General features: G+C 50.2%; 4 protein-coding genes across 4 annotated transcripts in view; 2 read left to right on the forward strand and 2 right to left on the reverse strand.

Annotated features, from left to right (window-relative positions):
- Positions 1 to 247: 247 nt before the first annotated feature.
- LOC104581190 (deacylase AADAC) lies at positions 248 to 4417 on the reverse strand. The gene is made up of 5 exons (XM_088530434.1): positions 4280 to 4417; positions 3050 to 3272; positions 2539 to 2608; positions 1394 to 1565; positions 248 to 856 (listed from the first exon to the last, which is right to left on the reverse strand). The coding sequence occupies exons 1-5, from the start codon at positions 4415 to 4417 to the stop codon at positions 248 to 250; spliced, it is 1212 nt and encodes a 403-aa protein (XP_088386560.1).
- Positions 4418 to 7645: 3228 nt separating this feature from the next.
- Positions 7646 to 11638, reverse strand: LOC148593568 (deacylase AADAC-like). The gene is made up of 5 exons (XM_088530444.1): positions 11501 to 11638; positions 10275 to 10497; positions 9764 to 9833; positions 8659 to 8830; positions 7646 to 8251 (listed from the first exon to the last, which is right to left on the reverse strand). The coding sequence occupies exons 1-5, from the start codon at positions 11636 to 11638 to the stop codon at positions 7646 to 7648; spliced, it is 1209 nt and encodes a 402-aa protein (XP_088386570.1).
- A 24581-nt stretch (positions 11639 to 36219) lies between these two features.
- Positions 36220 to 50887, forward strand: IGSF10 (immunoglobulin superfamily member 10). The gene is made up of 6 exons (XM_088530445.1): positions 36220 to 36235; positions 36988 to 37193; positions 39035 to 39425; positions 41259 to 43937; positions 46803 to 47703; positions 48982 to 50887. The coding sequence occupies exons 1-6, from the start codon at positions 36220 to 36222 to the stop codon at positions 50885 to 50887; spliced, it is 6099 nt and encodes a 2032-aa protein (XP_088386571.1).
- Positions 50888 to 70343: 19456 nt separating this feature from the next.
- Positions 70344 to 70554, forward strand: part of P2RY12 (purinergic receptor P2Y12) — a 1044-nt gene continuing 833 nt past the window's right edge. The window contains exon 1 of the mRNA XM_010220961.2: positions 70344 to 70554. This exon is cut by the window's right edge and continues 833 nt beyond it. Coding sequence (XP_010219263.2) covers positions 70359 to 70554 — 196 coding nt within the window. The 5' untranslated portion in view covers positions 70344 to 70358.

Here is a 70554-nt window from a genome sequence, read left to right on the forward strand (position 1 = left end):
GTGGAGTCTCCGTCTCTGGAGATCTCCAAAACCCGCTTGGAGGCAGCCCTGTGCCACGTGCTCTAGGTGACCCTGCGTGTGCAGGGGCTTGGACTAGGTGACCTCTAGAGGTCTCATCCAACCTTAAGCATTCTGTGATTCTACGATTCTATGGTGGAATTTGGCCACTGCAGCCTCTTCCTCTACTCAAGAACCTCCGTTGCATCCAGTGCGCATGAGCCAGGCACGTTAAATCAACGTTTTGTGTTTACAGGTTGACATTTAACCACTGAATGTACTGACGAGAGAGCCTGTGGCTTATGGCCAGGTCTGCCGGGCTGGACAAGAACGTGTGCGCACCGTGGAAGGCGTCGTGCGCGTGCTGGTGCGTGACGGGCACGCCGGCGGCCCGCAGGCGCCGCACGTACATGACGCCTTCGTCCCGCAGCACGTCGTGCTCGCACGTGAGCACGTAGGTGCGGGGCAGGCCGCGCAGGGCCGCGTCACTCGCGAGCAGCGGGGCCGCGCGCACGTCCAGGAACCCCGGGTACTTCTGGCCGAGGCTGGGGCTGCCCGGGACGGGGCTGCGGTAGACGTGGCCTCTCTTCATCTCCTCGGGCAGCAACGTGCTCCAGTTGACGAAGCCAAACAGGTGGCTGGACTCGGGCGGCACGTGCCTGTTAGCGGCCATGGCCTCCCGCAGAGCCGCGTCCGTGGTGAAGTACTCGCTCCAGCACCGGATTGTGAAGGCCTTGGACAGGATCGGCTTGTCCTTGTTGTCCAGGAACGAGGGCAACTCTAGGTCCAGGGTTTGGAGGGCAGGATAGATCAGGGCTTGCGCTTTCAGTTTAGTTTGGACTTCAGGGTCACCTAACAGCTGTGAAACACAATTACAGAGTCAGAAAAGAACTTCTGATTCTCTAACACGGACAGTGGAGCTTAAAAGGAAGGAAGAAATACACACATTAGATTTAAAGACCTTCCAAACTCATAAACTCGTCACCTACACTACCTTGTATAAAAAGTCTCAAACATCAAATACAATTTCAGGCCCTCTCATATTAAAGAATGACAGTATTTGTGAAATTGTTTTCAAGCATTAAGAGTCATAGATAATTTCCCAAGTAGTAAAAGATAGTTATTTATAAATGCTGACAATTTTAATTTTGGAGTTCTGAGGATTCTTTATGTCACACGGTAGAAAGATTATCCATCCTGTTTCCTAAACAAAAGGTGTTAGAATTCAAATAACTGGGATTCCATGGGTTTTAAATATTATCCACAACACATCCAAGACAAAAGGCATTGTGGAGACGCACTTGCTTGGAGAAGAGTTTTTCTATTAGCCTTTTCTAAATGTTCTTGAAATGGAAAAAAATATGTTTTGAGTTAGAAAAACAAAAGAGCCTTGTACCTGCTGTGCCACCGCTGCAGCCAAGTTGCCACCTGCGCTGTCCCCTGCAAGGCCGACCCGGGCCGGGTCCACCCCATACTGCGAGAGGACGCTGCGCTGGAGGAAGAATTTTGTTACCGAGTACACATCCTCAAACTGAGCTGGAAAATGGTATTTAGGGGCCAACCGGTAACTGTTAAGAGACAGGAACGGAAAGGTGTTATTTAATGCTGGAGGTGCTTGGGGAAAGCATTGATTTCACCAGTACTGTTTTCCATGAAACACTCACGTGACTTTGCAGAATTTGGGTTTTCTATATATATATATATTCTATAAATGCGTTTCAATATATATTGGCTTTTAGAGCAGTAACAGTTCCTCGGAGTTGATGAACAACAATCTACATCCCATCTGTAGCTGACAGCGTGACACGGTACCTATAAAACCTTGACTCGAGCATTAACTCTCTTTAGCAAGTTAATGGAGCGCTTGCTCATTCCGATATTATTTGCACGGAGCAGGTGACAATGGGATCTGTGGCCAAGGCCGTTTCGTGGTGCAACCACAAGCAGGTGGCAGCAGCGGCAGCCCGAGCAAGTCGCCTTCCACCCTGGTCCCTCTGCACTGCTGCCGGAACCAAAGGAGCTACGAAAGGACCTCGCGTGCTCTGCCCAGCACTGCCAAGGGCTCTCTGATGTCAATTGCTTCAAAATGACATAAAATGAAAAGCGCACTGTAAAATTTGTTAATAAATACCCAACAAGTTGACTGATTGTTAATTTTTAGACAAGAGCCTTGCCTTTTGTGTATCTATAGGTATTTTTACAATATAGGATGTGTCTTGTGTTGCCTCCTATTTTGACTGTTTCATATATTTAAGAGCTCCATAGGAGCACAGGTGGGGCATTCTACAGAAATGGGAAATACCTGCTATTACACTGGGGCAAACAGCTTCATAAAGAAACAAACAAAAACAAGAACAAGCCACCAATGCACCCCTGTAGCCTTAATGGGTTTCGTTTTAAACATTGCTAGCACAGCACATGGTCTAAATAAAAAGTATTGCAAAATTAGACAAGTCAAAATGAAATAAATCATTTCAAAAATGAAATAATTCATTTTCAAAATGAAATAATTCATAAATCCAGAAGTAAAATTTCTCTTACTTGACTGATACCACAACAGCATTCAAGTCGTTTGAGGTCTGTCTTGACAGCTGGTCATAGTTTCTCATGCCTAAAATGAAATGAGTCACTTCTTAAATGGTATTTAGGTGCATGTAGGAAGGAACACGCGAAGAGCTGCACGTTTCTTACCAGCCTGGCAGCGCCATGCAGTGCACTGTACAGAAGGCTCTGCTCTTATGGCAGAGCAAAAGAGAAGGAAAATGACCCCAGAGGCGCGATGGAGCCTTGGGCAACACGTGCAATCCCTGAGGTTAAAGAGCCCGTCCAGGAAAAGAGTTGGCTCCTTCACCCCAACACCAGCGAATCAACAGCAGGAGCAGCACCACGGAGCGAGCGATGGGTTGGACACCCCAGGACGGACTCAGCATCTTCCCTAGCACCGCGCAGAGCCCAGGGCCTCGTCCTGGCCGCACCAAGCTCCAAAGCAGAGGCCGTAGCGGGGCTGAGCCGCAGGCCCACGCGCTCACGGTGCTCGCAACGAGGCGCTTACCTGCGTCCCCGAGACACCAGCCTCCCCCATGCACGAAGACGAGGCCCCTTTTCAGCCCGTCCAACTGCTTTCGGGGCAAGTACAGGCGGACGGGGACGCTCCCGAACTCCGTGTCCGTCACCGTGACGTTTTCATCCGACGTGGGTGGCACGAGCTCAGCGACTGTGAACAGCTTTAGGACCTCCATGTAGTGCATCAGACCCAGCCACTCGGCGAGCCCAGCCTAAAGCCAAGGAGAGGGAAAATCAAGGATTTGGAACACAGCCCTGGTCCCTCTCTGAGATCCAGTTTCTCTCAGGACACTCTGTGCACTGTGTGAGCCTATATAAAGTTGCTGTGGAATCACCCAACAAACTGCTGCTGACCCTGAGGAGTAATTGTGTCCGACCGGCGTTCCACTCCGTTCCCCATCATTTCCAGACAGGAGCCCTTACTATCCAGAGGAAACATTCTCTCTGCTTTGAGATATTTAAGACCTGTAATTCGTGAAACAATGACTTGAGAGTAATGACACAATGCCTGGAAGACATGTAAAAGCCTTTCTTTCTGGGCTCTGAATGAACTATAGAGAGAGATTTTTTTTTTCCTTACCTTGTAAGTATCTATAATACCATAATCCATAATACCAGGCCCATAACTCCATGCCTTTCCTAGCTCTAGCATATGGCTCCGTGCTTGGATGAGGCAGGATCCAGCTACCTTTCACACTGGTCTATACATATTGCTTTATTTCTACCCACTTCAGCATTAGCACCTCTCTCATTAGCTTTGTTTACTTGCAGGTTCATGCTGCCAGTGGATCTCCATGAAATCCCAAAGATGAGCAGCATTTAAACAGGATCTACTGTTTTTTTCCCTTTTTCTGACACCCCCAACAGCATCTCTGAGAAAGTTCAATCCAGAGCTTGCAGAAGGATTTAAGGAGCAGTGCTCCAGCTGTAAAGGGGTCAAAAGCAAGACAGACTTAATTTTGTGCTTACCCAATCATATCCATATTAATAGATCACATTTTTAGTTCATTCCTATATCATTTTTCCAAGATTATATAATTAAGTATTTTGTAACAGTGTCTTCAGAGTCCCAGTTAGTTGCATGCTGGGTTTCATACTGCCGTGCTCGACCCAGGATATTCCCCATAGATGCATTAACACGGCCCCTTCTCCTTAACTTTCCCTTTCTTCTGCTGGCCCTTTTGCCCCAAGCCAGGACCTAGAGGAACGTCCAACTCACCAGGTGCCCCAGGCTCTTGAAGGCCGCGTTGACCAGCATCACCTTCCAGCGGTCCTCCAAGCTCTCCGGCACGGGCACATAAACGTAGTAAGCGAGCAGCGCGGTGGCCACGAGGAGCCATAACGCCTTGGTCCCCATGCGCGCAGCCCTGCTCCCCGTGGCCGGCCGGCTCCGGCGCTCTCCGCGCTCCGGCGCTGCGATCGCCCCGCGCGCGCAGGGCAGGGCAGGGCAGGGCAGGGCCGCTCCGTGCAGCGCTTGGCGGGCGCCCAGGCGGCCAGGGAGCTCCCGCGTCCCGGGAGCCGCCCGAGTCAACGGGTTGGCATGAAACCGGAGCCGGGCTGGCACCCGGCCGCCCTCCCGGGGCACTTGGCAGCAGGAGGCAGCAGCGAGGCGGCCTCAGAGCAAGCGGGCAGAGCGCTGCGGCCAGGGGTGCCCCGGGGGGACGCGTTCACTGCACGCTCGGAGCTAGTCCCTTCAGTAGCATCAGCTCGGGCGCAGGGCAGACACCTCCTAGCTCAAAGCGCCACTAAATGCCTTTCACAACAATAAAGAGGAGCAAGGAAAATGGATAAAGGCCTGCTCTAAATATAAAATGGAAAGGTAAAAGGTTTACTCTTCTTGCTGAATAATCACAAAGTGCAAAGGACGATGCCACGTGATTCCTTACACTGGGCTTAGTGCCATGTGGCAGCTCCTGAGGTTGGAGGAGTAGGAAGCACCAAGGACTGCAAAGGACTGGAAGCTGATCTGCATCTCATGGGTCAGAGGAGCAGGAAACTGCCGCCGCTCTACCAAATACTTGCCTTGCTGAAGGTCTTGGCACCACCAAAACATTCCACTGCTTTAAAAGTATCCTTGTGCCATCCCACCCCTGGTAGGAATGGGACATCTTGAACTCCTGGCCCTTCTGCAACAAAGGAGCAAGGTCAAGACTTAACATTCTTGATATTCATCCAGCACAAAGCAGGGAAACCCCTTTGCGTCCCCCTCCGCGTGCACTAAACGTGCACAGAACATCTGTTCCCTCGGCACTGCTCTCTTGTGCCCAGCGCGCTCAGCGGTGAAGACGTTCCGAGCTCCTCGGGTCAGGCAGGACCAATCCCCCCTGGAGACCAGCAGAGCCGGGCGCACGGCCAGGCCCGGCCCAGGCACCGCCCCGGCGCAGCCCCGCTCCCTCGTCCCCACGGCGCCCTGCAGAGCCCTGCGCCGCCGCCGCCGCCAGAGCTGCCTGCGACACGGCCCTGCATCAGCCCCCGCGCGCCAACGCCAGCCATCCCGCTGCGGCTGCCTCTTCTGGACACAACGCACCAAGGGAGACCCGTTCGGTGTGGCCTCGTTTCTATTCTCTGCATTTTAACGTGTTCTAGCTTGGGATATTTTGGACAACAAGAAAAGGAAAAAAGTCTAACACAAACAGAAATGCCGGTTGTGAAGTGGAAGGAAAGAGTAGATGGGCTTCCAGGCCAGATTTGTGCATAAAGGTGACCCCTTCCCCTCTCCACTCCTGGCGCCCTTTGGAGCCTGCTGTGAAAAAATAACCCGTGACAACAAAGTTGAGTACCAAAGGACACATAGGAAACTGCTTGTTTTAGGTAATCAATACCCGGGAATAAACGTTCTTAAAGGGAAAAGCGTCAGGAGTCCTGTCCAGCAAAAAAAGTTGACTTGGCTGACAAAAAGGGCATTGCATTAGAATCAAAGGCTAGTTTAATCTTTATATGAAACAAAATATTTATACAGAGGAGAGTTGTTCAAGACTGGCAGATGAACGGTGTTTCTTTTTCAACCTCATTGAACTATACAATTTTATTTTTAAAATTCATATAAAAATGCTACTAAACAGTTTCAGCATAATTAGAACACCTGATACAAACCTCATTTATTAACTGCAGCATAAAACATGCAGCAGTGCAGCGTAAGGCTGCCGTCCTTGATTTCCTTGATTTGACACACATCCAGTGCTGCTAATGGAGTAATTCCCCTCCAGCAGCGCCATCAGGGGCAGTAGCTCTGCACCAGCCCAGCGCCCAGAACAGCTCTGTTTGTAGCCCTCGCACTGCACTACAGCCACCAGGTCCGTCTGCAGGGCCCGCCGTGAGCTCCGCCAGGGTCACAAGGACGCAGGCACCTCCCCTGGCCAGGCTTCCACAATGGGCCCTGTGGAGAGCAGCTCTGCAGAGAAGGACCTGGGCGTCCTAGTGGACGACAAGGTGACCATGAGGTAGCAGTTTGTCCTTGCGGCCAAGAAGGCCAATGGGATCCTGGGGTGTGTTAAGGAGAGCGTCTCCAGCAGGTCGAGGTGATCCTGCCCCTCTACTCAGCCCTGGTGAGGCCACATCTGCAGTATTGTGTCCAGTTCTGGGCTCCACAGGACAAGAGGGATGTGGAGCTGCTGGAGAGAGTCCAGCGCAGGGCCACGAGGATGATCAGGGGCCTGGAACATCTGCCCTAGGAGGAGAGGCTTGTGGACGGATATATAGATATAGCAATACGGTTTCGTGCTTGACATAAGCTGACTTGGCCAAACTTAGGCTTAGGGCCTGGCGCTCGGAAGATCTCGCAATGTTACGGAAAGCAAAGGGTCAGCAGAGATTAAGGCGAGTTAGCTGTCTTACTCTGAAGAATCAGTACATAGCCATATAAGGTAACATTGTTGCTAATTGGTGGCAGAGCAAGCTTCCGCATTCCAAAGGAGTATAACTGTAGTGAGCAGCAAGCAATAAATGGCACTCCACTTCAACCATATTGGTGTTACGTGGTTTGTCCCCTAGCGGGGTAGGATGGCCCTGGAGAGCCCGACCTCTGGGTGAGCATGTTATGTTGCTGAGAGCTGAGACCGGAGACCGTGCGGCCGGAGACAGCGAACGGCAACAGAGGCTGAGGGAGCTGGGCCTGTTCAGCCTGGAGAAGAGAAGGGGAGAGGGGACCTGAGCAGTGTCTATAAGTACCTCAAGGGAGGCAGTGAAGAGAAAGGGGCGGGCCTCTTTTCAGTGGTGGCCACTGACAGAACTAGAGGTAATGGCCACAAACTGAAGGACCAAAAGTTCCACAGAAACTTAAGGAACGGTTTCTTGACAGTGAGGGTGCCAGAGCACTGGAACAGGCTGCCCAGAGAGGTTGTAGAGTCTCCGTCTCTGGAGATCTCCAAAACCCGCTTGGAGGCAGCCCTGTGCCACGTGCTCTAGGTGACCCTGTGTGTGCAGGGGGTTGGACTAGATGACCTCTAGAGGTCCCATCCAACCTTAAGCATTCTATGATTCTACGATCCTATGGTGGAATTTGGCCGCTGCAGCCTCTTCCTCTACTCAAGAACCTCTGTTCCATCCAGTGCGCATGAGCCAGGCACGTTAAATCAACGTTTTCTGTTTACAGGTTGACATTTAACCACTGAATGTACTGACGTGAGAGCCTGTGGCTTATGGCCAGGTCTCCCGGGCTGGACAAGAACGTGAGTGCGCCGTGGAAGGCATCGTGCGCATGGTGGTGTGTGACGGGCACGCCGGCGGCCCGCAGGCGCCGCACGTACATGACGCCGTCGTCCCGCAGCACGTCGTGCTCGCACGTGAGCACGTAGGTGCGGGGCAGGCCGCGCAGGGCCGCGTCGCCCGCGAGCAGCGGGGCCGCGCGCACGTCCAGGAACCCCGGGTACTTCTGGCCGAGGCTGGGGCTGCCCGGGACGGGGCTGCGGTAGACGTGGCCTCTCTTCATCTCCTCGGGCAGCAACGTGCTCCAGTTGACGAAGCCAAACAGGTGGCTGGACTCGGGCGGCACGTGCCTGTTAGCGGCCATGGCCTCCCGCAGAGCCGCGTCCGTGGTGAAGTACTCGCTCCAGCACCGGATTGTGAAGGCCTTGGACAGGATCGGCTTGTCCTTGTTGTCCAGGAACGAGGGCAACTCTAGGTCCAGGGTTTGGAGGGCAGGATAGATCAGGGCTTGCGCTTTCAGTTTAGGGACTTCAGGGTCACCTAACAGCTGTGAAACACAATTACAGAGTCAGAAAAGAAGTTCTGATTCTCTAACACGGACAGTGGAGCTTAAAAGGAAGGAACAAATACACACATTAGATTTAAAGACCTTCCAAACTCATAAACTCGTCACCTACACTACCTTGTATAAAAAGTCTCAAACATCAAATACAATTTCCATCAAAATACAATTTCCACCAAATACAATATCCATCCTGTTTCCTAAACAAAAGGTGTTAGAATTCAAATAACTGGGATTCCATGGGTTTTAAATATTATCCACAACACATCCAAGACAAAAGGCATTGTGGAGACGCACTTGCTTGGAGAAGAGTTTTTCTATTAGCCTTTTCTAAATGTTCTTGAAATGGAAAAAAATATGTTTTGAGTTAGAAAAACAAAAGAGCCTTGTACCTGCTGTGCCACCGCTGCAGCCAAGTTGCCACCTGCGCTGTCCCCTGCAAGGCCGACCCGGGCCGGGTCCACCCCGTACTGCGAGAGGACGCTGCGCTGGAGGAAGAATTTTGTTACCGAGTACACATCCTCAAACTGAGCTGGAAAATGGTATTTAGGGGCCAACCGGTAACTGTTAAGAGACAGGAACGGAAAGGTGTTATTTAATGCTGGAGGTGCTTGGGGAAAGCATTGATTTCACCAGTACTGTTTTCCATGAAAACGCTCACTTGACTTTCCAGAATATGGGTTTTCTCTATATATATGTATTCTATAAATATGTTTCAATATATATTGGCTTTTAGAGCAGTAACAGTTCCTCGGAGTTGATGAACAACAATCTACATCCCATCTGTAGCTGACAGCGTGACACGGTACCTATAAAACCTTGACTCGAGCATTAACTCTCTTTAGCAAGTTAATGGAGCGCTTGCTCATTCCGATATTATTTGCACGGAGCAGGTGACAATGGGATCTGTGGCCAAGGCCGTTTCGTGGTGCAACCACAAGCAGGTGGCAGCAGCGGCAGCCCGAGCAAGTCGCCTTCCACCCTGGTCCCTCTGCACTGCTGCCGGAACCAAAGGAGCTACGAAAGGACCTCGCGTGCTCTGCCCAGCACTGCCAAGGGCTCTCTGATGTCAATTGCTTCAAAATGACATAAAATGAAAAACGCACTGTAATATTTATTAACAAATACCCAACAAGTTGATTGATTGTTAATTTTTAGACAAAAGCCTTGCCTTTTGTGTATCTATAGGTATTTTTACAATATAGGATATGTCTTGTGTTGCCTCCAATTTTGACTGTTTCATATATTTAAGAGCTCCATAGGAGCACAGGTGGGGCATTCTACAGAAATGGGAAATACCTGCTATTATACTGGGGCAAACAGCTTCATAAAGCAACAAACAAAAACAAGAACAAGCCACCAATGCACCCCTGTAGTCTTAATGGGTTTTGTTTTAAACATTGCTAGCACAGCACAAGGTCTAAATAAAAAGTATTGCAAAATTAGATAAGTCAAAATGAAATAATTCATTGAATCCAGAAGTAAAATTTCTCTTACTTGACTGATACCACAACAGCATTCAAGTCGTTTGAGGTCTGTCTTGACAGCTGGTCATAGTTTCTCATGCCTAAAATGAAATGAGTCACTTCTTAAACTGTATTTGGGTGCATGTAGGAAGGAACACGCGAAGAGCTGCACGTTTCTTACCAGCCTGGCAGCGCCATGCAGTGCACTGTACAGAAGGCTCTGCTCTTATGGCCGAGCAAAAGAGAAGGAAAATTACCCTAGAGGCGCGATGGAGCCTTGGGTAACACGTGCAATCCCTGAGGTTAAAGAGCCCGTCCAGGAAAAGAGTTGGCTCCTTCACCCCAACACCAGCGAATCAACAGCAGGAGCAGCACCACGGAGCGAGCGATGGGTTGGACACCCCAGGACGGACTCAGCATCTTCCCTAGCACCGCGCAGAGCCCAGGGCCTCGTCCTGGCCGCACCAAGCTCCAAAGCAGAGGCCGTAGCGGGGCTGAGCCGCAGGCCCACGCGCCCACGGTGCTCGCAACGAGGCGCTTACCTGCGTCCCCGACACACCATCCTCCCCCGTGCACGTAGACGAGGCCCCTTTTCAGCCTGTCCGACTGCTTTCGGGGCAAGTACAGGCGGACGGGGACGCTCCCGAACTCTGTGTCCGTCACCGTGACGTTTTCATCCGACGTGGGTGGCACGAGCTCAGCGACCGTGAACAGCATTAGGACCTCCATGTAGTGCATCAGACCCAGCCACTCGGCGAGCCCAGCCTAAAGCCAAGGAGAGGGAAAATCAAGGATTTGGAACACAGCCCTGGTCCCTCTCTGAGATCCAGTTTCTCTCAGGACACTCTGTGCGCTGTGTGAGCCTATATAAAGTTGCTGTGGAATCACCCAACAAACTGCTGCTGACCCTGAGGAGTAATTGTGTCCGACCGGCGTTCCACTCCATTCCCCATCATCTACAGACGGGTGCCCTTACTATCCAGAGGAAACATTCTCTCTGCTTTGAGATATTTAAGACCTGTAATTCGTGAAACAATGACTTGAGAGTAATGACACAATGCCTGGAAGACATGTAAAAGCCTTTCTTTCTGGGCTCTGAATGAGCTATAGATAGAGAGTTTTTTCCTTACCTTGTAAGTATCTATAATACCATAATCCATAATACCAGGCCCATAACTCCATGCCTTTCCCAGCTCTAGCATATGGCTCCGTGCTTGGATGAGGCAGGATCCAGCTACCTTTCACACTGGTCTATACATATTGCTTTATTTCTACCCACTTCAGCATTAGCACCTCTCTCATTAGCTTTGTTTACTTGCAGGTTCATGCTGCCAGTGGATCTCCATGAAATCCCAAAGATGAGCAGCATTTAAACAGGATCTACTGTTTTTTTCCCTTTTTCTGACACCCCCAACAGCATCTCTGAGAAAGTTCAATCCAGAGCTTGCAGAAGGATTTAAGGAGCAGTGCTCCAGCTGTAAAGGGGTCAAAAGCAAGACAGACTTAATTTTGTGCTTACCCAATCATATCCATATTAATAGATCACATTTTTAGTTCATTCCTATATCATTTTTCCAAGATTATATAATTAAGTATTTTGTAACAGTGTCTTCAGAGTCCTAGTTAGTTACGTGCTGGGTCTCATACTACTGTGCTTGACTCAGGATATTCCCCATAGATGCATTACCACGGCCCCTTCTCCTTAACTTTCCTTTCCTCTGCTGGCCCTTTTGCCCCAACCCAGGACCTAGAGGAACGTCCAACTCACCAGGTGCCCCAGGCTCTTGAAGACAGCGTTGACCAGCATCACCTTCCAGCGGTCCTCCAAGCTCTCCGGCACGGGCACATAAACGTAGTAAGCGAGCAGCGCGGTGGCCACGAGGAGCCATAACGCCTTGGTCCCCATGCGCGCAGCCCTGGTCCCCGCGGCCGGACGGCTCCGGCGCTCTCCGTGCTCCGGCGCTGCGATCGCCCCGCGCGCGCAGGGCAGGGCAGGGCAGGGCAGGGCCGCTCCGTGCAGCGCTTGGCGGGCGCCCAGGCGGCCAGGGAGCTCCCGCGTCCCGGGAGCCGCCCGAGTCAACGGGTTGGCATGAAACCGGAGCCGGGCTGGCACCCGGCCGCCCTCCCGGGGCACTTGGCAGCAGGAGGCAGCAGCGAGGCGGCCTCAGAGCAAGCGGGCAGAGCGCTGCGGCCAGGGGTGCCCCGGGGGGACGCGTTCACTGCACGCTCGGAGCTAGTCCCTTCAGTAGCATCAGCTCGGGTGCAGGGCAGACACCTCCTAGCTCAAAGCGCCACTAAACGCCTTTCACGGAGCAGAACAAATAATCCTATAACCCACCATCTTTTCTTTCACACGGTAGTGGCTAATTTTTGCTCTGCACTTTACCTTGCGAGCCCTTTATCTTGCACTAATGCACCCCCCTCTCCACTCCTGGCGCCCTTTGGAGCCTGCTGTGAAAAAATAACCTGTGACAAGAAAGCTGAGTACCAAAGGACACATAGGAAACTGCTTGTTTTAGGTAATCAATACTCGGGAATAAACATTCTTAAAGTGAAAAGCTTTGGGAATACTGTCCAGGAAAATGTAAACTCCCTAAATTAGGGTTAATTAAGTAAAACCTGGCTGTGACTCGAGCCAGAAGGGGACTTCAGCAAGTGCTGAGTCAAGGCTGTAGCACAATCCTCTCACCCACATCTGCTTCTGCTGCTGCTGTCAACAGGGCCTAGTTCTACAGAGGGAAGACGAGTAAGTTGGGCAAAGTCACCAGCATCCAGGCTATTGCAGGATCCCTTTTTTTCCCTCGCGTGGTCCTGGTCAATTCCGTCGTTGAATCTGGTTCTTTTGGACTAACGAGCAGTTTCCAGCGAGCAGCCCCTGTCCTGTCCCCGTTGCAGCGCGGCAGGGGATGTCACCCGCGCCGCGGCCCCTCGCCTCCTGGGTGTCCCCACGGCAGCTTTGCACCACCGCAGGGTTCCCCACGAACCCATCTGCACGCACAGAACACAGGCTGGATGAACATGCTTCTCGAAGGAAAAAACATTCTTTGCTCATAGGGTCTATCTAGATATAACTTTCCTTGGCAAACGATCTACAGCAAGAGCTGAAATTTCATCTAACCTTCACCCCCCTGCGCTCTTCAGAAACAGCCTGTGCTCAGTTTGAACCGGGAGGTTTAAGCAGGGGAGAGCAGTACTGACAAAGCGGGAAGGTGCAGGCGCTCCAGGTGCTGCAGTGCAGGAACGTGCATCTACGGAGGCATTAACGGGGCTACTCCCCTCGGGTTTCACACGGGAGGCCTCGCTCGGCTGCATTTTTCTGTTATTAAACATGGCAAAAAGCAGGACAGGGGTTAGGTTCTTTCTTTTCTATTCTTTGCTGAAGAGCCACACCAAAACCTGTTTATTCTGGGGGAAAAGGAGAATGCTGGTGTGGACAGAGAAGCCGTGAGTCACCAGGGAGGCGCGCGGGGACGCCGGCGCCCAGCGCGGAGCGCGGCCCAGGGCCCGCGGTAACGCGGCTCTGCGCTCCCGACCAGGTTTATGTCTCTGTACCGCGACGCTTCTCTAGTTTTATGATGTTCATGATCTGCTTCTGGTGGGCTACCGAACACCCTTGCAGTTTGCACGGTGTCCCCGCGGTGTCCCTGCACCGCCGGCTCCGTGTCCCTAGGGGGAAATCAGCGCCGCTCTGACACCAGCTCCGTGTCCTGGCGCTCGCCCTGCGGAAGAACAGGCACTTTCTGCTCGGCGCCTGTTTGCTCCAGCGCGCGCCGGAGGCCGCCGGGCGGCAGCAGAGCCCGGGACGTCGGGACGTTTCCCTGTGCTCCAGGTGGGATCAGGAATCCCCCCATTACAGATGTGCTGGGCACCGCTCGCATGCACCGCAGCAGGCGCCGGCAGCTAAACGGGGTCCTTCTCATGAACTAGCACCATATTTCACTGGATCACATAGTTGCCTATAACAGCTACTTAAACCATTCATTTTCTTTCCTTGTTCTTATCTCTACTTTGTAATGATGCTTGGAGGCCTTGATTTAGGCCGATTTTTGCAAACTGCAGAAGTGCCATGCGTGCCATCCTGGCTCGTCGCTGCATTGCCAGGCTCAGGATGTCAGAAAGCAGCAGAACTAACCCCACAGCCCTCCACGGCAGGAGGGCTCTTCCCCAAGGCAAGCACTTCCCATTCTGCAGTTTGTGGGATTGTGTCTCACTGCAGACTGATTCAGTGACATATTAATTCAAAAATCTTTGTCTGCAGTTTTGCAAACTGTAATAAAATGTGTGTTTTTTTCAAGAAAAGAAGCACTTTAAAAATTGTAAAATTCATTACAGGAGATTTAGATTCTGCTACAGAAAATGGAAAATTGTCTTCTGAAAGAGTCTTACTTCAAACCACAGAGGCAAATATAAAATTATCATGTTGTAAGTGGAAACTCTCAGTTCCTGAGAAACTTCTTCCCTCTGCAATCCTGCCTCAAACAGCAAATTCTGCTGTTTTTCCACAGACTGAATTCTTTCTGCCTAGAAATGTAAAATCTGGCTTCGGCCACCTAAGCAGGTTTATTCTGACAATGATCTCCAAACGGGTGTGAAAGCAGAGTCCTGCAGCAGGGGTCATTGGCGCTTGCAGGTGTTTTTTACATATTAATTATAAGTTAACATGGTGCCGTTACCTGGCCTGGCTCTGCTCACCCCTCTGCTTTGGCCTCCTCCTTGTGTCAGAAACCTCCTGAGCCCATTTTGTCCCTCTTTCGAGGACACTGTCCCCAGGAAGAGCCCCAGCTTTGGAGACCTCCCAGGGGCCATTAGGGATTACAAAATGGGAAGGAAAAACATGGAAAAAATCAGGAAAATCTGCAAGGGCAGAACTGACGGTGACGTGAACCTTTTGAAAACAGAACATGGGAACAAAACTAAATGAGAACACCACATGTCAAGACCACATCTTAATACCTAGTACATTTGAAAAGTATTATATGGTGGGCTGGTTTTTCTCCTGACATAAATATTATTCTGTTCTTTGCAAGTCTACAGAATTTAAACTCAATTTTAATAGATCTGTCTGAAGAAAACTTGTAATGTACCTGATGCAGTTTCACTAAGAGGTAAAACTCTTTCTCCACTGGGAGCTAATTAAATAATTAGCTTAATGCTAAGTTCAGTATTTTACTAAAGTGCTAAGAGCCCACAGGTCCGTATTCACAACATTTTCAGTCGCACTGATTGCTAAACACGCTCTTCTCCTCGGACAGTGCTAGTTCTTGGTTTGGGTTTTTGTTTTTCTCCCGGAGCATGGGGAATCTGCATTACATTATAAACCCATGCACAGTAGCACATCTGCTTAGTGAAAGTCTCACCACCGTTAATAAGCTAAAACAATGCCTTATTTGAATGAAGATTTAAGATTAAAATGACTTACATTGCAGGTTTTGTCCCAGCCGAATGAGCACAAGTGAATAATACCCACAACACAGCTAAGGGTACAGCACAGAAAAACCAGCAATCCATTTGTTCTAACATCCCTTCAAGATTTTTGGTGTTCCCACTGTTTGTAACCCCCACTTTGCAGACCAACCTGCATTCCAGCCGGGATTACCGACTCCTGCAGCTCCTCCCGGAGCATCCTGCTCCAGGGCTCTCCACGGAGCGTCCCCATGGAGAGGGGGACGCTGCTACGATGACGGGACACCGGGGGCTTCTGACAAGGCCGATGAAGCCACCTGGTGACGCGGAGGGAGGTGGCAGCCGACCCCGCAGCTGGCGTTCGGCTTTTCTCCTACGCTTCCACAAAATGGAGTGTGATTAACAGGCAAATCAGCACGGAGCCACCACCAAGAGCATCACGGTCCTTCTGCAGCTCTGCCTTAAGCAGTGGCATTTCGGGGAAGTGCACGGAAGAGAGACAGGGGCTGTGATGCACCAAACCCCTGCGACACACAGTGAGTGCCAGCCAAAGGGACACGAGGACTTTCCCTCCCCTCATTCGTCCCCAACAGCGTGTGCGGGCCACTGAGCAACAGGTGACATTTTAGCTTTTTCTTTTTTTTTTTCTGTGCTAGTTTCCTGTATAGTAGACATTTTCTGTATGCAGTCCCTCAGATATTCCAACAAAAAGCGAGGAAAGGCTGAAAGTCATTAGAGGCAGTGGATTTGCACCAGGAATGTCTCTGGCGCAGCGTGTTTTTCCAGGCTGTGCTGTCCTTCACCTGGCTGCCTGACAGCCTTTCCCACACGTGTTCTCCAAGGGTCCTAAATGGCTGCATGTTTCAGCAGCATCAGCACTTTCTTTTGCCAGATTTTCAGAAGAAAAAGTAAATGAAAACTATATCAGAATCTGTCGTCAAGGCCAGGAAACGATCCCACAGGGCTGTCTGGAAATGAGCTAATGCTCCGGACACGTCACTCAGCCCCATCGCCTGGTCGCGGCCTCGGAGTAACTGCGGTTTAGAGAGCGACACGCGGAAACGCAACGAACCCTCCCGGCGGCTCCGTGTCCCCAGGCGCCTGCACACGACAGGGAGGGTTTCCCAAAACCCTCCTGCAGGTGCATGGAGGGGGACAGCACTGCCCTCAACTGTGCGACAATTACTTGTGCTCCAAAACAAGCTATTTTTCCACACTATACATTAAAAGGACTGGGTTTGCACAGTCCACATCTCAAACCGCTCTTTTAACCAAGAGATCATTTCCTTAAGGATTAGTGTCCTTGGAAGTTATAGCGGTGCGATTTGTAAATAATTAAATTAAGAAAAAAAAATGAAAGGCAGCAAAATAATGTATGAATGATGAAAATGTGTTTCGCATTTTGCCTTCACACAGCACACTCTGCAACTTCAAATCACTCAAAAATTTGAAAGCAGCTTCAAAATCTGCATTTAAAAACATGGGTGCTCCTCTGCTGCGTAAAGAGCTCCCGACCACGCAGCTTTTGTGTGAATCCAAGGGCTCCAGGATTAGGTCCCAGCCAAACGAGACATTCTCACCTCTGAACCGAACTGCCCCTCAGATGATGCTGTTACTCCAGCTAAGGCCGAACTCTCCGCCTCACCCAACCTCTTCTTTGGTGGTTGTCATTTCATGGCATGTGACACGTCACAGCATTAGCTTGCGCTGCCCTTATGAAATGGTTTGAGCAGATACTGTCCCTGCTGCATACAATATAAATAAAGTATTGCAAAAATATGTAGTAATTTGCCAAAGAAAGAACAACTCCTTTTTTTTTCATTTAACTCAATCTTTGTGAATTTTCAAAATAATAGATACAACTGAACACTCAAGGGAAAAAAAATGAAAACATTATCATGTCTTTTCTGAAGTGTCTTTTCTTCTGATTACTTTTTCTTTCACTAATCACCCTATCACTGAAGTCCTAACACAGAGACCGAATCAAAAAAGCAAACACAGAACTTGAAAAAGCAAAGCAAAAAAGCAAAGCAAAACACTCAGAAGTTTGTCAAAACCTTTATGCACCCCCTGCATTCCCTCCCCCTCCTCACTCTGCCTTTGGCATCCCGAGAGCTTCCTGGCCCCAGGCAGACGCAAAGCCAACACCTCGAGCTGGGGCGGCGTCTCCCACCAAACTAGAACCTTCTGCCTGAAGGTTTCTTGCTGGGGAGGGTTTTCTGTGATTCCGTGATTCTGCTGTTGGTGCCTTTGTGCGCGCCCCGTCCTGCAGCGGCCTGGAGGGACGGTCTCCAGACGGTGCTTCCATGAACCCCATCACTACCCTTGTTTATTATCCGTGCCTGGCACAGAAACGGTTTCTGCCTGCGCTTAACATCAACATGAGCTAAATCAAAATGCTCTGTGTGTTTCTTACACACTCAGACCTCAGTGAGCTGTTCTTTTGTAGATCCTTCTTAAGCATTGCTGCCTTTTATAATTACCAAGTGTTTTTGTACTTGCCTTCGTAATGAATTCAGATGTTCGAGTCAAGAAAGTAAAAGCAATGCCCAAATCACCAACAAAATAAAGGAAACGGCCTTTACATGATAACATCTGCTCAAAAATAACCAGAAGACAAAGGTACAAAATCAGAGGAACAGTTAATAGTAGTAACAGTTTTAAACAGTTAATATTCTAACACAGCTTTATAGATTGTCTGTACTTGAATTTGGTGTGTTCATTGCCTGCCCTCAGTCTACAGAAGCTTTTGTATTCTAAAGGAGTCGCAAATCAAGATATATAGTAAATCAAATCTATTTTTAACATATGCTTCAAGAGAAAAGACACCATATCCATATACTTTTCCTAGGGTAAGATGCCACAAAAAAGAGCTTTTTTAAATTCCCCCTACAATGAATTACAGTCCACAGACTTTGTTATGATTCACATCGTATGCATGAACTAATGATGAAAAGATATAAACTGTTTTCAAATGCAAACCATTCATCAGCTCCCAAATCTTGCAAACAATCGCAATGCCTCCCGGCCATTCCAGAAACATGGAATCAATCACGATTTTGACGCTATCCTCTACAGCATCGCAAAGCAAAGCAAACCCCCTGCTCTGGCCTTGGGCTTGCTCGGCTGGACCCCAAAGGCAGCGAGGGGCAGGGGGAAGGGCCACGAGTGACGGTCCCTTGGTCGCAGCTTTGGGACCCTGAGCCGAGCGGCTCCAGCCTCTTCTGGGGGACGTGGCACAAAAACTTCTTCCTGGCCACAAAAAGACACGTTGCTGGCAACCGGCCCCGTGTTGGGTATTATGTATCTTTTCTCCCATTCCAAGCTTTTTTTCCCCCTAAAAACCACATGACGTGCTATGTGGATAGTTTTACCCAAAAACTATCTTCCAACACAGCTAGAGCACACAGACATTTCAGTATAGGAATTTCCATGAGGACCAAGGGTGCTCAGCACTCCTATTGCCACTGTGCAGAGGCTTGTAGTGTACCAGACATGTGAACACTGAATATTGAAGATAAACAGCACAAACGTTGCTCCCCCCCAGCTAGGATCACGGCACGTGTGAATTTGCAGGAAGGGAATTTCAGACGCAGCCCATGAGCCGAGGGAGAGCTGCCGCCCTTGCGCTCACTCCTGTGCTCCGTTTTCCCATGTCCCAAGCAAACTGTGACCCCTCAGCTACGCGGGACACACAGGAGCCTCCTAAAACACCCTGCCGAGAGCACGAACATTCCCGTGCCCGTGAGCGTTTGGATCTCAGGGCTGAAAATAGCACAGATGCCATAACACAGCGCGATCACGAGGAAATGCATCTCCGAGCCGTAATCCCTATTCTTAGCTTTTGGGAAGCTAATGTGCATGAGAAGAACATGACAGGTTTTGATTTGTGTTTCCCACGAAATCGCTCCCTATTTAATGTGCCCGTAATGCCGAACAGTCGCCGCAGTTCCGTGCTCCTGGGATCCTCGTTCCCGGGCAGGGCCACGTCCGGGATTCCCCCCCCGAGCTCCCATCTCCCCCTTTCCTTGGGCGCTTCCCCCTGGAGCTGCCGCTTCCCCGGGGCCGCCGTCCCGCGCGAGGGCAGCGGCCGCAGCAGATGTTGGGCCCTGCTTTGCAGCACTTACAAACATTCCGTCTCTTGTGGCCTCTCTGCAGCAGGAAGCTGTAAATCTGGCAAAATGTGATTTTTTTTTCCTAATTAACTTAACAAGAGAAAATGGCAGTCCAATTTAAAGCCAAAGCAAACATTTTGCTATATATAGCTACACGCTTTACATCTGAAAGGATGATATATGGAAGAGTGTACAACTCAGCAAGGCAATGAAAACAGAGCTAAAGAGCTAAAAAGTGGAACACGCTGAATAAACAGGCCAGGCAGATATGAGATAAACCGGGCTCTAAATCCACTTTGGCAGAAATGCTGGGAAAAATCTGCATTGCCCCGGTGGGCTGTTGAGTAAAAGCTAGAGAGACAACAGCAAAAAACCGCTGTCCCGGGTGGCTGTACTCACAACAGGCCTCACACTGCACCGGAAAATATGGATTAAAGTAGGAAATATTAATATCCCTCCTGTTTCTTAGCTCATTGTTCATCTATCAATCACATCAGTTTTATGTGCAGGATTTCTAAAAGCCATTGGCACTTTTTTGAAAAGGTTTCCATCACCTGTGAAGGATTGGTATAGGTGTAGGGAAAAAGAGGAAAAACAAAAAACTGACAGCCAACAAGCTGCAGGAAACAGAAATAACAGCAAGAAGGACCGTGGAAGGCTCCAGGTCTCGAGACACTACAAAATCTTACCGTTCTGCCATGCAAAAGGTATTCTGTGCAGTTAAAACATTATATATTGTGGGGCCCTTATTAAACGTATGCATGGGACAGGGTTTTCTAATCAAGATGTTTTGACACACATAGTACAAATTTAAAAGCAACCAGATGAACAGCTCATGTAATCCTGTCCCTTTTCAGCTCCATCTTTCTATGTCTCTTGCACCACTTCATTATTTTTTAAAAATCAGCAAGAGATTTTTCATTTCGTCTTCTCTCTCCCACCCCATTTCTTTTTGTATTCACCCTTTTCTTGCAGTCTCTCATGCTCCCTCCGTCTGTTTCCGTGCCCGCTTCGCGAAGGAAGCACAGGACGGAGGAGGACGGTAACAAGTGCAGGGCAGCTCCTCAGGCCAAGGTTTGCTCCAGTCCCGGCACGCACTGCAGGAACGGGCTAACAAACAGACCTGGCATTTACCCAGCACGGATCACGGCATACGCTCAGTAAAAAGTTAAATAACAACAGCCAAGTTCACCAGAAATAGGAAATGTGCACAGCAGCTCCTGCAGTTCTTAGAGCAGCATATACCTAAGTAAAGAAATGTGAGAGCTGTCAGATTTAATAAAAATGTTTAATGTCTCCTCACAGAGAGCTCAGCCAGACATCAGTATTCATGCCAAAAATGTAAATGTCCTGTCCTGCTGTATTACTCCCTAGCTATAGGAAACAGTTATCCACGATCTGAGAGTGTTTTGTGATGCTGGAATTCTAGATGGATTACTCCCTGAAGTTCAGAGAATGGCATCCATCTAATAGCTTCATATTCCCCAAAGCTAAGGGAGACAAGGGGTGAGGGCAAAGGGAAAGGGGAAAAGCCCATTTCTCCCACAAATTAAAGTAGCAAAGTTTGCAGCGTTCCTTAAGTGACCAATAAAGTGACAATACGTGATTCCTCATGCCAAATAAGGAGCTTCCACATGAGGAATTTTATGTTTTACTAACAATTTATCTTTGGGCAAATCTTTGGTGGGTACAAAATGCACATGTGTTACCCCTGGCACCCACCACGAGCTGACTTGGGTACCCCTGCAGATAGAGACAATGGAGCCCTGAGTCCTGGTTTCCAGTTAGCAAAACCGATGCTTTGTGTGCTTTGCAATTTTTCAACAATAAAATCACAAAATGAGGTTTAATGCACATACTCTGCTTCTCTAGCAGTGTCTCAGATGGGTGTTTTTGAACCAGGTTAGATAACTTCATGAGAAAACTCAATGTTTTTACCCCAGACCATTCCTATGACATTGCTTGTGTTTAACCCATAACGCATTATATGTCCTCAGTCTCACCTGCACATTCCCGTACCTGCACGTCCTGCAAGTGGCTCCTGCCAGGCCTGGGCACGCAGGACGCGCGGGCTGGGCTCAGCATCCTCGTTGTTCTGCAGCCGTTGCCATCGGGGACTCGAGCACTCGAGCCCGGAGCTGCTGCACCCTCGCGGGGGGCGTTTTGTCCTTGTCTGGGTTTCAGCTTCCCGGTTTCACCGTTTCGTAGCTGATATCTCGGCGCTGTGCAGAGCTCATGCAGTGAATGCAGATCCGTTCTGCAGGATGCAGTCGATGTCCCTAGGCACCGCAGCGGCGCCTGGCCCGTTCTGCATGGGGCCTGCATGCAGATGTCCCTCTGGCCCCGCGCTGAGCGGGGCCTAAGAAAGATGCAAACAATCACAATTTGGGATCCTTGTGACCAAACCCCTTGGAAGTACCAAGGAAAAGAGACACACTAAGCCAAACTGTGTAAGCGAGGACAGAAAGGGAGCAGGCTCATTACTGCCTCAAATCCACTCTCCCAGCACACAGCTTGGCCCAATGTATGGCTTTTATTAACACTGACTTTATTAACACTGACTTCTAATATCACAGTTTGTTAAAGATTCTTAATTTTGAATCATGAACGACTTTCTGAGATCAATAAAATCCACAGTTTTGAACTCAAATAACGTGTGTTTATTAAAAGGATGCTCTGATCGCTGTTTACAGACGGTGCCTGTTTTGAGCCTGATTCATGTTTATGTAGTTCCTGCAGAGAATCTCGCCGGCTCCATGCGAGTGCTGGTGGGGAGAGCACAGGAACACCGAGACGCCGCTGCAACGTAACGGGGGGAACAGCGCGGACAGCAGAGAGCTGTGCTGGACACCTACGAAACGAGAGGAGTCTCAAACTTCTCATTGCAATGGTTTAACGAGCTCATGATTATGTGAGGCTCGGCATTCCTCAATTCCCTGCTGACTATTGTATTGCTTCTGTGCAGCAGTACAGCTCTAGCACAAAACCGCAGCTTGTATTAGCAATAACGACTAGCAAAAGCACAATGAAGAAGAACAGTATGTACATCCAGAGCCGCAGTGGAAATTTCCACACTCGTTTGTCGAGTTTCAAAAGGAAATGAAGCTAAAGCATCCACGCTGCATAGGCAGTCCCCAGTCTGGGACAGAGCTATTGAGCACATTGCTTGAAGGAACTGATTTGTGCAACTTAGTGCAGAAAGCATCAGATTTGTATGTCTGCTTTAGGATACTAATGTGATAGTTGAACAAAAAATCCCCATTTGCACATTCAGACATCTCCTTACCAGCTATTCTTGAACTTATATAAACTCTGCATGGTGATCACGTGCTTTTCTGCTCAAGCAATCCAAAACTTGAGACAAAAACATTTTGAAACAAAGCTGAATCTGATTTTACATAATGTATTAAATAGTTTGTCATTTATTTTTTGAGGACAGAGTCATGATATCCAGCAGTTCTGACCAGCTGGTTAAACATTGCACCCACCTTCATGTACTGCTCACAAAACAAAGCAGCCAGACTGCAGACAGGCTGAACGGACTTGGATCAAAACCAATGCATTTGCATGACATCTTTAGAAGCATCCTGCGGAGAAGGAATTTTTTAGCAGGAAAAATTAGTACCATTCCCTAAGAGAGCTCACTTGAAGGCAGCTCCTTTTTCTCATTGCCAAATTTCCACAATCTATGACAAGAGTTATTTCACCTTTTTGTAACTTCATTGCTAATAACAAGTGCCGTATGATTTTAAATGTTAGCGATCTTGAAACTTGTCTGACAATCCCCTTTTATGCCCTAATCAAGGTTCTCGCTCAGTGTGCCGCTTGCGGGACAGCCTGTCCGTAACGCGGAGCGCGTGGCGAGGCTGGGCAGCTCCGAGGGAGTCAGGAGGCCCCATCCCTGCACGATTCCTGCCCAGCAGCACCGTTCGCTCTGGAGCTCCCCGCGCGGCCCCGCGCGCTGGTGCCCGGCTGGTTCCTGTCCACAGCGATTTATTAGAAACACAGAAGTAACTTTATACGCTGCTCTCACATGTCTCATTCATTAGTCTGATGGACGCATATGAAGCAAACACTCAAAGGCCTCAGCTTCTGTTGACGTTTTCCTTCATTTAACTTCTTGGACCAATAAATCAACATCGTTTTTGTGATATTCTCAGCCATTTTTTTTTACTATTTTGTCCAAAAAAAGCACATGACCTGGGCTGCAGCCATGATTTCAGAATTATCCTGCTGGGTCCATAACCAAAACAAAGCTAATGGAGTTCTGCAGTGCACAACATGCCCAGGCCAAATATTGTTCTTTAAATGCTGGCTCAGTGTGTCCCATTCAGCCTGCACGCCCGGCCTTGGCGCTCGTCCGCGGCGGCGGCATCGCTTAGTGAGGAGAGCACCGAGCAGACAGGGCCCTGGCCAAAGAGCCCTGAACGGCTGCAGCCCTCGGCCCTCTCGGTCCTGCCCTTCTCCACGCAGTGGCATTTCCACCATGCGGCTCCTCAAACACCAGCTCTGACGCTCAGGTAGTTGCACTTTATAGGGGCTGCTGATTCAGTTACACCATTAACATCTCCACAGCCTCCCAAAAGAGAGACTTCTTACATGAGCAACTGAACAGAGAGAAAGACCTGAGTGCTGGCAGCAAGCGACACAAGTGACACAATTGGCTTAGAAAGGCCCAGATTTGCAAAATGAGTCTCCTGAGTGCCTAATTCTGAATTCTTAGAAATTGCTGCGATTGAGCTCCCCAAAACATTGAGTACATGTCCATAAATACTGAATAGCACCGCAGCTTGAGCACGGCATAGGAGCTTCCAGGTCAGTCCAGCAAGCCTGGGCCTGCTCTCTCAACTGCCACATAACTGCAGTGAAGTCACTTGGACTCCACTTTGTAAACAAGCACAGGACGAAGCCAAAGGTTATCTGCTAAACGCACGCTAGATAGCACGAGCTGGGAGCCAAAACTCCAAATTTACAGCTAAGCGCTTCCAGACTCTGACTCTCCAATCTTGGCTAATCTCAACCTCAGAAAATGTTTTTCCAATAACCTTTATTTTCAGGATTCAGAAATGTGGTGTCTTTTTTCTTTAATGCTCAGTTTTGTGGGTTTTTTTTCCTTTTGCTTTCAGTGGAAAAAAAATACGAAAGAAGGTATTTTCAAGAAAAAGACTGCTTCAGTTCAGATGTTTTAAACTGATGATTCTGGCCGGGTGCAACTGTGGGTTATTGCATCTATTTTCTGTTTGCAATATGTGACTTGGGTAACGTCACCCTCCTGGGATATTTCAATGGGAATGTTGTCCCCTTGGCCGAGGACCTGTCAGCTGGTGCTGCAGAGCTCCCCATGGCTGCACCAGCCTGTGTGCAAGTGCAAAGCAGAGCACAGAAAGAGAGGAAAGTCCCACTGCTTTCCAAGCTACACGTTCACTGTTTCTAGTGTGCAATTAGCATTTCTACTCCATGAAACTGCTACAAAAGGAAGAGAAAAATTGCAAAATATGCATTCAAATTAAGATGAAAATCATCTGTGACTAACTGTAATGTTTACTTGAAGTCAATCTGGTATTTACAGATTCATTTTTTTAAGTGCTTTGAATAAAAACAAGCCTTTATAAATACACTGGAAAGTGTTTAAACTTCAGCCAGGGATAAATGCTGCATTTCATAAATTAACATTGGCTTTCCGCAGACAGCGGAGCAGCAGGACAGAGACAGAGCACACGGAGCTTGGTGCTGGAGACCAGCTCATGGCAACAGGTTTCCAGACTGCAGCTATTAACAGCTCATGTTATTTCATGTTACAGAAAGCTCCACTTACTCGGGAAATAAAATTTCTTTGCTCGTAGTGCCTAAGTATCACTCTATCCTAAGACAGCACTGAGGGCAAAAAAAAGAATTTTCTGTCTTCATACTAAGAAAAATGCTGGAAAACATGCAAATTAGAAGAGAATGTTGCTGTAGAAATGAGAGAAATATTGCTCAGGTTTCTGAGCAGAGCTGTAGAACATATGGTTTAAGAACTGCTGAAAAAAATGAAAAGCACATTCTGCTTAGTTTGATTCAACAATTTTCTTCATTTCTGAATTACACTGTTAAACTCACTGTTGTGGAAAGAGAACATATTTCCTAGCTTTTAACAGAAGATTACTAGCTTGTAATAGAAAACATTCAGGCAGTGATCAGTCAACTATAGTTTCACCCGAGAACTGTTGTTGGTTTAACTACCTACAGTTAATTGCTTCAGTCATTTAAAAAACCAGAGCTTTTGCCAGTTCCCTGAGCTAAGCAGAAAACAAGGATTTATGAGTGGAAATGTATTTTACCTGCAGATACCTCCTCTCCTTATGGTCTGTTCCAAAGGCCATTTCTGCTCCCCTCCTTTTGCCTGGGGATGCAAATGACGTGGGGTGAAGCCCGAGTCCCTCTTCTTGTGGGGTGCCCCAAGCCCTGCACACTGGGACCTGCTGGCATCGCTTGGGGACACTCGGGGACAGGCGGAGACAGATATAGGGAGGAGAGTCGGGATGCGAAGACGTCCGTGCACATCTCATACAAAGGCCTCTTCGCACCTCCACCAATAAGTTAGTTTTCCTACTCAAGGAAGAAGAAGAAAAAATATATAATAGATATATATAAATAAATTAAATAAAATTTTTGTGTGCATATATATGCATATATTGTGCCTATATATGCATATATATGATGCCATCATCACAGACTATCTTCAACATAAGCTAATCCAATTTCAAGCAGGGAAGTCACTAAAGGGTAGCTTGGTGCTATAAAAGTTATGTAAAAATGTTAGTTCCAGAATCTTTAGCCTTCCTCTCCTAATTTTATTTTGTGTATTTCACATTTCATTAGCATACCAAAGATAAGAAAAAAAAAACAGGACAAAAGGAACCAGCAATTCAAAACTTCTCATCCTTTATGAATAAAGATATCCAGGAGGGGAAAAGAACCATGCCAAAGTGCTGTTCCTTTGGAACTAAAGCAGTAAAGTTATTTCTATGCCTCCTGCTAATAGCTCCACTGTGCACTGACACAGGGGCAGGGTGAAACCCGGCTTACATTTCTTCTCTTACCCAAGCATTGGAGTCTTTCTTCTGCCTACAGCAAACACAGCACAAGGCAAAGGCTTCTTGGCATTTCATAAACAGCCGCTCCTGTTTTGTGCTGACGTTAGCAAGGCCGTGATGCTGCTCCAGGCAAATGCTTTGAAAAGCCACGAGATGCCCCGGGGCGGAGGGCACCTACGCACACGGCGTGAGATGGGAACCGCTGGACACGGGACCTGCTTCACCGTGCGAGGGCCTTTGGAGCAGCCCCTGCAAGGGTGACTCATCCCTGCACTTGGAGAGTCGCTTATCCCAACATCTCTGTGTCTCAGGGCTGAGAAACACGTCCAGTACACGTGGCTCCAAGACAAGGAACAACACAAGGCGCCAGACTGTTAAATGGAGACTCCTGGAAGCAGCTGGTAGTAGTAGGTCCATTTGTAGCTGCCTCCACGACAAAGTAGCACAGGGCAAGCTGGCTGGTGGCACGACCCAGGCCTGGCAAGGGAAACTTGTCCTGTTGTTTCCTGCTCCATTTCCTGGATATTTGGCTCTTCCCGGCCACTCGAGTGTGGGCGCTCGGCAGCTCCCTGGCCTCCTTCCAGCTTGTCCCTACCCTGCGTCCCCTCCTCGCTCCACTTGGGATGCAGGCTCTCAGCACCAAGGGTTCCTAGCACTGGGAAGTCAGTAAATATGTAACATGTCGAGGGAGAAAAGCACTGGATGTGCATTCAGCAACTCTTGGCTTACAAGTAGCATCATGAAGAGAGAGAGGCCTTCGATTCCAGACAGGCAGCTTAGTGAATAATTTAGCTACTAACATGCTAATTGAATGACTGTTAAAATACTTGCAATAAAAACGTGAAAACATGTATGTTTAATTTGCTTAGATTCATAATATTAAGTACGTTCATTTTTTTAAGTCATTTTTTCCTAGTGCAATAAAAAAGGAAGTCATGCCTTTATTCTTTTTTTTTTTTTTTTGAACTGTGTTCAATTGACTACTCAGTAAGAGAAATTTTTAGGCTTGGTAAGAGACTCACAGTACATCACCATTTAACGTCTGAATTCAAGCCAAGGAATAAACAGAAAAGAACATTCATTTTAGTGGTTGTCAGGTCGCTTCCAAGCTCGCTCTCTATTCCATATGCCTAGCAGAGAGCTAACAAATAAAACCCAGCCCGCGCGGGGCTGGGAGCAGGGCGCTGGCTCGGCACCTCGCCGCGAGCCCCGCGGCCCCGCGGCGCCCACAGGACCCGCGGCCGCCCCGACGCCGTTGCCGCCTCCGTGTCCCCATAGCCCTGGCAAATACCCACGGAAGCCGTCACTGACGAAGCCAGTTCACACGGAAGGAGACTAAAGTTCACTGTTGTAGCAAAAATTGTGATTGCAAACCTATTCTAGACAAGGTAACAGCAACCACCAGAAGAGCATTCCACAGGTGAGTGAGTACATACACCGGTGAGTTACAAAGATGAGCGTAAAAATTTGCTTGGATGTGTCAGACTGAACTTCAGACTCATGGAAGTGGAGGGAAATTCAGCCAAAGAGATTATGATCAATTTCTTATTAATTTCTAGGCCCAAGAATTTTAAGTCTCTTTATTTGCCAGTAAAACTGCAGCTCAGAGCCACCCCAGTGATATAAAAGTTAATGTTGTAGGAGTATCTTCATTCATGTAATTCAGCCCAATCAGAAACCCCACCCTTCCTTTTAATCGGGTTGAAATGTGTGACATCAGGATTCCTGTGTCCTGCTACTACCTGTCTTCAAATCTGAAAGGTATTTTCCTGGATGGAATAGCATTAGGCCTCCATTCAGCAGAGGGTATAAACCCATCTTATCCTTAAGCAGCTCCAGGAGATTAGTGTGCTTGGCATTTGGCACGGACTGACCCACACTCCCGAGCATCTGCAAATAATGACGTTCTCTGGCTAATTAAAAATCCTGACAAATTAAGATCAAAATTTACAAGTTCTGCAGAAGAAAGGTTGCAGCTGGGCACTGAAGAGCTGGTATATGTGACTTTAAAACAATTCCATTTTTAAAACTGTAAACTAATTGCAACTAGAAAATAAAGTATAACAGAATTCAAACACATCCTCTCACCTGCATGTAGCTTGACAATATCTTTCCAGGCCTCATCTCCTTTATCCGAGTGGCATCTCTTTGCTTTTTGGGGTTCTTGCTCTTTTGTTTTTAAAACCATGACAATGACTAATCCTGGATCCTGGATCCTGGCAAGACCATCTTCATGCAGAGATCACTAATTCTTGCTCCACCACATGCCAAAGCCTTCATGGTGGCAGCACTCGGAATCTGCAGCTCCTCTTCTCTGCTCACCTGTAAGATTCCTGCTAATGAACTGCCAGAACATCTTGCTTAACCATTGCACCATACATTTACTTTACATAGGCACCATACATTACTTTACATAGGCTTATAGATTTCTAAGTAACATATTGCTCTTTGGACTCCAGTTACTTTTAGATATTGGCTAATTACATACAGTAAATGTCATGTGGTTGAAGCTGGGATTGGCTATTAAACAATTGTCCTACTCCGATTCACATTGATACATTACACAGTTAAAAGTAATTGAGCCATATACATGTCTAGCCATGACATTTACATCACAAGAAGGGTGTCTACATCATTTTCTTAATCTTACAGGAAGATTCTTTCTATTTCTTTCACTCTAGTCCAGTGATTTGAACAGCTCTCGGAGCCGCAAAGCGCCTATCACTGCCCGGAAGGTGCCGCATGCCCCGTGGTGGCGAGGGACGACCCGTCCCGTCGACTCCGTTAACAGGCCGTGGTCTGTGGAACCTCACACATCGTATTCACAGTCCAAGCTTAGGACCTCCAGGTCCTACCCAAACTACTGCACCCGCTTTTGGCAAGGCGTTCAGCCTAGGAATCCGTTCTGGCAACGAACGTGAAAAACGTGGCCCATCTAAGAGAAATCTCAGGTTTGAATCCATGTCCTGCCAGGCATGCTTCATTCCCACTAAACTACATGGAATTCAGTGCCATCCCATCAGGGTTTGATGCGCGCTGTCTCCAACTGTACTGGCCACTGTGAGCACTGGGACCGGCGGACGTGTGTTAAGGGACAACAGTTTTAACAGCGAAAATGCAGTCTGTTAGAAAAATCGGTTATTCTTGCAAAGGAATGCAGACTATTCCATTAGACTCATAAGGTATGCGATTTCTCAATTTGCAAAATATTTGAATACACATGTACTTTTAACCACACAGTTCACACACAGCAACGACCAGACAAAAGCAAAACAAAGCTGCTGGAAAGCTCGAGGAAGAGCCGGGGAAGCTTTCCAAACCGAAATGCAGAGCTCAGACGTTTTCCTCACAATAAAGAACCGCCTTTTTATATCTTACTCCTTAACGTAGGTTACCAATTCACGACAAAGTAAACTGGCTGACTATGGGAAGACAAGATTTGTCATATAGGACCTACGCACATAATAATAAGGGTGGTCAAAGGCTTATTTAAAGGCACCTGGTTGTGATTTTGGAGATGCATTTTGGAGTTTCTACATACTCTCCCCATCACTCAGAAGATTCTTGGATGTGCAGCAGAAAGACTCTAACACATCTCTGTTCCAGGGTGAAACAAGCAGCTTAGTGTCAAAGGAGGAATCACAAATCACTTCTTAGATCAATGTTGGTTCAAAGAATTTCTGATCTGCATGGTTATAAGTTGAGCAGTTAAACATTCTATAATTAAAATTTGCAATAAAAATACAGGCTAGTATTTGGGATTAAATAGATTCACTTGGACCCTGACAACTTAGCAACAAGCCATCTACAAAGTACTTTAAATCTAAATTGTCCACCTTCAAGGTCAGTTTTACAGCAGAGGTGAAAACCAGAGCACTTACAAGGCCTAGAGGCTTCATTAAATCTTGTGGCGTTGATTGACCTACACATTTTGTTTGGAAGGGGACTTTGTCACCATTACATAAAGCTGTATCTGCTGCTCCTTCAATTTTTGAGCTTTTTCTTTCTTTTTTTTTCCCCTAATCCCAGCAGCCGCAGCCCCCGGAGGGAGCTGATGGGCAGTAGATGCAGACAGACCCCTTGGGTGCCCCCAGTGCCAACCCTTCCGTGCAGGAGGCGCAGGGGGAACAGGCCCAGGTCCCACCCGGCAGTAACTGCCCTGCCCCGTCTGTCAGGTCCAATGAAAGCTGTCAATGAGGACACGCGCTGACCCGAGGAACCCAAGCTGTTGGGTAACACACGCACCACGTCCTCCAGCCTGCGGGGATTCAGCCCTTGCGGCCGGACCAGCCGCAACAAGCCAACATCTCTGCAATTCACAGCAGGTCGAAAAAATCCGGATTTATAAAACCCTTCCCCATCAGAGCCAGATCATGGAAGAAAAAATGACCTTGAAAGTACATAACAAGAGGATTACACCCAACTAGCAGGAGTGCAGGGTGTTTGACGTATAAAGCAGTGCCCAACTTTGCGTGCAGATATGCTGTGATAATTGCTAATTCTTATTTTGGATTCCAAAATAAAGCAAGAATACCCCACCGTTCAGCGGCAGCTTTCACTGCAGCTGCTCTCTGCACCCTCCTGAGGTCGCCTTGCGCCGGCAGGGACACGGCGGGTCCTGCCCGCTCCGCGGCGCGCGGTGCCCCCTCCCCGGGGAGGCCATCGTGGTCACGGCCGCGGCGCCGACCCGCATCGCTGCCCGGGCACTGCCACACGCGTCTGCGCGATCTCCATGCGCTGCGTTTAACCGACCTTGTAGGACGCTAGACCTAATCTCATGTCCTCCTGCCAGGTTACTGACCCTGCAGCAGCCCTGCCCGGAGCACGGGACGCACACACTATGCAACTGAAATCTGAGAAATGCTTGTAATAAAACGATGCCATCATCCCAAATACCATCCCAAATAAATACCAGAAAAACTGCTGTTTCATCCCGCCGTGCCTACAAACTCATAATGCGTGGTGGATATCAAGAAGCAATGACAAGTATCCTCACAGTACCCTCCAGAAAGCAATGTAGAAAGCCTCCAAAACCCAAATCCAATACTGCCTTTAAAAACAATTCAGTTAAAACAACAAACAAAAAAAGAGACCAACTGCACTAGCCTCGTTTTAGCCAGCACGGAAACCCGCGGCCTGCACCTGCTATAGCACTCTGGCAAGAGCATCTGCGTTTCGGTTCATCTGCCACTTGAGCGCTTTTGCAGGGCAATAGCTCTGCTTGCAAGGTGGTCTGAAAGGAGATTAAAGACCTCATTTAAAGCACAAGAGCTACTGATTGTGCTTGTCACTGTGCATCACGTATTTATTACCCACGGGGAGGATATGCTCCACTAAGGAGAAGAGCAGATTTTCCCCAGACACGCAAAGCTTTAAACCAGCTTTCCACTAAACTAGCATGATAGACGATCCCTCTGTTTCTGCCCACTTCTAATAACCATCCAGGCAAAAGAGGAAGACATTACAATTTTTCACAGGACAAGAAAACATAAACCTGTCTCAATTAAATGGGTTATTATCCCCATGCTTGTATCAAATGCACCAAATAGAAGCTTTTGAAGCGCCTGCCAATAGTGGGGATGATTTACCAGGCTCCATGTCATCCAAGACGCTCAGAGTTCAAAAGCTCTGGTCAGTGGGAGTCCTTGGCCGTGTGAACCCATGCAGACATCAGAAACAGCCTGTCTCCACGAGCAAAGAGGAACTGCCTCCTGACTTCACACGTGGGATACCCAGCAGTCAGACGGGGACACCGTAATAACGGAAGAAAGGCTGAACTTGCGAGGCGCAGATCTAAAACACGTCTGTGCTGCGACCTGTGCGGACTAGAGCGAGCTGGAAGCACCGCACCGAGTCACAGCGCGAGCGGACAAGCCAAGCCAGAGCAGCAGCGTCCCCACTCCCGCGGAAACATCCCGCTCCTGGGGCTAGCGGCGTCCTCCCGCGGGGCTGAGGACCCGCTCTTGGACAAGGCTTAGTCTGGGCTTGAGGCTCAATTCGCTCTGCCCTGCACAGACCACGTTGGCTTCGGCCAGGGCGACCGGGCAGAGCTCCCGGGCAGCCCCCATGGCCGAGGGCAGCGGTGTCCTCGGCGCAGAGCGCGGGGCAGAGCAGCGGGCACAGAGCAGCGGGGCAGAGCGCGGGGGCAGAGCGTGGGCGCAGAGTGCGGTGCAGAGCACGGGGCAGAGCGTGGGCGCAGAGCACAGAGCGCAGTGCAGAGCGAGGTGCAGAGCGCGGGTGCAGAGCGCGGGTGCAGAGCGCGGGGCAGAGCACAGCACGGGGCAGAGCACGGGGCAGAGCGCGGGTGCAGAGCGCGGGGCAGAGCACGGGCGCAGAGTGCGGTGCAGAGTGCGGTGCAGAGTGCAGTGCAGAGCGTGGGGCAGAACACGGGTGCAGAGCGCGCTCCCTTCACATGCTGTGAGTTTGGCCCAATGACTTTGAGAAGCTCTAAAAGATATTTCTGAGGGTTTGTCTTTCTTGTGTTTGGTATTTGCAAAGAAAACACAGCATTAGCCTATAATAATAGATACTAATGTCTAGTCACCAAATCACTCCTTAGAGAATTATTTAGGTCAGCTTCAGCAGTAATATAACTATGCCAGGAAAAAAAAAAAAAGAGAAAAAAAGAAAGGAGGAAAGAAAGGAAGAAATAGAAAAGAAGTCATGAGTTCTTATTCACAGATCCACTGTTATCTTCATCTGATATTTCTTCTAATAACATCTTTCCTTATTAATTTTAAGAAAAAAATGATATTAACCCTAAGCAGATTTAAATACACACCTGTGCCCACTAACATTTGGACAAAAAATAATACCTGGCTCTTAAAATTACCTTTTCCCAGGTACTTTGAGGTGTATCCATATTGAATAATACTGTGCTGTAGATTGTTTCCAATTTTCCATGCAGTCTTAACATGGTGATTTGAAATTCCAGCCAATTAACCTGCTACAGATGTAGTCAGACATCCCTGGCCGCGGGGCGGCTGCGATTCAGACACCAACGCGCTGCTCACCCCTGCGTATTGCACTTTCCTTTGCAAGCAGCCATGGCACTAAAAGTGCATTTTTAGCACCAGAGTGCTAGCTGGAAACACGATATTGCTGAAAGCAGACGCAGACTTGACTACAGCAGGGACATGTTTGGATTTATGCTGTTAGATCAACTGCTTGGATCTAAATCCAGAGCTACGTTAAACTTGCTGGGAAACAATCTCACCTCCGATATCACTGAGCACCTCCTTCCATCAGCCTGTAATGAGGATGCAGACAACCCCATTTCCTCCGATAGCAGCAGCTGGCAGAGAGCTGGGAAGACCATGGATGCTGCCATGGATGCTGCACGAGTCGTCCCTCTTTCTGAGTTCAGATAAACTCTCCCTGCCAAGAAGGGACTCTCACAGGTGCTCCAGAAGCCTCTCATTATGTATTGCCCCTGGAAGAACACTGTAATTTAGCAAATAATTCCTGCTTTCTGGGAGATACTTGAGAAAGCATCATGTCAAAACCACCTGCAAGGTAGAAAACCTTGCTGTGGCAAATAGGCAATGGTGAGACACTTAATCCAGGTCAGGCATATGCACTGACCTAAACTCACAAATAAATCTAAATTCAGCTTTGTCTGAGGTTCAGACTGTGATGGGTTTTATTTTCCACAGTATGTGACTACCTGTAACTTCAGTTGCTCCTTATTGCCATCACGATTAGCCAGACTTACCTACCAAAATGTGGCAGTATCATCAAAATAGCACAGCACACTCCTGTCCTGGAAATGAGAGAGAAGCCACATGAACATATAACTGAAAATAGCATTTTCAGTTATCCTACTCTGAAAACTATTGTTGCTGTGTGTGTGGCAATGTCTGAAGCACTTAATTAGTTACTTTGATTCTGCAAGAACAGAGATCTTTTTGCTTTTTTTCTTAAACCAAAACACTCTAAACACATAATTGCTATTGTAAGCAATAATGGTTTCCAAAACACATAATATGTTGTCCCCAAAGCAGACCAGAGAAGATATGCATTTAGGTGCACGGACTACATCTTATGTTTGGCACCATGGTGCCCTGAAGGGTGTGAGTCGATTTAAGCTGACTTCAGATGATTTGGCTTTCCTGACAGAAATCCGAGACACTTGGCAAAAAGCAACATTTTTCCAAGAAAAACATCAATTTCTTGGAAACTGCAAGATTTCATTAAGAATAAAAAGGGCTGGAGATTCCTACTCAGTTCTAGGCATAAATAACAACTTTAGTTCATGCAAAGCGAACTGTGGCCCGCAGGCCGGCCCGGCGCGGGCTCCGCGCTCGCTCGCCGTTTTGCTCGCGGTCCCCGCGGTGCCTTGGGGCCGGCCCCGCCGCCCTGCGCTCCCGCGGCCCTTCCCGCGCCGGGCAGGGACGTGTCCACCGGGGCCACGCGGCCGCGTGTCCGGACGGCCTCGTGCGGTGGCACATGTGAAAATACGGAGCACAAATTAAAACCAATTCACCTCGGCACGAGGTAAGACACAAGAGGAGCCGTGCTGATCCACTGAGCTGCTTTCAACAGCAGAAGATAGAGCTGGAAACCGTTGGTATTGCTGCAAGATAACTTTCAGTTATAACAGTGACACTGTAATAGCAGCGCCTGCACCTTGTGGTGACTGCCAGGCTAACGTCTTTCATGGTAACGCTCCAGATAATACTTCCTTTTGGGTATGCCACTAATGAAGTGCAACAGGTATTTCTGTACAGGTTTTTATTTCTATATAACAAAAGAAATTATACAAAGGAATAGCAAATTGTTAGGGATTGCTTTGGCAGATGTGTTTATGGCCAAGACGCAGACCCATTTCACCTCAAATTGGCAGTAAAGCAGCCGGCACCGTGAGCCCGTGCGAGCAGCCCCACGCGTGGCACTGCAGCAGCTCCCGTGGGCACGTGCCCAGCAGAGCGGGTCCTTACACAGACTTTAGCTGCAAACTGTTTATTAGCTAATCAAGGGAGATGAGCAGGAAATTCTGAGGCACCAAAACTCAAATGCATAAATATGCAGTACTTATAAAGAAAAAAAAAACAAGTGTTTGTATTTGGCGCTATGGGGCTGCCTCTTTGAAACGAGAGCGGCACTTGGCTGACTGCAGCCGCAGCCCCCGCGTCTCCAGCTGCGCATCCAGCGCTGGGGACCGGGCCGGACCGGACCGGACGGGGCGGGAGGAGCCGCAGGGGCCGCCCCCCGTTCCTGCAGCAGCGCTGGGACCGGCCCCGCTGCAGCGGCCGCTGGGACGGGACGGGACGCGCCGGGCCGGGCCGGGCCGGGACGCGGCGGGAGGCGCCCGTGGGCCCGCGGGCTCCCGTCCCCGCTCCGCGCGGCGCTGCCGCTCGCGGCCCCGCGCGATGGGCGCCGCGCGCGGCCCCGGCGCGCGGTGGCTGCGGCTGCTGCTGGGGCTGTGCGCGTGGGCGCTGCGCGCGCGCGCCTGCCCGCGCCTCTGCTCCTGCCCCGCGCCCGGCGCCGTGCACTGCACCTTCCGCTACTTCACCGCCGTGCCTGCGCGCATCCCGGCGGGCGCGCGCCGCATCAACCTGGGGTAGGTGACCCGTGCACCGCATCAACCTGGGGTAGGTGACCCGCGCACCGCATCAACCTGGGGTAGGTGACCCGTGCACTGCATCAACCTGGGGTAGGTGACCCGTGCACCGCACGCCGCATCAACCTGGGGTAGGTGACCCGTGCACCGCATCAACCTGGGGTACGTAACCCGCGTGCCGCATCAACCTGGGGTAGGTATCCCACACACTGGCAGTGGGAGCCCCAAGGATTGCAGTAAAAGATCTTTGAGTTCAATATTTTACAGGGTCCAGGGCTGGGCACAGGATCCCAAGCAGAACTAAAGACCTCTGACACTGCAAGCATGGGGGATGCGTCATAACGGATGTCAGAATTTCAGAAAGTTTTGATCTTTCATTCTTTTGTATTACCTGAACATCTAGTGCCTATTCTAAGGGAACTTGTCCTCTACTCTAAAGGAACCTGAAATAGAGATAAATCTTACTGGAAAAAAGGATGCTTTAGAGCTCAAAGGGCAGGTTGGAAATTTGGGAGGTGTGTTAAAATCTTCAGGGCTGCCGGAGACTTCTTAGGCAAATGAAATCCATAGAGTGCCACATATTGCTAGCACCCATGCTTTTATCTACCAACTTTGTGGGAAATAACAGTTGTCTGAATATTGGGGCTCAAACAGGAGTCTGTCGTAAGAGTTCAGAAAGTAACAGAGACCTGGGTCCTACCTGCTGCTGCCTCCCCTTCCGTGCTCCCCGCTCCGTGACGGTGGACACGGCTCTGCGGCACCTCCCTGCGGCGCGGCGCCCCTCGCGCCGGCCGTTCGCAGCAGCGCAGGGCAGGGCTCGTGTCCGGAGGGCCCTGGGGACGCGGCGGCGTGGGGAGCGCCGGTGCCCGAGCGCACCGGGCGCAGGGTGCAGCTCCGCCTCGCAGAGACCCTGCGCCCCCCGAGCGGCGCGTTGCTCTGCGCAGGGCTTTGCAGAGAGCTCCCCCATCCACTTTGAACACAGGGTTCAGGAAGCTGCTCTTGACGAGTTACCAAATTTTGTGTTAACATGAAAAAAATGACTTAAAATTTCACCTTAGCCCTCCAGAAGTGCTGTCTACCTTTACGCGTTTGCACGGAGGCATTCTCTTGCTTGGCTGCTGCATTTACACTGCCTTACTGACTGACGCCAAGCCGGGCCGAACCATCTGTTCCAGGTACAACAGCTTGCTTCAGCTCACCGAGACGGATTTTGCTGGCCTGGAGAAGCTGGAGTTACTGATGCTGCACAGCAACGAGATCAGCTCCATCCCCGATAAAGCGTTCTGCGACTTGCATTCGTTACAGGTCAGAACTGCACAATGCGCTCGCGTTAGTTTTTGTTAGTATCTGACAGTAATCCTGCTCCACGGAACAGACCCGTGCCCTCCTTCGGCATCCCGTTCCTCGCCGTACCCCCGTGAAAGCCCAGGGCCTGCACAGGTCAGCGAGTGCCACCGCGCGGAAGGCCCTTCTCCCCGGGCAGACCTGCAGACACAGCGCAGGGAGCGTGAAGAACCTGCTGGTAGAATCTCTCAACAGTGTTTAACTGGCAACCGCAGACGAGATCCCCTTTCACACGGCAGAGAAGTTCGCACAGCTCCAAGTGCTATGTTTGCAGTAGGAAACTTGCCTTTAGTTACTTAGTTACTTTTTTTCCTTTTTTTGCTTTTTCAAATGAGATTGTATTCCCTTCAGATTTCCTTTTCACTTCAACACAATATATTCCAGAGGAGTACTTTCTTTTTCCATCCTCCATCAGAAACGCTGCCTCCTGAATATAAATTGATTACATGTAAGCATTTTTAATGCTTTAAAAAGGCTACAGTTCTTTGGTTTTATAATTTATTATATATTTGGGGACTTTAAGATGTGATATTTGATGCCTGGCATGTTCTTTGAAATATGACCTATACCTGAAAAGTCACCTATATTTACCTATGTTGTAAAAAATAGTAAACTTGTATGGTGTCATACAGGCGTCCTGGAGCCACCTTAGCATTTCTCTGTGCCATGTAGATCCTGCACAAAGAAAGTGGTTATTCAGGAATAAGCTTTCTTAACCAATTCCATGTACAGGGAACACTTATTCTCCAGCTAATTTTTAACACAGACTGTCAGCAGATGCTACAGGGAGGTAATAAGGTTACAGCTGTGGCAATCTAACAACCTCAGAGATGCCTGAGCTGCCCTGGCAGCACCATGGTAGTGAATCAAGCGCTGGCCTTGGGGGTCTGGGAAGAGGGGAGAGACAGCGAGAGCCTTTGGAGCCTCTAAATCCACCCTCAGCTTCCCTGGGCCCTCCCGGAGGCTGGTGCTGGGCTCCAGAGCTTGCCCATTAATGCCCTGCAAGTGGCTTCATAAAACATATATGCCTGTTCCGATAAACCTTCCTTGCTTAGCAATAAGAAAGGGTAACACAAAATTAAAAATGTTTTCAATGGAATTCTATCTGGCAGATAAAATGAACTTACATTATTGGGGTTTTGTACTTTTTTCTTCCTAGCTTTCAAATTAAGAATTCTCAATTGCAGCAATATGAGTTTAACAAGAAAAGTAACAACCAAAAGGGTGTCTCTCTCAGGTACCGTATTCAGTATTTCAGCAGTACAGAAGATCTGTTCACGTTATTGTTCTGTGGTTGACCTGCCAGCAACAAAACAGCAGCTGGGAGTTGAGATCAGCAAGTCGACCACCCCACAGCATAGACATCTCCAACTGGAACAGCTTAGCAGCCTATCGGTTGAGCTGCAAGATGGACTCTCCTGTAATATTGCCTGGAACAAACCAAACCAACAAGCAAAATCACATAGTTTATGGTTAAAGTGTATGGCTTGCCCTTTTCATAAATGTGCTTCAATTATGATGTTTTGAACGGCTAAAAAGAACAAGCGTTCCTTTTTTGGGGTGTGTAGGGGGGTTCTTTCTTTAACTACTGCATTTTGTAAGTGTGACTGCACAAGTATCACCTTGATGCATGGTTGGAAGACGAAAGTATCCCTGTAGTCATATTCAGCTAACACTGCATTTAAAAATAATTCCTCCTATTGGGATTTTTTTCCCAATCACTCTCATTACTGCTCTGTCAAAGAACTTCCACACTTTAGCATGGCTTAATATTATACACTTGTTACTTTTTCCATCAACAGGTCTTAAAAATGAGCTACAACAAGGTCAGAGAACTTCAGCAGGATGTTTTTTATGGTCTGAAGAGCTTGGCACGGTTGCATATGGACCACAATAGGATTGAATTTGTGCATCCCAATGTTTTCTATGGACTCACATCACTGAGACTGGTCCATTTGGAAGGAAATTTGCTTAAGCAGCTTCACCCCGATACTTTCATCACCTTGCGCTATATTGAAATATTTAAAGTATCTTCCATAAAGCATATATATTTGTCCGACAATTTGTTGACTTCACTACCACAAGAAATGTTTTCCCACTTGTCTGAGCTGGAGAGCATTTACCTTCACGGAAACCCTTGGGCCTGTGACTGCAACCTGCACTGGTTTGCAGAATGGGCACAGGAGAGACCAGGTGAGCTGACCATTTTGTTTCTACTTCTCAGTCATGGTACAGTACCTTAAACTTTATGATGAGGGTAACTGTCCTTCTGCTCCCAGAAAGGAAGGGACATACAAATGTATCTGATTTATTTCTAATTGTCCTGCGGCTGATTTGTGACCTATTCACAGCACCTACACAACAATTCTTTGTCCTTCTTCAGTTCTTTTTCTGTTCTTCGGTTCATCACACACCTCTTATCCCTTGAAAACCACGGCAAGTTCAAATTCAAGTGCCAAGTGTGAAGCATAAGAAACATGAAACAACCCCCTTGTTATGGTCTGTTAATTATTAATTGACTTACAGATAGCAGATCGTCACTGTAAACCTGCATGATTTGTGACGTTTTCTGTTTCTTATTTTTACGCTACTTAAAATGTTATTCCTTATCCTCTGTTACTCATAAAGTGCAATGCACATTCAAGGAAAACATTATTCCTTTAAACTCTTTTATCTGTCTTTTCCAGGACTGTTGGTTAACAGGATTACTGTATGTAATCAAGACAAACAAATGAGTAACGTTCGGTTTCCTGGATCTAATGAATCTAGTAGTATTAACCCATTTCCAAGTGCAGCTTTCCCTGATGGACCTTTGGCCAGCCCGAGGTTTCTGTGCACCAGGAGACCGTGTGCTTTTTGTGGCCACTTACAGACACTGCTGCTACATGGGGTTAGAAGGGCACGGTTCCAAGTAGCCACGTGTGCCACGTGGGACTAGCTGCAATTTTTTCTTTTTTTTTTTGACAGAATGCAGTTATTTTGGCTCACTCCATTCTCCTGTCAACTGTGGAAAAAATAACACATGTATATATGTGAGATGATGGAAGGATACATCATGTGTTATTTTCTCCATGGCTGATAATTTGTTTTCTGGAACCACTCTTTTTCTAGTTTTAATATAATTAAATATACTTGTCTTAGAGCTGCAGCTTGAGGAACAAGGCTTTACAAGAAATAAGCTGCTTTCTTCATACACGTTTCTGATATTGCTTTCATAAAAACTTCAAATCAGTACATTTTATCAAAGAACTCTGGTGACAGAGAAAGACATCTGGTGGATTAATTTTTGGAAAGCATGAGTAAGATTGGAGGGAAGGGTTGTCTTATGGATAAAAGAGAATGAAGTGAGCCAAAATATCTGCATCCTCTTCCTAGTCCCGCCAGCGGTGCCAGCTGGAGTGCAAGGCTGCTTGGGAGGCGCAGGGATTGCAGCAAACGCGCCGGCCTGCCCGTCGGAAGCGGTGCCGGCCCGCAGCCACGCTCCTCGGCACCCAGCCGTTCTGTTCAGAGCTCGGTCTTGACTCCAGGGCTGGCTTAGCTGCAGATTTACATTATTTTATGTTGTGTAGGACACACTACAACATTGTTTTTCCTTCCTTTGTTCCTTCATTCACATAAGGAAGCTGATTTTCACATAACCAGCAGCAGTCGTAGCCACATCGTACTTGATGCTTTGAAAAACAATCGAGATGCTGCTGCCCTGAGCGGAGGTTGCACGCAACAGCCTAATGTCACCTGAACTCCTGCTGCAGCCTGTATCGCTCAGGACACAGCCACGTTCAGCAGAGCCTTCCTTGCACCGTGCAGACACTAAAGCTGTCCACGAGCACTGTACTGTGCTGCAGTGACCATTACGCTTGAGGTTTCACTAAGGAAACTTTGTAAAAGTTGGTGACCACTTTAGGATGAACTGCGTAAATATTTTATTCCAGAAAATAACTTGTCGGTAACTATGAAAGATGAAAACATGTTTTCATATGAAAAAAATTGTATCACAAAAGCTAACTACATTTTTCCTTCCTTTAGATGTTATAAAGTGCAAAAAAGACAGAAGCTTTTCTGGTGCTCAGCAATGCCCAGCCTGCGCTAAGCCCCACAACTGTACAGGGAAAAACTTAGTGGATATTCCAGCTGCATCCTTAGTGTGCACTAAGCCAGACATACATCACTCCCTGAAGCTGAAAAACATCCCAGTGCCAGATGATGGGGATTTCAGTTCCTTATCTCCCGAGGACTTCATAGCTCCTATAGGATCCATGGTTTTGAACATGACCGACCAAGCAGGAAGTCGAGGTAACTTGGTTTGCAACATCCAAAAACCTAAAGAAATGTCTCCCGTCTCGTTTGACAAAGATGGCAATAATACAGTACTCAAAGTATCACTCTCAGCACTTCTTGTCTGTGACATTAGTTATGAAAATATTCAGCAGCTGTGGAGCATTTTGGCCTTGTACAGCAATTCTCCCCTTGAACTAGAAAGGACTATCTTACCAACCAAATACAAGCAGATCCACTCAGAAAAGAATGAACTTTTTACCAATATAGAAACTGAACTGAGAGCTGAACCATCTTGGTTAATGCAAAACAAAGTAGCATTACAGCTAGACAGGACAGCAACCACACTTAACACATTGCACATCCAGTACTTCACTGATGCTCAGATTATTTTGCCCAGTGTTGACAAGAACCAAGTGAGAAACAGCTGGACAATCATCTCCAGGGACAACAAAACACAAACCCAGCACACTGTTGTAGTTGGGGGGACAGTGGAACTAGAGTGCCGAGCACTCGGAGAACCAGCTCCTGCAATAGAGTGGATACTGGCTGACGGGAGCAAAGTTAGAGCCCCTTACATCAGCGAAGACGGAAGAATCATTGTAGTTAAAACTGGAACGTTTACATTACGGACAGCTGACAGTTTTGATACTGGACTTTATCATTGCATAGGAACGAATGATGCTGATGCAGATATTCTCACATTTAGAATTACTGTGGTTGACCCTTATGAGGAACACACTCAGGTCAACGGAGCTCAACTTTCTACATTTATTGGTAGCGTACTCTACCTTCCTTGTCCATCCGCTGCTGTTCCAGATGCTTCCATTAGTTGGGTGCTACCTGAGCATGTGATTCTTCATCATTCTGTAAGAAACAAACATATTTTTGAAAACGGTACCTTGAAAATTCAAAGTGTGACCCAGCAAGACAGTGGCTACTTTAGATGTGTTGCAGCCAACCAATACGGTGTTGATCTTCTGGTATTTCAAGTGCATGTCAAAACGGATGAAACCAAGCTGCAGAAAATGCATTCAGCTGTGGGAGAAGGGGAAGTGGAAGAGGGCTCTGGCAATGTAATGCTTGCCCCCATTACAAGACGTAAAAATTCCTTGGCTTCCCTGGCTACCTCGACAGCTCCTCGGGAGTCTGCAACTCCAGCCCCTGAAGAGCAGACCTTGCAGAGTGCAAGAAAGAAGAGCTTTGGGAAAACGACTTACCGGCGCCACAGGGACAAAGCAAGCAGGAGGCTCAGAGGACACAGGAGACAGTTCATTTCCTCAGCCAGGAGAGTTGATCCACAGCGCTGGGCAGCCTTGCTGGAAAAAACAAAGAGGAATTCGACACTGACAGAAAAACAAACAGTGCTTGCAACAAACCTACCTATTCAAGCCCTTACGTCCTCCAACATATCTGAGGATGAAGAAACATCTGGAGAACCCACATCTCCGGAACTAGAGTCTATGGTGCTGGCAACGAAGATACCCTCTGTATCTCCCCTGGGAAAAGCAATGGAAAACATGGCAACTGCAGAGCTCCCGACTGCCACAAGCAGCATTCCTGCAGGGAAAACCTCTGTCTGGGCTGCAGGTGCAGTAACTCCACCAGCTCCTCCATTTCAACAATCTGTCTCACCTGACACCAGAAAGCCACAAATATATCTAAAACCTACAGTCACAAACCCCAAATCACAGGAAAGATCTGACTTAAGTCAAATACCAGTAAATGGTATGGAACAATCAACTGTATCATATGGAGCAAGTAGAACATCAACAGTCTTCAATGCTGGGCACAGATTGGTATCTTCTGAGGAAAATAACAGCCAATATTTAAAATTCGTATCTCTGACACCCATGGCAAGTGCTGCTGCCACCAGCAAGCATGTAACTCCTACCAAACCAGCAGAAAAGCTGCTTGTTTTTGCGGAGTCTATTGACAAAACCTTGACCAGAGCAGATCCTCAGGCGTCTGCAGTGACAGTCAGTGAACCAGCCAAGGAGTTGGGTTACATTTACCTTCACAGCACTCAGAAACTCGTAACTCCTAAGCTACCGGGCTCAGCTAACGTTACACATCAGCAAGTCCAGCGTTTTGGAGACGTTACTCATACACCCCAGGTCCGGCAGCAACACGGGAGGCGGAGGAAGATTTCTGTTAGGAGACGCATCATCAGACCAGACCGAATCCCAGGTCTGAACGAGCACAGATACAGCCTGGGGAGCCCAGGCTCTACCAGAGGAAGAGCAGCTGCCATTCCAGGTGTCCAACCAACTACAGATCACATCTCAAATTCCTTCAGTGTAAATCATTTAGACAGTTCCCTCAACCCACATAGCCCAGAAACACCTCTGTCTCCCTCCTTTACCACAGATGGCCGATTAGAGCACCCAGTGGATGCTCACAGAAACACAGCACTTCTGAAAGAGAAAAGTGAACTTACGGCAAGACAAGAAGCAGCTTCTACAGTTGTGCCATTCATTGCAGAAGACACGTGGGCTGATTCTCAGTGGAAATCTATGGCTTCATCTCAACCAAACGCTGTCAGCACCCAACCCATTGCTTTGGAACCACCACCAATGCTCCACACGCCCCATGTTGCTGCAGAAACCACACATACTGTAAGCACTGAGATATCACCTACTTTTGATCCCATTTCACCCCACGTTAAGTTGAGAATGTCACCCAAAAATTATCAAATAGAAAAAATTACTTGGGAAGGTGTCTTTGGGAATGACACGGACAAGGTGCAGCTGAAGAAGCTTCCCCAAAACCACGCAGGGGTGCTTCCATCACCGGATATATCAACTGCACATCCTGCAACTCCAGCAGCCTTACCGACATCTGACGCTTCCCCTTTGGACGTAGCGCCCGTGTCAAGGGAGGAGACCCGCGCTGCCGGTCCCCTGTCCCCAGATGAAGATGCTCCTGGTGACTGGGACACCTCGAGGAAACTCTCCCCCCCCGCGGGGCTGCCTCCTCGCGCCAGCCCTGCAGCCGACGTGCTGCGGGCGGCGAGCTCGGAGCCGGCTGCTGCACCCGCTGCCGCTCGCCCGGACGGCGGGGCGCCCAGGGCGGGCAGGAGGAGAGGCCAGCGGCGGAGGCGGCCGCAGCAGGGCCCGGCTGCTCCCCGAGCGGCCGCGGGCGCCCGCAGCGCGGTGCTGTCACCGGCGAGCGCCGTGCCCACGAGCACGGGGCCCCCGCGCGCACCGACCGCCTCCCCGCTGCCACCGGCCACATGCACGCGAGCGGCACCAGCACCGGCCACCCAGGCTGCAGGCCGAGCACTGCCCCCGGGCGCAGACACTCCCGCCACACAGCCCGTGTCCCTGGACAGCACCGCGGCGCCCGCGCCAGCCGCCCACACCGCTCTGCCCACCCCTGCGGCGGCAGCCCGCGCGCCTGTCCCTGAGCCACCCACCGCAGGGACGGGAGGAGACACCACACCGAGGGGTGCCAGCATCACAGGGACGGGAGGAGGCACCACATCGAGCGGTGCCAGCATCACAGGGACAGGAGGAGACACCGCACCGAGGGGTGCTAGCATCACAGGGACGGGAGGAGACACCGCACTGAGCGGTGCCAGCATCACAGGGATGGAAGGAGGCACCGCACCGAGCAGCACCGGCACCACAGGGACAGGAGGAGGCAGCGCACCGAGGGGTGCCAGCATCACAGGGACGGGAGGAGACACCACACCGAGGGGTGCCAGCATCACAGGGACGGGAGGAGACACCGCACCGAGGGGTGCCAGCATCACAGGGACGGGAGGAGACACCACACCGAGCGGTGCCAGCATCACAGGGACGGGAGGAGGCACCGCACCGAGGGGTGCCAGCATCACAGGGACGGGAGGAGACACCGCACCGAGGGGTGCCAGCATCACAGGGACGGGAGGAGACACCACACCGAGCGGTGCCAGCATCACAGGGACGGGAGGAGGCACCGCACCGAGCGGTGCCAGCATCACAGGGACAGGAGGAGACACCGCACCGAGCAGCACCGGCACCACAGGGACAGGAGGAGGCACCACACCGAGCAGTGCCAGCATCACAGGGATGGAAGGAGGCACCGCACCGAGCAGCACTGGCACCACAGGGACAGGAGGAGGCAGCGCACCAAGCAGTGTTGGCATGCCAGGCACCACAGCACCGCACGCTCCAGCCACAGGGACCAAAGTGGGCACCGCACCGAGCAGCACTGGCACCACAGGGACAAGAGGAGCCACCACATCGAGCAGCACCGGCACCAGAGGGACGGAAGGAGGCACCGCACTGAGCAGTGCCAGCACGCCGGGCACCACAGCACCGCGCGCTCTAGCCACAGGAACCAAAGGAGGCACTGCACAGAGCAGCACCGGCACCACAGGGATGGAAGGAGGCACCGCACCAAGCAGCGCTGGCACTGCAGGTACGGAAGGAGGCACCTCATCGAGCAGCTCTGGCACGCCGGGCACCGCAGCGCCGCGCGCTCCGGCCTGGGCAAGGGACAAGGACAGCGTGCTCACAGGCTCATCCGAAACCAGACAGGACGGGGAAGCTGCCACCAGCAACCCGCCAGTCTCGGGCTCCTCCTACCCCAGGCAATCTGCAAAGCCCAGGATTATCGGTGGGAAATTGGCTGCTTTTACCGTGCTAGCGAATTCCGATGCTTTCCTTCCATGCGAAGCTACAGGTGACCCTCTTCCGACAATACAGTGGACCAAGCTATCCCCAGGTAAGCTTGGTAATTTAACATTTATTGCTAGGGTCGTGCAATTTGGCAGGTAGCGTGTGCACCAAGTGAGGCATTGCCTCATTTAGGGTTGCTTCATTTGCTGTGAGGCATCAGTGGCAAAATAAACCTGGAAGCAGGGAGAAGCTGATATCCCAGCACGGCCTGGGATGCCCTAATACCTAGTATCAAACAGTCCTCAAGGAAACATGAGAAGAAATGAATCTATACCTAGCAATAATTCTGTATTTACTGCAGGAAGATTTCAATATTTGTTTTATATCACCTGCCATTTCAGAATACAGTGACAAGTAGGGAAAAATTTATAAAAAAAACATCCAATTGAGTTATAAACTATGGCACAATATTTTTGAATATATAAAGCCTATTCTTTTTTTCCTATTGTTTTTTATCCAAATTTTATCTGTACTGAGGAACTGGATTTTTTTAGTTTAAACCTTTTTCATGTGCGTATAAAACATCATTATCTCTTTCTCTGCTATCGCTGCCGTCCCGGTTAGCGCCCGCGAGAGCAGGCGGCAGGACGGGTGTTTCCGCGCTCTAACGTTGCTCCCTTGCTCGCAGAGCCCGAGGCGCTGGACGGGACGCGCGAGCGGCGGGTGCGAGTCCTGCCCAACGGCACGCTGTCCATCGCGGCGGCGCGCGTGCGGGACGGCGGGCAGTACCTGTGCGTGGCGGCCAACCGGCACGGCGCGGCGCGCCTCCTCGTCACGCTCGCCGTGGTGGCCTACCCGCCGCGCGTGCTGCAGGCCCGCGCGCGCGTGCTCACCGCGCACTCCGGAGGGCCCGTGGCGCTGGGCTGCCGGGCCGAGGGCCGGCCCGCGCCCACCTTCTCCTGGATCCTGGCAAACAAAACGTACGTCTCGGGCTCCTCCACGGGAAACAGGAGGGTTTCGGTGCAACCAGACGGCACTCTAGTTATCCAGGAAGTCACTGTTTATGACAGGGGCCTGTACACGTGCGTGGCCAATAACCCGGCCGGCACGGACACGCTGGTGGTGAAACTGCAAGTGGTCGCGGCACCTCCGGTTATTCTGGAAGAAAGGAGACAGCACGTTGAAGGGATGATGGGGGAAAACCTGAGGCTCCCCTGCACTGCCCAAGGCAACCCTCAGCCCAGCGTTCACTGGGTGCTCTCCGACGGCACCGTGGTGAAGCCTCTGCAGCTGGTGAAGGGGAGGCTCTTCCTCTTCCCCAACGGGACCCTGCACGTGAGGAGCGTCGCCCCCGCCGACAGCGGGACCTACGAGTGCCTCGCCACGAGCTCCACCGGCTCGGAGCGCAGGGTGGTGCGGCTGGCGGTGCTGCGCGCAGGGACGCTCCCCAGGATCGCCAGCGCCTCCCAGGAAACCACCCGCCTCAACTTCGGGGACCCGCTGCTTCTGAACTGCACCGCTACCGGGGAGCCGGAGCCCACCATCACCTGGAGGCTGCCCTCCCGGGCCGTGGTCGACCAGCGGCACAGGTAGGATCTGCCTCCTCTCCTTCTTCCACCCCTTCGAAACATCCAGCACCGGCACCTGCCGAGCTCCTAGGAGAGACAAGTCCATCCACAAAACACTAACTCGTGCCCTAGATCATTACTAACCTTTGAACACTAGCGCAGCATCCGCGCGACGGGTTATTGCTGTATTTCTAACAAGAGACCACACGAGTTCTGTCACTGGCGGGTGAGGTCTTACCAAAATGGGTATAATTTTTTTGAACTAATGAAGCTTGATATTTATATATGGTGGTTGAATGTTGGTAATTTTGTCTTGTTGTGACTTAGGACAAATTTTTAATTCATGCTAGAACATAATATAGACCTTAATAAATATTGATGTTAATACAGAGGATTTAGTAGAGCACTTCTGAACAGTGCTGACTTCCCCACACTACCAACTCTAAAACAAATTAAGGATAATTCAGTTCAATTGATGACAGCAAATATAGCAGCATTCACACTTCGACCGTGAGTCTGGTGCATGATAATTACTCCTTATTAGTTAGTTGAGACAAAATAATCTAAACTAAGAAAACTGTAGATTGCGACCGTAGTGCTAGAGCTTTCCTTTTGATAGAGACAGATGGTGCTAGGTACTCACAGTTGGCATAGCTCGCCTGAGAACATTTAAGTTTAGTTAGCAATGAACCACTGGGATTTATGGAAATTAAGGGTTTAATACTAGATAACAGCTTCTCCTTTGTGGAAAAGACTAAAAGACTGTATAGCAATGCAAGCTGCAGGCTGGAGACCACAAAAATAAGGAAAAGCCCTTTACAAGAGATTTGTAAAGCAGGATTCAGGGGGAGACTGCTCTAATGTCCCTGCCAGATCCACATCATAAAGTAAACCTAGAGAGAAAGGACTTTTCCCTCAGCCTTCTCCTACCTTAATCTGCCAGTGAGTAGAACTCACCAGTCCAAAAGGCGTGAGTTTCAGAGAGGCCCTGAACGATCAGAATCTGATTCCTACAAGATTCTGTTCATTTTTGTAATATTACTGCTATAGTGGCTGATAAAAGTATCCCAAGTAGTATTGCTAACGAGCTCAGCACGGCTCCTACCCACAGACTCTTCTGGCTGAACTTTCTAGCAGGAAAAACAGCAGCACATCATGATCCTTATTTTTGTTCTCAGCCTGCATAGCCCTGCAGCTCGTGTCGAACATAGAGCACTGTAAATCATTTGGAGAGCTGACCGTTCAACTTCAGCGTTTTGCTCCCTGATAATCCTTTTCCTCTTTCTCTCTGCACAACAGAATGGGAAGTCGAATCCACGTTTTTCCCAACGGATCCCTGGTGATAGAGGCAGTTACAGAGAAGGATGCAGGTGACTATTTATGTGTCGCAAGAAACCACATCGGAGATGATCTGATACTGATGAAAGTCATCATCACCATGAAGCCCGCCAAGATTGACCAGAAACAATATTTCAAAAAATTGGTACCGTATGGAAAAGACTTCAAAGTGGACTGCAAGGCGTCTGGGTTGCCTGCGCCGGAGATATCGTGGAGCTTGCCGGATGGCACAACCATCAACAGCGTGATGCCGGCGGGGAGCGGCGGGCGCAGGGCGCGGAGGTACGTCCTCTTCGACAACGGAACTCTGTACCTCAACAAGGTTGGCTTGACGGAGGAAGGGGACTACACCTGCCACGCTCAGAACACCCTGGGAAGAGATGAGATGAGGATACACATCACAGTGGTGACAACTGCCCCTCGGATAAAGCACAGCTACAAGACCTACACGCAAGTGAACGCCGGAGACACGGCATTATTAGACTGTGAAGTTGTTGGAGAACCCAAGCCAAAAGTATTCTGGTTACTCCCTACCAGTGACATGATCTCCTTTTCAAGAGATCGGTACCTCCTGCACGCCAACGGCTCCCTGTCAGTCAGTCGAGTCAAACTGGTGGATGCCGGGGAGTACATGTGTGTCGCCCGCAACCCTGGAGGGGACGATACAAAACTCTACAAAGTGGATGTTGTTTCCAAACCGCCTACCATAAATGGTTTACACGCAAACAAAACCATCATGAGGGTGACGGCTGTGAGGCACGCAAAGAAGCAGATCGACTGTCGGGCGGAAGGGACACCGACCCCTCAGATTATGTGGGTCATGCCTGATAATATTTTCCTAACAGCTCCGTATTACGGGAGCAGGATTACAGTGCACAAAAATGGGACTCTTGAAATTCGGAACCTGCGGCCTTCCGACACAGCGGATTTCATGTGTGTGGCGCGCAATGACGGCGGGGAGAGCGTGCTGGTGGTGCAGCTGCAGGTGCTGGAAATGCTAAGGCGACCCACGTTTAAAAATCCTTTCAATGAGAAAGTAATAGCAAAACCCGGAAAAACTAACGTATTGAACTGTTCCGTGGATGGAAATCCTCCCCCCGAAATAAGCTGGATGCTGCCTAACGGCACGTGGTTTTCCGGGGGGATCCGGAGCGGCCGGTTTCTCACGGGCGGCAACGGCACCCTTACCATCCACAACACGGGCAGGGAGGACGCCGGGAAGTACCGCTGCGCGGCCAGGAACAAGGTCGGCTATATCGAAAAGCTCATCGTGCTGGAGCTTGGCCAGAAGCCCAATATCCTGGTCCACGCGACAGGGCCGGTGAAGGGCATCGGCGGGGAGCCGCTGTCGCTGCACTGCCTGTCGGAGGGGAGCCCCAGGCCCAGCACGGCCTGGACCGTGCCGAGCGGCCTCGTGCTGGACCGGCCCCACGCCAGCAGCAGGTACGTCCTGCTGGAGAACGGGACGCTGCTCATCCACGCGGCCACCGTTCACGACCAGGGCACCTACGTGTGCACGGCCCGCAACGCCGCGGGGGACGCCGCCGTGAGCGTTGCCGTGGCCGTCGTGGCCTACGCGCCGCGGATCACGAGCGGGCCGCCGCGCAGCGTGCGCACGGCGCCCGGCGCGCCGCTCCAGCTCACGTGCGCGGCGCGGGGAGCGCCGAGGCCACAGATCACGTGGGAGCTGCCCGACCGCTCCGTCCTCTCCGCAGGGGACCTGGGCCGGCCGTCGGACCTGGGCCTCCATCCCCAAGGGACCTTAGTCATTCCGAATCCCCGGCCGTCGGACTCGGGCGCGTACAAGTGCACTGCTAAGAACCACCTCGGCAGCGATTCAATGGTCACGTACATCCACGTCATCTGAAATCGTAGAAGCATAGAATCATTACGCTTAAATCACAGAATCATAATGGTTGGAAAAGACCTTCAGGATCATCGAGTCCAACTGCAAACCCTTCAACACCATCCTGCTAAAGCATGTCCCACAGCACCTCATCCACACGTTTACTGACACTGCCAGGGACGGTGGCTCCACCACTTCCCTGTAGCCAGTTCCAAGGCTTCACCACTCTTCCCACATAGAAGTTCTTCCTAATGTCTAACCTGAATCTCCTCTGCTGCAGCCTGAGGCCATTTCCTCTTGTCCTAAAACGCAGCCCGCGGTGTGAACGGCTGCTCCCAGCGGCTGCACTGCACCGGTGCCGGAGCAAGCGCAGCCAACGCAGCCATGAGCAGGGCAGCGCCTCCGCGCACAGGCACGGTGCTCGGGCTGCAGCGGCCCCGCCAAAGAGCGAGCAACAGGGGTCATGCAAAAAAAGGGTTTAGCAGTATTTTATAACATCGATTTCAGTGACTAAATGGACTTAACTAACAACAAACCCGAGACACTTTTGATCTGCCAACAAACAGTGAATATTAGATAAAATTACTTTCCAGAAACTTTCCAGAATTCCAGATCTTCATGTTAATTTATGCTGTCCACTTTGTACAACCATGATGAACCTGGAGCATGTAACACGAGAGTATTTAAGAACCAAAGAGCAGACTTTATTGTGATGCAGATTAATTTCATGATAAATTTGAACATTTAGTAACATTTTTTAAAATAAATATTCCATGGGAAAGAAAGCAGTGAAGTATTTTATAATAACCCAGCACTGTATCACACTGTCTTTTAGAGGACTTTGTGAGGCTAAATACAAATGGGTTTTGTTCCCCGCTGCACTCCCCAGCCTTGCAGAGGGCCCCGACCAACCAGGCCCGAGGGCACCTGGACCCGCCGGGCGCTGCTGCGGGGCTCGTGCTCCCCTGGGACCCACTGCCAACGGAAGTCACATTGAACAGACCAGATAAGAAACCCGCTAGAAGTAGCAGCGTTTCCTAATGTTACATTGCGGCTTTTAATATGAACCTTTAGAAATTCTAATATTCTTCCTACCACAATGAGAGCAAGAGAAAGTTGGTACTTTAAACAAAGAACTTTATAAAGTGCATATGAAGATTACAGTCAAATAAACACAACTGAAACTGATGCTTATTTTATCATCAAATTAAGAGGTCAACATTTTAACAAACAAATCAAATTTTATGCCAAAATCAGAAGTGCCTTCAATTCAGTAGTTTGGTCCACTGCGGTTGACCTAAAACAAACAAACAAACAAACAAAAAAACAAATAAATCCAGCATTATTTGTCCTCTTTAGAAGTAACAGGACCTAAAGGCACCAACTTCATAAAATCTGCAATAACATTCTTCAAACAGGCCCACAAGCCCATACATTTTCATCTAGTTTAACATAAAAAAAAAAAATTTAAAAAGTCCCAAACCTTGTGACATACTCACGTGAACCGCAGCACAAAAAATAACTAATGAAATAATAAAGCTGGCGTGTGCTTCCTAGCCATAACACGAGTGCGCTGGAGTTGGAGCGTTGGGTGACCATGCGCCCTGCGTGTCCCTCGTGGCCGCGCGGTCCCTACCTGCCGGCGCGGTGGCTCTGCGGGATGAGGCCGGGCTGTGTTGGTGGCACCGGCGCGGCGCAGCCGGGGGCCCTCAGTGCAGCACGCACGGAGCAGCGTGCACCACACCGCGGCTGCGCACGTCCTGCCGAGCGGCTGCGCGGCCTCGGCCACCCGCAGCGCTGCCCCGGACCCCGGTCATTACTGCCAACGGCCTCGTTGCTGCCACCCCCTTCCCCGGGCCGCGCGTGGCCGCAGCGCGGGCGCCCCAGCCCGGCTCCCCTCAGCCGGGCAGCAAGGAGGGCTGGAGCTGCTGCTGTGCAAACGCAGGAGCCTCTCGTGCAATTCCCCCGCGGGCCGGCTGGGTGCGGGCAAACACGAGTGTCTGCAGCTGGGAGCGGTGCGGAGCCGCTTCCCCTGCGCCAGGGCTGGCTCGGGGGCAGCACCTCGGGATAACTGGTACGGGAAGAAGCTGGAACTGGGATGAAGCTCAGCAGCCGCAGTGCCGTACGAAACACCTACAGCCGCACGCTCGGCACCTCTGTACGGGCAGCCTCACTCACCTCAGCCCGCGAGCTCCACTTGGACTTTCTCTTCCTGCTTTCTTTTCCTTGTCCGTGGTGTGCTTTCCCGGACCGCAAAACGAGTGTGGAAGGCTCTTCCTCCTCCTCCTCCTCCTCAGGAAGGGGCAAGGGCTCAAGGTAGTAGCCCCATGGCTTGGGCTTCGGGTGCACATGGTACAGGAGAAGATGCTGCTGCTCCTCGTACTTCAGCACCTTCCGTGAACACAGACCAGGCACAGGAGAGGGGAGCAGGGTTTCTATGACCTTCAAACAAATCCCAAGGGGACACCTTCTGTTCGGTTGAAACCTGGAGACCCTGTTTCCAAATAACAGCAAATATTTTAGAAATGCTGAACTAGAGCGAGTTACTTGCTTTCATGCATCATGATTCAAGTCAGGAAGCCCCATAAAGACTTTTTCGCCCCTTGGCACGATGTACCGAATGTGCAGAGGAGAACTCTAACTTCCACCCAAGGCTGCCCTAGATAAAACATCTATATTTTCACAGTATTGTTTACTTATAGCCACGCTAAAATCCTCAAGTTCTATCACATTTTGGAGAAGCCAAACAACCTATCAAAAATTGTTAATCAGAGGATACAGTTGCTAAAGGTTTACATGCTTAAATAAGGGGAGATAACTGTCAGCATTGTCTTGTAAAAGTCTGGGCCTGCAAAAGAGGCTGTTCTTCCCTTCTTTCCTTGCAAACTTCATCTTAAAAAATGATACATCCCCCTTCACATTGCCCAAAACTCCACAGCAATAGTTAGCACTCCATCTTCCCCTCCTCTTTGCTCTTTTGTAAGCAGCATCTTGCTCCCAGCAAGTAACAGCCCAAACAATTCTCAAGCTGAACGAGCTCAAGTGTCAGATTTGCTTGTAAACGTGAAATACTAGGGCTCCTCTCCAAGCAAAACCCCATCTGTTTCCTTGGCACCTTGTGTGGAGTTGGCCAATACCAGCCGGGGCCTCAGACCGCAAAACAGAGCAAGGCTGGAGCACTGTGCTAGGCTGTCTGCTGAAAGCCGCCCGTGTATTCCGTGGATTTAACTTGCAATCAACTTCATTCGGTTCTATTTGGGCAGATTGTGGTGCCTCCATTTTAAACAATTCAGAAAACAAAAGGTTACCCAAACTATCGAATTTGTGTGGATGGCACAGAATTGTTTCCACTCCAGACACACACCTACAGCTCCGAGAGTACCTGCCAGCATCGGCGGGTCCTTAAGGAAAGGCCGGGACGTCAGTTGCTGACGGTGACACCGGCGCACGGGTTGAGCTGCGCCGAGCAGAGCAGCCCCCGGGTTCACAGCTCCCGAAACCCTCCTGCCTCTGCGCGCCGCCTGGGAACCTGCACACGCACCGTGCAAAGAGTGCGCTTGGGCACCTGGAGGAGAAGCGTGTTTGGAAAACCGGGAAAGCTCTGTCCCCTGGAAGCACCTTTAAGGGCACTGTCCTGCCAGCCCGGGGTTCCTCACTCCTGCTGGCCCTGCTCATGGCAATCCCGGCTGTTGAAGGGGATTGCGCTGCCACGGCTCAAGTTTTAATGCAATCACTCTTAGCAAGGGGTATCACAGCAGAAGCCCAATACTTCTATAATACCAGATATAAACGCATGCACTGTACCAGCTGTACGTGTTTGCTTGCCTTTCCCATGCATCAAAAAAACATGACAAATCTAATTGAATCCTGCCTGTTTCTTGTCAATGGAGTCGAATCCTGCGATGTTGCTGCCCTTGGTGCTCACCAAGGAACCCATCGGCTCGCAGGTGATAATGTCACACGTCTCCTTGGGCAAGGGCAGCAGCTGGCGGACCCTGTCGATGCTTGCAGAATGCTTGTCTCCCCGCTCCTTCTAAAGAATAGAGAAAGAAGGGAAAAAAAGGAAAAAAAAAAAAAGAGGAAGAGAAACTTCATACTGCTTTCACTATTAGAGAACGTCCTGTTTCTGGATGAATCATTTCCCCGTATTTTTTACTAAATTTAAGTATTTATTGCAAGGATTTTTTTTTAGAATACAAATTTTCCTTTCATCTTTTTTGAACAGAACATCAAATATATAATGCAAGGTAAATGCAAAATTAATGTCTCCAACATGAATAAGTTACTCTTCCAGGGTCTCTAAGTGTAATTTAAATAGAAGAAAATATTAAAAATCTGTCTTCCCACTCTTGCATTCATATTTTTTATTATTTTCTTTTCCTTCTGGTTATCGCTAGTGCTGCCTACTGCTCCTAGAGGATTTTTTACTGCTCCCAAACCCTAAAAATGACAGGAGTAAGAGATGATCAGAGAAGGTGATTCAAAAGAAATGCTGGATATAACCCGCCGCCACACTCTTTGTTTTTTTCACTGAATTCCTGTGAGCTCTCCTGTTCTCCTCGGGCCCTCCCGATGCTCAGAACTGGACAAGTGTAAAACCTTATGGTTATTGCTTCCTTCCACACCCCAAAATCAGGCAATCACATCCGGCCTAAGAAGAAAAGATCTGAGGAATAAAAGTGAGACCTGCTGGATGATATATTTTCCTCCTGAACAAATTCTCATTGTTTCACTATTTCTGGGGTAGTAGGATACTGCAAAATAGGCCTTTGTGTGGAGAAGGGAGGGTGTCATGGAAATGGCACGCAGCTGGCTCGAGTGCCCTGCCTGGACCAGCAGCAGCGGAGGCCACGGCTGCCCCGCGCGCTCACGGCCACATCTGAGCAACCCCAGAGGGCCGGGGGAGACGAGTGTCACAGCGTTCCTCGATCCGGGACCTCCTCCTCCTCCGGCTTTAGCCGCAGGAGTCCCCGCACGCCCACCGCGGAGCGCTGGAAAGGCAGCAGTGCTGCGCGTGCCCCGTACAGACGTGTGGGGAAACAGGGCGTACGAGAACCCAACGACGCTGAAGCTGGTGAACGCATGTACTCGAATAGATGCCACCAAGATCAGACGTATGGAGTTAAATAGCCAAATCTTCCCGAGAGCTCTGAAAGCCTCAACTCGCTTTTCTGCCTAATTCCATAAAACTCTCACTTGTCATAGCCTTGGAGGATAAACTAGCCTGTCGGTGGGCAATATTCCCAAAAAGGTGGCACATACGTGATGTTCCCAACATGCCGAAAGGAAGAGGGCAGCATCGAAACCAAGGGACAGGATGGGCCGCCGCTCCCTGGCGCTGCCCGCCCCGGCGCCCGGCCGCCCCGGCGACGTTCCCGGCGCAGGAGCAGCGGCCTCGCTCCTCCTCGACGCGTCCCGCTCCGCTCCACGCGGGCCCACGCGCGCCCTCGCCGGCCGTGCGAGTCGCTTACCAAGCCCGGACGGAGCTGCAAGGCTTCGTGCACCGTTTGTCTGGCTTTAACTTCATCCCGGGAGCGCTCCTCCCTCCCGTTACTAAGGATCTGGAAAAGGCGATCGAGTAAGGTGGGTTTGTCCTTTTAAATGATTTTCTCCCTTAAAGTTTAAATCTTTGTGTCTATTATCTATAAGGCGTCTTAAGAGATAAGCAACCTTCTTATCCTCACGTCTGCCCAAAGTTTAACTCAATGGGGTAAAAGTTTAATTTACAGATAAGTGGAACAACTGTGATACTCTGCTATTAATCATGAGTCCAGATCTTGCTATTCTAGAAAAAAAAAAAAAAAAAGACTTTTGTTATTCATCTATCCATATTTATACAAAAACTTATCTGAAACATCCTAACTGCTTACCATGAAGCTAGTAAATGGATCTCTCGCTTTGGATGCAACTTCCCAACAGGATCCTGTTGGGCCCTTTGGATGAGCAACACTGAGATCCTCACCAAGCCGGGACTAGCTGAATTTCAGAGGAAAATCCAGAGCAAAAGGAGAGGCCAATGGCAGTAACCACAGGGAAGGCAGCGAGGGAATGGCTTTAGCTAGGATGTGAAGCAAAGCCAGAAACTGAGTCTGAACTGAGAGGCCATATGAGCAAACGGTGGGCCTGCAAATACCAGCTCCCATCGTCACGGTAATTACAGACATGGAGACAGAAGAACAAAGAAAAGGATTCCCACTGCGCTGGGCCCCGCATCGCTTCGTCCCGAAGCCAATGCCAGCCCGGACGAGCTGCCGTTCCCGCCGGCTAAAGCGGGACCCGGGGCAGCCGCAGGGCTGGATCAGCAGAGCTCGAGGGCGAGCACAGACCCAAAGCAGGGCTGTAGGGAGGATTTATCTGGCCCAGTGGGTCTGTTTGGGATTAGCATTTTTGAATATGCTGAATTGCTTATGACCCAGCTAGTGACTGAACAGACTCCAAAGCACAAACGTGTATTATTGATGTTTGTGGAAAGAACCGAAATCAGCCTCGCTATGTTTCTCTGTAACAATTTCAGAAATAACCATTTATTTGCTCCCAAAGACCAACAGCCCCCTCCCTTTGCTCCCTCCTTCCCTGGCCGGCTCCTTTGGACACACACACACCACGCAGCAATTTCCCTGTTTCGCAGCTTCCTGCACACACAGAACTGATGACACATCGGCACCCAGCGAAGCGCTCGGGTTCTGGGCTGGTTTTACCTGATTAACTCGATTCTGCAGTGATGCGAGCAGCCCTTCCCCTTGCTCATCCTGTCCCTTAAGGCAAGTGAGTACCAGAGAGAGGAAAGGCTGCTGACTCAGACATGCTTCATGGGAGGCAAACACGGAGCAGGCAATTAGCAAGGTTATTTTGTTACTTCCCGTCTTCGCTCCCTTCCTTGTTCTGTCTGTTTTTTTTTCTGGAAGTGGCACTGTCTGCATCTGCTTCTGTCTTAGCAAACTAAAGCCTGGCAGGACAAGCTGAGGGTGCTGAGCACCGGGCGAGGAAACGCCGCCGTGCCGGGGCAGGCGCCCGCACAACGAGCTGCTCATATCAACGTGCAGCAGCTACACACCTAAGAGCAGAACAAATGCAAAGAAACACAGCGAGCCTAACTGTGCAGCACGACGTGACGCAGCAGGGAAGCTAAAAACCAAGGTCAGCAAAGGAACTGGAGCAACAGCTCATGCCAGCAGTTTGACATTTTTAGCTAAACCTGGAAAACTGCGTGCATCATTAAAGACAACAGAAACACTCTTCCACACATACCAATGCTTATTTATTGCGAGTGTTATTTCAACTGTTATTTTTATTTGGCATTTAAATTGACTTTAATAATTTAGGTGAAAATTAGTATAAGGGATTGGCAAAATGCCAATATTCCAAATACAGAGTCTTAATTTTCCGTGTCATGGTAAATATTGTTTTTTTCAGATTAGAGGAACAATGTGGTATGAATACTTCTTCATTTTCTCATTCATTTCCATGAAATATTGCAATTTGCAAGACAGCAATGATTATTGCCATTGTCACCCTTGTATACAAAAGGGACTTTGAAATACCAAAAGTAGATGAACCTACTCACTTCTTACATAAGTCGCATGTGCAGATATGTTACTAAGACTTCATACTTCCCCACAATGTCATTGTTTTTGTCATGTAAGGAGCAGTCAATTTTGTTTTTTTTTCAGTCACAGAAAGACTGCAAAGCTCCCCAAAGCACGAGAAGGGAGGTCTGTGGTCAAAACTGCAACACATTCGCAAATGCTTTTACTCTGTGCAGAGGAACCAACCATAGAGAAAGGCTCAGCAGTTTCTTTTCAGCCGTGCCTTGGAAGAAGCTTGTTGAACATTTTCATGCACGCAAGCCCCCACGTAAAGAAAGAGCCTGAAGCTGGGGGAAGGCTCCACTTCTTTCCTACTGATGCGAAGAGCTGACAGAGCTGGGAGATAACGGAAAAACGCTAAGATGCCCCGACTGCTCTGAAACATCTAGCCAGGAGCCCAGCAAAGCAACGTCCATGTTTCCATCTACTAATGGGCAGTGCAGGAGTTGCTAATGAATTAGAAGGGCGGCAGAAAGAAGCGTTCATAAGCATAAGACAAAGAATATTTAACTTCTACAGATCTACAGATTATACGAGAATCTAATTAAACAAACAGTCTAGATGAACTAGGAGCAATTAATGTTACAGAAAGTAGCCAGCATACTAGAATTATGATGGAAAGAAATGGATTAAATTTAAAGAGAAATAAGTCATCTAGATGGAGGAGGCTGCAAAATGTCAGCAGGTTTAATTAGATCCATAAATCAAAATCAATACCCGCGACACAGGTTTGCAAGAGCACTATGAACCAGTGAAGCCCAGGTCCCTGGGTCAGCAAAAGCAAATTGCACCAGCACCGACGGGGCCAACACGGGTATCGTGCGGTGGGGACACAGCGGGAACAAAGTGACTTGGGCAGTGACAGGTACAACTGCAAGTCTGGAAGAAGTGATTTGTTTTCTTGAACAAAGGAAGGTTTGGAAGAGCTTCCCAAATAAAAAGATTGTCAACAACTGAAGCTAAGAGACCCTCATATACGTTGTGATTGATGTAAATTCCAACATAACTATTAGAAAGTACAAAGAAATTACAGGCGTTGTGGAAGATCACGCAGTCACGTTCAGGAAGACAGCACTGCCTGCCTACCTCAAATCTCCGGGCCCAAACTGCTATTCACTTGCTTCATTTTGCATAGTATCTGTAATGGGTGTTTCACAAGTAGAAAAGGTTTTACACAAATCAAACACAAATAAAGTCAGTTCCGACTCCACAGCGAAAGGTCTGGGAGTGCAGGAAACTGCATTGGTAACTACGGAAGGGTCGCTCCACCTTCTTTGGCGTCCTCTTTCCGTGCCATCTCCCTTACTCTGCTCTACCAACTCTCCACAGAGGAAGGCCGAGCTCTGGTGCTGCCGGCAGCGCACCCTGCACGCGCACACGCGGGGCATCGGCTCCGGCCCGCGGCCGCCCCGGAGCGTTTCGCGCTGCCGCAAACGGGGAGGACGAGGCGGAGGGTCTGCAGCCACGGCTGGGGCCCGCCGCCCCACGACACGAGCTGCCCTCCGGTGCACTCAGCCCTCCGCTGCCTTCCCTGGCACTGCCAGCACCCTGCACGACAAAACCGGCGTTTTGGGAAAAAAATACTGCAAAGAAAGCCAGTTTCACCAGCCAAATTACTATCTACCCTTACCCAGCTTATGCTACCTTAGAGTTACTCCTAATCCACTGTCACAGGATCCCTTTGTAACAAGGTCTAACTTGTATTTAACTCCGTATCAAACGTGGACACCTGATCCTTTGAGACAGGCTGGCCCATACGGGGGCCGGGGGCTCTGTCCCCACTGCACATCTGGCCCACGCAGCTGGACAAATGTCTTTACAGCAAAAACCCCAAGCAAACAAAGCAAGCACCACAGTGCTGCCACTTGTGAGACCCCCGCGCTGCCCGCGACGGCGGCACGGGGCAGGGAGCCTGCGTCGTGCAACACTGCAATGAGCACCACGAACACAGGCAGGAATAACTCATTCCTGCATTTAATTAGACGGGATCAGCATTGTGAGATGACTCCTTCACAGATGTGAAGGGACTCACGTGACGGGGCTGGATGGAAATCAAACTGACCAGGTCACATCTGCTCAAAGCCACATGGGGATGGGCTGGGTCACCACAGAAAGCGCCTGTCCCCGCGCTGGGGACAAGGCTGCTGCCTGTCCTAGAGCAGCACAGGAGGCCACTGCCGCCTTCTCCTGCCGCCTGGTTCCCTTCCCTGGAGCCTCCCGGGGCAGCCTCGCGCTGCAGGACAGGGCTGCACGTCACACACAGCTCCTGGGGACCTCACCACGCACCAGGGCTGCTGCAGGACTGCGGACACGGCGCCCACTTCAGCGCTGCGAGCAGCGGCCAGGAGGCGACGAGCGCAAGAACGAATCCCAGGAAACGATCTCCCTAGGAAGGAAGAGAAACTCTTCATAGGAAAGGGTTGCTCTTTACCCTGTACAGTTTCCTTTGTGCAAAATCCTTTATATTTTAAATACCTATGGAATTGCAATAATGAATGAAAATTCAATGTTTGCAATGAAACGAAGACCAATTAGTAACTCACTGAAAAAATCCACTGAGACACATGGTTATGATGTCCTAATATCAAAAAAAAAAAAAGCTATAATAATTTAAAACAAAAAAACAGCATGTCATTTCACTGTATCCAAGTAATCTAAGTAAACAGTGAATTTAACCACAACAGGATCCTGAAGGCTGTTTTCACTCTGACTTCACGGATTTGGGAAACGACTTCCCTCACCTACATATTCCTCATCCACCTGCGACCCGAGAGGCAGAAGGACAGAAAGGCCCACGGGAGAGTTGGGCCTGGTCCTGCAGCTGGGAACAGGGTGCACAGGAGCGGGGCGAGCGCCCCGGCCAGCCCGGGGACACAGACCCAGGCAGGGGAGACGGAAGGGGGCAGGAACCCGCTGCCCCCTCCATGTGCTCAACCAAGCCATCGACAAGGAAAGTCTGTAGCGTGGCCACATTTCGTTCCATTTGTACTATTTAATAAAGTACAAATGTGATTTTTTCCTATCCATTCAAATATGCTTTTAAGGAAGCGTGGGTCCACACCACATTTCTGCCACTCAGAATATTCTTCACATATCTGACTTCATCTGTTTGAATGTGTGAAAGACGATCATTAATATTTGGTCAAAAAAAATGTTTTTAGACAGAAGAAATAAAAAGCACTTGTATTTCAATCTTGCAAGTAATAATCACATTTAACTTCTTTTTCGCAGGATTTTAAGAAGTTCTCAAAGCTGCTGAAAGACTTAGAAGTTAAAGCATGAGTTATTTCCAGGGTTATTTCCTTTTATTTGGCAGGTGCTGACTCTTGCACTTTTCCTTCCTCTTTTGGTCTGTGGCAAAAACACATAGGTCAGACCACAAAATACTCAAATTAAAAAGGAAAGACGACTGCATTAGCATATTTTGACAATTAACTTCCTCGTGTGTCTCCTGTAGGACTAGAGGTTTTATTGTGTCTTGTTTAGAGTCACATTTAATTCCAACCCACGGGCAAGGATACCAGCTGCAGGATGCGTTCCCAGTTTCCAAATCACTGCGGAATGCTGCGCTGCGGGAAGCAGCATCGTCCCGACAGCGCCGAGCGCGAGGGAAGACGTGGACCTCCGGGTACCACTGCCAGCAGCAGCGCTGGCACGGAAGCGGCATTGCTGGGTCCCAGACTATCAACAGAATTCCTAAACAGAATGAGAACATTCTTCTAGTTTGCCTAAAATACCTGTAATTTTAAGCTGGCTATCATTTCTTAGTGCATTACAGAGGTTTTCATGTGTGGAAACTGAAGCTATTGAAAAACATCCAGGTTCACTTTTTGAAACATAAGAATTGTGCAGCAGCCAACTCACCTGAGCCCTGAGGACAGAGGAAGACTTGGGGTGTCCTGAAGGGAGGAAGGAGGAGCCGACAGGTCATCCTCGCCCCAGGCTCCGCATCCGGATCTCTGCAGGCTGCACAAGATGGGACAGGGACGTGAGATCTGTCCTACACCTCGGGAGTCACACTGAGCCTGATGGGAGGCCCAGCAAAGGTCTCACTCTCCTAGTCCCACTGTAAATGCAAACACAGTAATTTCATCAGCAGGAATTAGCAACTGTGTACTGAGTCATTACAAAATAGGAAAAAATCGTATGATTTTTGGTAAGCAAGAGGCTTAATGAATGATAGAAAAGAATATGTGGATAAACTGGCTTTTGACAGCCAAGGCAGAAATAAGAAACACAGGTCTCTGCAGAAGGTGCAAAGAAGGCACAAGGTGGCCAAGGGGACCACAGTGACTGTCCCCCAGGGACAGGGTCACCAGGGGCAGGCGAGGAGGAAGGGGACAGCGCACGGCCAGCTGCTCTGACACCATTTTTTCAGGCACAGCTTCTCTGTCCCCGCTGGCTATTGCTCCTTCTGCAGCCTGCAGCACAATACGTGACAACAGGCTGCACCGTACACAAGAGCGAGTCAGAATGTGCTCTTACTCAACGGGGACTTCCTGAAAAGTGCCGGCTTTTCTATTTCCAGTTGTTCTCTTGGCATTCTCCTACCAGCTGCGGGAAGGGAAGGCAGCGCGACAGGCTGCACCACGTCCTCCAGAGGAGAGCTGTGCCGGGCCACGGGACCGCAGCGAGAGCGGCCGGGAGCCACGGAGCCGCCGGAGCGCACCTGGAGAGACGGCAGCCACGGAGCCGCCGGAGCGCACCTGGAGAGGGACGGCAGCCCCGGAGCCGCCGGAGCGCACCTGGAGAGGGACGGCAGCCACGGAGCCGCCGGAGCGCACCTGGAGAGGGACGGCAGCCGAGCGCTTCAGCGACGGCGCTGCCCTTCCCGACACCGGCAAGGGATCGACCATAAACTCTTTGCACAGAAGAATACATCTCTATATTTTAATGCATTTTCCAATCTTTTTATGCTAAATGCTGTTAGCTCTTCATTTAATATTAATAGATACCTGTTTCAAATAGCACAATTAATTACACAATAAACAGGATCCTAGAGAAAACTGACAAAATATGCTTGTTTTATAAAACCTGTCAATGTCCATACTCATTCCTTAGCCTCATGACAGACCAAGAACATGTCCTTGATGGACATACCTTCAAACCGTTTCTAGACACACATGTGTTCAAACTATAGATAAATATTTGGGATCAGACACTGAATAGCAGAAGTCACTGCAATTCTGCTGACTGGAGTATGGTAATTTAGAACAGACAAGTGAGGAACAGTGAAGGCCCTGTTTGCCATCAGCACGAAAATTTAGGAACTAACACCAAAACAGCCTCTTAAAAATAGGGAGACTAATACTACTCTAAAATGGTGATGGATGTGTAAATACACCCAATTGCCTGCTCCTTTCAACAGCATCTCATGTTCCTATAACTCCTTATCATACTAAAAAAATATATTGTTGACAAAGAGAAATGTCCAAATGTTGTCCAAATTCTACATACATAGCAAAGATGGAGGAGAGGACAGTATCAACGAGGAACCTCCTGAAAGCCTTGAAAGCCCGACCAGGCAGAGGCCTGGGTTCTCGCTCACCGTTACGCACTGAGCGGGTCCCTGCTGCACCGCTACGTGCGCCCCGGAACGCAGATGTGCCGGCTGCTTTAGAAGACAGTGCACTCACATCCACGCTCCAGAGCGGGTCGTTGGAGCCTCAGACTGGTTTGAAGAGCAGCAAGGAGCTGTTACCACCCCTACCCCTCGGCGCTCGGCACGGTGCAGCGTGCCGCCGGCTCCGCACAGAGGTTTGCTGGGTCCTCAATCCTAGCAGAGAAGGAAACAAAAACAAAACACTGGAGAAGCGAGACATTTATAAGGAATAACACTAAGCTCAGGGCAGAGCAGCGCTGGCCGCAAGGCCGGGACGGCTCCTCGCGCAGGGCGGCGACACGACGCGACGCACGTAGGGCCTCGCGCTCCCTCGCGGTTCCACGGGCCTCGCTGGCGGGGCAGGTCCTGCTTTTTGCCAGGTTTCCTCTGTCAAGCCCATATTCCTATAAAGCAGCGCTCCTGTTTTACGAGGAGGGAGGGAGGCGCAAGAGCCGGTCGTTGCTGCTGTGTTTTAGCAGGCAGATTCCGGGGTGATTCACAGCGTGACTCACGCAGCGGGGCCACGCGGTGCCTCCCGCCGGCGCGCGCTGCTGTCCCGCACCGCAGGGACGTGCCTGGCTGTGCTGTCCCGCACCGCAGGGACGTGCCTGGCCGTGCTGGTTTGGCCCCGCCGCGCCGCCGCGTCCTCGCCGCCGCAGGGCAGAAACCCTCTGCGCCGCTGTGGTCAGAAAAAGCAAAAAATCCACCAGTTTTGTGGCTTGTCGTAACCTTAAGGACTGTCAGATACTGCTGAATACGGAGCCAACTACCACAATGAAGTATTTCTTAACAAAACCCAGGTCAGACACCACATCTCGCAGTGCCACCGGTGTCGGAGGCCGCGAGGTGCCGGGCAGGAGCGGAACCCCGGGCGCTGCGTCGCGCAGGACGGCCAAGCGGCTCCCGCGCCAAGGCCACCGCGAGGAGACCCCCGCACCACGAAACGCAGCGCGGGGCAGCCGCTTCCCCACGCGGGTCCTCGCCGCGCTGCGCTAGGAGACCCGGCACAGAAACACAACACGAAGCATCGCACGGGGTCAGGGCCAAGCGCCACCTCACTGCAGCTGGGGCCAGCGCCGGCTGCTGTCAGACACACACAGGGAACAGAACTGACCTCTCTGCAGCGCAGAGCTCAGCTCCACTCTCGTTACCGAGGTCTGCTCGAATGCAGCACACTGAGAGCTCTTAAAACTCCAGCAACTTTTACCCAAAAAGTACTCCATACTTTTCCCTAAATCTGCTTTAGAAAAATCTGCATATTATCTGTGAACTCCATAACGAATACATGAAATTACACATTTAATAAATTAAGCACTGATTGCATCAGAAGGAGGAACTGAAGAGAAAACATCCCCCCTGACTGCAGGGTGCCAATGGCGAAGACCGTGCTATGGAAGTAACCCAGCACGGGCACCACTGAAAGGGGAGGCCCTAAAGCACCTTCTGCAGGATCGCTGCTCCGGAGCGCTCCGTTCCGAGCGCGCAGGCACGGGCAGCGCTGGCGGCCTCGCCGGAGGCACCGCCGCTCACTGTTCCCTGCAGCTAAACCGTGCGGATTCATTTAGGGAACGTAAGTAAAGGGAAAATGGCTAAAAGAGTGTGGAGCAACCACAAAGAGGCAGTGTGCCAAGGCCAGAAACCAAACAGTGAACAGAAACCTTCTCCGTGAACAGAAACCTTCTCCATGAACAGAAACCTGGCGCCCCGCGCCTGCCGGCGTCCCAGTGCCCGCGCTGCCGCCGAGCAGCTTCCCGGCGCAGCCGAGTTCATGCAGACGGGTTCTCCGTAAAATCCAGCATGAGCCCCGGGCCCCACAGTAAACTGGAATTTGAAGGCTGAACGCTGCTGTATATTGTCTGCTTCACTTTAGAACAGGCACTACTGAAGAGGAGGAGAAAAAAAAAAAAAAAAAAAAGAGAGAGTCACCCAAACATGTATTTTGCAGAAATACAGGTGACCATATTACACGTGTTCAGAAACTCTGAGTTTTATGACCATTCTGTAGGTATTTTTGGTAGGGAACATCCAGCAGGAAATAAGGATGATGCACCAGTTTCATTCAAGCTTCTTCCAAACAAAGTCTCAAGCTCCCACATCACTTCTAAGACATTTACTGAAACCCTGAGCCAGTGGATAAATGACCACAGATTTGTTCCTTTGGAGCAAGAGCTTCCAAGAGCATCACAGGCCTTTCCAGCAACCCGCACCAGCACCTACAGCTACCTCTACACAGGCATCGGGAATGGTGGTATAGAAGACTTAGAAAAATCTTCAAAAAATCCATCAAAATGTAGAGCTTTCCACCTGGTAAAAATGTGACCCAAGCACTTCTTGCAAGAGGAGATTATTTGCTCTACTTATTGCTCCACTTGCAAGAGCAAGCAGAGGAGGGGCACGCAGGGCCCGTTTCACATGCCCAGCAGCCGCAGACGGAGCAGGCGCTGCGGCAGCTCGATGGCCTCACGCACACATGGCCGGGGCCACCATCAGCCACCAAGGCCGTGCAGGGAAGGGCCCCAATGCAGCAACGCGGGCACCGTGCGCATAGTGCACGGCACAGCAGGGGCTTCCAACTCAGGAGGAAGAACCCAACCCCTGCGGCTTCCAAAGGCCCCTCCTGCTGCAGAGACAGAGGAGAGACCACAGACAGCAAAGCCCTTCCTGTGCTGCAGGTGTGCAGCAGAGCCCACGCGACGGGCAGGGGAGCCCTGGCGGGGCTGCGAGGATGCCCTGGGCAAGGAAACGCCGCAGGGTGCGGAGGAGCCACGGGCAGGGAAGCCCCGACGGCTGCGAGGAGGCTGCGCGACGGGCGATAGCGCTGCGGGGACGCTCCTGCGGTATCTGCCCGTCCCAGGGACTACAGAAACCAGAAGTTCCCATGACGAGCAGTGTAAGACTGAAGATACGAGCAGGATGGGCTCTAAAACTGCATTTCCCACAGGAAGGAGCAGAGGGGAGTGGTCAGACTTTAAAAACGCGAAGGAATGACTTAAAAAAGGAAGCCCAGCGCCCGCGCGCGCAGCCGCGCCGGCCATGCGCAGCGCCGCGGGCAGCCCCAGCAGCCGTGCCCGGAGCAGCGCGCCGTAAGGTAACCCGCAGCGCCCGCGCGTGCCTGAACCGCGTCGTCTTGTCCCTTTGAATGCGCTTAGGGACAGAAACCCGCCGACTCGCAGAGTGCCAGGAAGTGCCTGGAAAGATTGCTGGCTATGGACAAGTGCTTGGCTTGTGCTTCAGGGACTGCAGGGATGCTAAGGACAACCCAAGCAGAGCACTGCTGCCTTACAGACACCTGGTCAAAAGATACATGCTTTTTAAATTACCAGTTTTCAGGGACTTTCAGGAACACGCCGGGCGTCCTGCACTCATTAAGAGATTTGAATTAATACATCAAACACCCCTGCACCGTAGATACTAACATCACTTGCTCCTGTAGGGTTATGTTGATAAAGCTGCTTTGTTATTTCTTCTTGCATTATTGGGCTTTAGATTTTAGAGGCTGCTATTAAGTATCCAGTTAAGACATTCCATACATATCTCATACTTTTTCCTAGCACTTCTTCTGTTAAAGAACAGTATTATTCCATGCATTTATAAGCCCACTAAAATGTTAAGGTACTCTGAGAATCCTTTTCCTGCTCCCTGGGAGGTGCAAACCACAAATGTGTAACCTGCACACCAGGCCTGGGCGGTGGCAGGAGGAGGGAAGGGCCCTGCAGCGCCAGGACGCACCGTGCAGGGACGCGCTCCCTGCCCCTCGGAGCACCGCGCGGTGCCGGCAGCGCCTGCTCTTAACATAAAGCTCAAGGAAGCGAACGCCTGGACGTGAAACCTGAAAAACTCAGACACGTCTGCGCCTCTCCCCACATCAAAGGGAGCTTTTAGCACGCAGCACGGCTGCGCCGCGAAGACGTCGCCGCTCTTCGCCCCGCGCCGCGCTCGCTGCGCAGGGCGGCCCGCCGGGAGCCAAGCACCGGCTGCCCGAGGCCACGGCAAGCAGCAAAGGGCAGCAGGGAGAGCCGAATGGAAGCGTCACGCAGGCCAGTGGCGAGCAAAACGCCGCTGCCACCCACCTGCAAAGGTCCCGAACTTGCTCCTGAGGCGGCTGCAGGACACAGAGATGGCAGAGGTCGGCCAGAGCGCACCTTGGCGGGGAGGAGCGCTCCGACGGGTGAGCCGCGTGGCTCAGCACCCTGCGGAGCCCGCGGACACGGCACTGCGGAGCGGGCAGAGCGGCGCCCGGCACGCACGGCGCCTGGCACGCAGCCCCGCGGCGCCCGGCACACATGGCCCTGCGGCGCAGCTCCCTGGCACGCACGGCACCACGGTACGCTTGGTGCCCGGCACGCACGGCCCCGCGGCGCAGCTCCCCAGCAGCTCCAGGGCTTCAGCAGCAGCTCCCCCTCCACGATGCCCAGCTCATTCAGCAGCTGCGAGGAAAACACCCGAGCGAGAACTCCACGTCTGCAAAGTGAAACAGAAGACAAAAGGAGAAATCACCCAGGGAGAAGGACACGGAAACCCAGAGCAAAATAACCTGCGCGCTAGAAGCAACCAAACCAAGGAACAAACTCTCAAAACAAAACCAGAATACAACACATCCTCAGAACTGTTCTACAGAAATGCACATTTCCTGCACCAAGGCACTTTCTTGTGCAAGATGGTGCATTAGTCTGAAACAACGAAGCCCATGCTAAAAGACTGTGCTACAATAATCCACATTTTTATTAATTGCAGCAGATTTTAAAAACAAAATACATCTTCCACTGATTAGAAAGTGCTTTTGCTAGTTATAGTTTAGTCCAAGTTAGGACAGAAGGGGAAGCAGCAAGAACTGGCACTTTTTAGAGGTAGGAAAAGCAGAAGAGAGAAGCGCTCGAGCGGGTCGAGCTCGTGCCAGCTCCGCCCCGTGCCCCGGCGCCGCGCTCTGCTCTACCTGTTGTCTGCAGAAGACAACATGGCCAGCAACTGCATACCTTTTTTTTTGCTAAGAACAAATCCATTAGAAAGAAGATGTAGCCCAACTCATAAAATTCTAGTTTGCATGCCCAAAAAAAACCATGACATATGCATTCTCTGTTTAAATTCTAATTACCTATATTTAGTCTTCTAATAAAGCGTATTATGGAACATCATTGCACTGCACATAAAAACTCGGATAAGTGCTCTGAAACTCATGTAATGTGTAATTATTTTGTGCAGCAATATGTTATCTGCTCTAAAATATTAAATCACAGCTTCTCTCACGCAATGAGCCTAATCAAAAGGGTTTTTAGGGCGATATATCCAGATAGGACGGCACGATAGGCCGCGCACAGCCACAGGGCCCCGGCGGGCAGCCGAGCTCCCGGGATTGGGAACATCCAGGTTCTTCCCTCCTTCAGAGGGCACAGGAGCGCTGAACGTCGCTGGGCACCTTTGCATGGCTCCAAGCGCAGGCCAGCCTGGGAATCCCTTTCAAAGCCCTTGCAACCATCATCACCATCACCCCAAACGTGACGCCTTCCTAAAGGAAACGGCTGGAGGCCCGTGGGGAGCGGGGCCGTGCAAGGGGCCGCGCGCGCTGGCAATGGCGGCTCCCGCACGGCGCCGCTCCGCGTCAGCGAAACGCTGCGTTTGCAAATCTGAAGGGCAAGTTAAGCTGCAGCACAGCCCTGACACAGCGACTCACTCGGACCGTGCTGGCAGGAAGAGCCAAAGCGGAGGTAACGGGACAGATAAATGCCTAGTGTCTGCAGAAATGAAACCACAAGAACGTGACCCGAGAGGATCTGGTAGTAGATGTGTAAGCGGCAGCTAGGAGAGCCCCCGCGCTAACGAACAGGCCCAGTTAAGGAGCAGTTCCCAGTGTCTGGTCTCTCTGAGGAGGAATGAAAAGAGGAGCGACGCTCTGGAGCGCTACGTGCGCCCCTGGGAGCCACGCACGGGGGGACCGTCACTCACTGCGAAACCCGCGGTCACAAGCGGCCTAACACTGCCCCTCTGCCATGGCAAGGAGGAAGCAGAAGGGGATGCTCCTCTCCCCGATTTCAGGGCAAAAGGAATAATAAAAAGCTGCTTGCCTTTTTTGTAACGCATGTCGGCAGTTATGAAACCGCAGCGCCGTCCCGCGACCGTGCACCGCGGAGCGGCCGCCGCGGCTCACGGGGCCCCAGCCCAACACCAATAGAAAGGGCATCTGTGGTAGGGTAAACGGGGCAGCCTAGAGCAGTTGGCCCCCAAAACTGCAAGTTGGTTCCAAAGATCTCCCAAATTAACTCTAAAACCCCTTGTTTGCCTGTTTTCCGCAGGAGGGGCAGAGGCCGCGATGCCAACGCAAGCCGCGGGCAACCTCAGCGCCTTCAGGAACAAGAGCGCCTGCGCCAGCGACAGCAGGATCAGCCAGGTCATCTTCCCGCTGCTCTACACGCTTCTCTTCCTGGTGGGCATCACCATGAACGGCCTGGCCACCTGGATTTTCTTCAAAATATCCAGTAAATCCAACTTCATCATCTTCCTCAAGA

This window comes from Tinamus guttatus, unplaced genomic scaffold (genome assembly GCF_059628265.1).
Source record: "Tinamus guttatus ecotype Peru unplaced genomic scaffold, ASM5962826v1 Tinamus_guttatus_pri_ptg000376l, whole genome shotgun sequence".
Classification (NCBI taxonomy): Eukaryota; Metazoa; Chordata; class Aves; order Tinamiformes; family Tinamidae; genus Tinamus; species Tinamus guttatus.

Bases quoted from the DNA above. Each gene is read 5' to 3' on its own strand.
- LOC104581190 (XM_088530434.1), bottom strand. From the start codon at position 4,417: ATGGGGACCAAGGCGTTATGGCTCCTCGTGGCCACCGCGCTGCTCGCT. The intron at 3,273-4,279 runs GTGAGTTGGACG...CCTTGGCTTTAG, and splicing joins TCAAGAGCCTGGGGCACCTG to GCTGGGCTCGCCGAGTGGCT. The intron at 857-1,393 runs GTACAAGGCTCT...TGTGTTTCACAG, and splicing joins CTGCAGCGGTGGCACAGCAG to CTGTTAGGTGACCCTGAAGT.
- LOC148593568 (XM_088530444.1), bottom strand. From the start codon at position 11,638: ATGGGGACCAAGGCGTTATGGCTCCTCGTGGCCACCGCGCTGCTCGCT. The intron at 8,831-9,763 runs GTAAGAGAAATT...GTCTCTTAACAG, and splicing joins GCTGTTGTGGTATCAGTCAA to TTACCGGTTGGCCCCTAAAT. The intron at 8,252-8,658 runs GTACAAGGCTCT...TGTGTTTCACAG, and splicing joins CTGCAGCGGTGGCACAGCAG to CTGTTAGGTGACCCTGAAGT.
- IGSF10 (XM_088530445.1), top strand. The intron at 37,194-39,034 runs GTCAGAACTGCA...TTCCATCAACAG, and splicing joins GCGACTTGCATTCGTTACAG to GTCTTAAAAATGAGCTACAA. The intron at 43,938-46,802 runs GTGAACTTACGG...CCTTGCTCGCAG, and splicing joins AGCACTTCTGAAAGAGAAAA to AGCCCGAGGCGCTGGACGGG.